The 56,099-nt window shown below is 48.3% G+C and overlaps 2 protein-coding genes across 9 annotated transcripts; one reads left to right on the top strand and one right to left on the bottom strand.

Annotated features, from left to right (window-relative positions):
- Positions 1-866: 866 nt before the first annotated feature.
- EARS2 (glutamyl-tRNA synthetase 2, mitochondrial) lies at positions 867-18,057 on the bottom strand. 2 transcript variants are annotated; one of them, XR_012122257.1, is made up of 10 exons: positions 17,870-18,057; positions 15,329-15,484; positions 11,239-11,428; positions 8,578-9,050; positions 7,323-7,431; positions 4,855-5,008; positions 4,624-4,754; positions 2,946-3,081; positions 2,225-2,484; positions 867-1,457 (listed from the first exon to the last, which is right to left on the bottom strand). XR_012122257.1 is itself a non-coding variant. In XM_017653214.3 (9 exons), exons 1-9 carry the CDS (start codon positions 18,006-18,008, stop codon positions 2,401-2,403), a joined length of 1,572 nt encoding a protein of 523 aa, XP_017508703.2. In that variant the 5' UTR covers positions 18,009-18,057; the 3' UTR covers positions 867-2,400. The 2 variants fall into 2 exon arrangements, 1 of the variants encoding a protein (XP_017508703.2); XM_017653214.3 differs by having other exon boundaries at positions 867-2,484.
- A 181-nt stretch (positions 18,058-18,238) lies between these two features.
- UBFD1 (ubiquitin family domain containing 1) lies at positions 18,239-37,037 on the top strand. Of its 7 annotated transcripts, none has more exons than XM_036992348.2 (8): positions 18,241-18,435; positions 18,617-18,946; positions 19,850-20,058; positions 22,572-22,637; positions 22,799-22,904; positions 24,143-24,213; positions 26,708-26,790; positions 36,186-37,037. In XM_036992348.2, exons 1-7 carry the CDS (start codon positions 18,411-18,413, stop codon positions 26,786-26,788), a joined length of 888 nt encoding a protein of 295 aa, XP_036848243.2. In that variant the 5' UTR covers positions 18,241-18,410; the 3' UTR covers positions 26,789-26,790; positions 36,186-37,037. The 7 variants fall into 7 exon arrangements, 6 of the variants coding, with proteins under 6 accessions (XP_017508705.3, XP_036848243.2, XP_036848242.2 ...); XM_036992347.2 differs by lacking the exon at positions 36,186-37,037 and adding an exon at positions 29,245-29,628 and having other exon boundaries at positions 18,243-18,435; XR_012122260.1 differs by having other exon boundaries at positions 18,245-18,435; positions 24,143-24,193.
- Positions 37,038-56,099: the final 19,062 nt, after the last annotated feature.

The raw sequence follows: 56,099 nt of genomic DNA, 5'->3' as shown, positions 1-56,099 counted from the left end.
TCTCGATTGCTATAAGCCTGAGTTTAAATCCTCACTTTGTCTCAAACTATAATCTTAGAAGAGTTCAATGATTCTCCTGAGCCTCAGTTTCCCTCCTTATAACATAGAAATAATAATACTGCTTGCATGGGTTCATGAAGATTTGATGAGATGATGGGCTCAAATGTTTGCCAGCAGAGTCTGAAACCCAGCAGTGCATGAGGCTCCTATGAGTGCACAATGAATCACAAGTATTGTTCGGCATCCCCTTCTTGTGGTCAATACCTGTTGTTTCTGCCTTTACCCCTTCTTCTAGAAAAAGCTCTCTAGTTTTCCTTGTGAATAACTTTTCCTCCACTAGGTAGAGTCACTGAGGGACTACCTATTCCTGGCTAGGGAATGCAACATAACCTCAGCCCAAACGAACACTCTCAGAATGGAAATCTTTAGCTGCGTTCATCCAAAACCAAAGGGGAAAATGCACACAGGGAAACAAACAACACCAACAGGGAACAGTTGTTGGTCCCCACTGTAGAACGCAGACAAGACTGGCCATTAGCTCCTGTTGCCTCAATAACTGGAGATTCCCTGGTTCCTGTCTTTCCCGAAATCTGATTCTTTGAATATCCTATAGATTCTTTGACTCTCTCACAAACTTAAATTTCCATAAACTTAACTCTCCACAAACTTAAGAGTCTCCAGTAAACTTAAGTTAGGCAGAATTGGTTTCTATTGCTTGCAACCAAAGAACTTATACTGACCTATTTTTTCAAGCAAAGACTAGGACTCTTAAAGCATAACAAGTCTTTAATCCCTTCCCTACTCCTACGGACAAAGGAAGTGCATTAGCTATCCACCGATGGGTAACAAAATATAACCAAACCAAGTGGCTTTAAACAATAAACATTTATTATCTTATAACTTGTGTGTGTCTGAAATTTGGGAGCAACCTGGCTGAGTGGTTCTAGCTCAGGATCTCTCAGGAAGGCTGCAGTCATCTGAAGGCTTGGCTGGGGCTGGAAGATATGCTTCCAAGATAGCTCACTCATGCGGCTTTTGGCAGGAGGCCTCAGTTCCTTGTTACACAAACCTCTCAATAAGGTACAGATGTTGCCTTAAGTGCCTGCAAGATGTGGAACCTGGCCTCCCACAGAGTAACGGATCCAAGAGAACAAGATGGAAGCTAAGATGCCTCACCAGTCAGCCCTCTTCAATGTGAATACCAGGAGGCAGAGATGACAAAGGGACATCTAGAGGCTGGCTGCCACATAGGGGCAGCCTAGAAGCTCTGTCAGAGGTCTTTTTAGCCAACCACTATATTTTCACTTTAGCATTCCTATTCACCCCAAAAAGAACATCTCATTTCAGAAACCTGCAATAACTTACAAGTAATGCGTGGAAAGAAGAGGTAGACATGAAGAAAAAGCTGCAATAAAGGTAGGGTGAAGGTCTCCAATCCAAGAACCAGGTATGGAGAACTGGAAAAGAGGAACAGATGATCTTTAGGGAAGGGAAACACAGGCTTCACCAAGTCCAAAGATGAATAGTAGTATAATATATAAGTGTTCAACCTCACCAGATGCCTATGTCTTGCCCTTACAACCCCCAAAGAAAGCCTGATGTCTACTTCAGTCCTGCTTGAGTGAATTACCCTTTATTGCTCCAAATCCAAACTGGGCATGAGAACTGGGATCTGTGAGTCCAGGATTCTGCTGAGCTGTTAAAGGCAGACCTGTGTCCCCCTACCCACCAAATTCATATGTTAAGCCTAACTCCTTGTACTTCAGAATGTGACTGTATTTGGAGATAGGGCCTTTAAAGTAATTAAGTTAAAATGAGCCATTAGGGTGGGCCCTTCTCCAATCTGACTGATATCCTTACAAGAGGAGATTTGGACACGCAGAGAGATGCCAAGGGCACACACAGAGGAAAGGCCATGTGAGGACACAGTGGGAAGGCAGCCATCTGCAAGCCTAGGACAGAGGCCTTTGGGGAAACCTACCAACACTTTGATCTTGGACTTGCAGTCCAAAAAATGTGAGAAAATAATTTTCTGTTGTTTCAGCCACCTGTCTGTGGCATTTTGTTATAGCTTTCCAAGCATAATAAAACACAAGCCTTCTGGACTGTTCTGTAGGCCAGCTCCTAACCTCTGCTGTGCAATGTGGTATCAGAACCACACATGAGGGCTTCCTTTCCAGAGTCACAGAGGTGAGATAGGGTGGGGCTTCCATGGCTAACTCACAAGGATGGGCCTGCATGAAGCCATACATGCACTGGTGTACACCCATAGACTGTTTCCGCTCTTGGTTCCTTCTGCAAGCTTCGTGAGGGACTCAGGCCTCCTCCTCCTCCCCGATGAATGTAGTTTACATGTGAACAGGTTCCCAGGGCCACCTCCACTGTCCTGCACATCTTCCTCTAGCTGGAAAGCACCTTCTGTATTCGTTCCCGGACTTCCTTTGCTCCCAAGGACACCATCATCTCAGCCACGGGGGGTCCTTGCTGAAACCAGAAAGAGAAAACAGTGCCTTGTTGCCTCACACTGCCTAAGGAACTCTTGCCCAGCTTCAGTCTGCGTAAGTTATGTCTCACGCCAACCCCAACACTGCTACCTGCATCCCAAGGGGCAGAGTTTGCATTGTATTGTCTCTAATTTCTGCAGCTGAGGGTGGGTCCCAGGAATCTGTTTTTCCCTTATGTCTATTGCCCCAACTCAACCACCAGCTCTATAAAGGCAAGGAGTGTGCGTGTTCCATTCATACTGGATCCACTGTACCCAGCATGGGGCTGGCACATAGGAGGTACTCAATAAATATTATCTGTTGAATGACTGAATAAGGGAAGTTACCATGTTGCATTCATTTTTGTATTCCCAACACTGAGCTTAGTACCTCTGATGACTGTTAACTGGACAGACAAATGAGGGGCTCCAGGGAATAGTCCAGCCCATCTACCCGCCTCACCAGTTGTCCACTGAGAGCCACTCGGAGAAGTTTCATCACGCTACTGTGTTTGGTGTCTTCCAGACCTTCTGACAGCTTCTTCAGTTCTCTATTTAGCACGTCCTGAGTTAAGTTCGTACCAAATCCTTCTAGAAGCCTAGAAGAGGGCCAGTCTATAAGAGGCCTGCATGGGCCAATGGCAAATGGGTGGGAAGGAGAACTTCAGAAGATTATTGATTAGCTACAATATGAGTGGCACAACCAGAATTCAAGTGTGTTTGGGAGGAGGGGAGGAGAGGAGTATCTGTTACCCCATCCACATCCAAGCTGGGGAAGGAAAAACCACCAGGGGACCACATACACAGATAATCCAAGCAAGTGGGCATAATGTACGGAAAATAAGAGGTACCATATAGGAGGATTTACTAATTGGCTACTTCTGTGTCATGTAATCCACAGGCCTCAATTTTCTCACTTGTAAAGTGCACCTCACAGGGCTATGGTGGGGCTAAGTTAAAACTTGTAGAGCACAGGGTACACCACCTGAACAGATTGTAAGTATTCCAGAGTATTAGGTCTTATATTTCAGTAAAAAGTTAAATATTAGCTGATCTTTTTATTATAACCAAGAGCTCAGAGACATTGCAAGAGCATCTAAAAAGAAACTCAGGAATGGGTTAGACATTAGGATGGAAGAAGGAAGCTCTCTGGGAAATTATCTGAAACATAGCTTCAAAATTGGTGGGAGGGAGACTTTTGGGGAGATATGGTAAAGAACAGCAGAAGGAAAGAAATCAGGAGACCCAGCTCCAGTAAGGGTACTGCCACCAACTTGCTACAACCATTCTTTGCCCACAAACTGAAACATTTAATGAGATCCTCTCCCAAACGAGTGTCTGAGTTTCAGAGAAATTCCCAATTCCACAGTAGAGCTGGACTTGGAAAAACTTTGTCCCAGCCCTGACTCTAAGTAAGGGACGGGAGCTGAATCAGGTGGGTCTAGCCCACAGCCCCTTCCCAGTTCCCTCAGTTATTACTGGAGACTCTAAATGGAAAATGCTCAGAAGGGGCAGAAGCTGGAGGGCATCCCTGGTGCAGATGACATGCAGGCCAACTTGATGCTTCTTGCCCATGCTAGGGTCTAGATATCCCCACTCCCCAGGTGAGCTCAGTGTGGAGTGCCACTGGCTCAGGGAATTGGGTTACTAAGTAATTGAAGAGGCAGTCTTTCAGTGCAGATTTCCTTACTAACTCTAGTATTTGAGCAACTGAGTTTCAGCTTGAAGACAAAAGTAACTTCCTTACTGAGTCATTAACTGGGCCACGTGATTACTGTTATCTATGAAATTAAGGGGACAAAATATTGAAAATATAAAACATGATGTGGGAAAAAAGTAGACACTCTCCTCAGTGTCATTGTGGGGAAGCTCACAAGTAGCTGGTAGTGGAACTGGGTGCGTACCTGGCAGCACCGGGATGGAATGCAGGTGGGCTCAACCCCAGAGCTAGACACTGCCTCTGGACTCCTCTGGATAAGCCCTGCTACCAGTGACAGCAGGTGAGTGATCCCCTCACCAGGAGCCTGTCATGGCCCTGGGGCTGCGCTGCGGGCCCCACAGACGAGCCCTGGAGTAACGGAGCCCTGGGAGGGACAGGGAAGAAGGGTGCAGAGCCCTGAGTTCGGCCTGCAGGAACTCACCCCAGCACACGCCTGGCAATCACGTCCACCTTCTCCGAGATGGCACCCAGCTGTGCTCGGCCCACAACAGGGCGAGTCCATAGATAGGAGTGTGCTGGGGAGACCAAATCTTGCAGGCGGCAAAAGTGACCCTGAGGAAAGAGGCAGTTACTGACTGCACTGGGGACACCAGAAACGGAGGGCCAGGGGCACAACCCACTCCCTCAGTCTCCAAGCTCCCCAGCCCCATACCTGTCTCAGCAGGACAATCCTCTCCAGGTAGGCAGGGTCCAGAACAGCCCTGTCTTGCAGCTGGCTCCCATACGCCTCCTCCACCAGGGCCTGCAGCTTCCCCACCAGCTGGAGTCTCTGGGTCTCACTGCTCACCAGCCGACACAGGTGCAGCCTGTAAGAGAAGCCAAGGGACCCTCCTGGTGCTGGCATCTACAAGCCAACCCAAACCCTCCATCCCTAAGGGACAAATTGTATGGGCTGTCCCTCCCGCAGCCTAGAGGTGGGCTAATGAAGGAAGGGGAGCTGGCCAAGGTCTGAAACAGCCTGAGCACCCCAAACAGCCCAGACACATGGTCTTTTCAGTGTCTTTAAAATAGGAGGTAACATTTTAAAAGAGGAAGAAATCACATAAACATAGAGATTTTTGGTTTCTCTTGGGAAATCAGAAGACCTGGCTGCAAAGGGCCCTTATTCCTCATGCTTCAGCTGGCTGGGTGCCTACATGAGACCAACAGAGCTCCAGTTTGCCAGTCCCTCGGCTCCCTGGCATTTCTCACCTAGCCTGCTCTGCCTCTGTGCTACCTGGCTGGCCTCTACATCCCCCTGTATTTACAAAGCAGAAGCTGGAGTGTCTGCCTCCTTACACAGCTTGAAGCAAGGGGCTCTGGTAAAAAGGGACAGAGTTTAAGAATATGGATTTCTAGGTTTCAGAACCAAGGGACAGTCCAGAGGGCAGTTTCTTGAATTCAGGGCTTACAGTTAAAAAGTTCAGGTTGTCTTGTCAGTTCAAATCTTCTCCTTTCTAAAATTATTCTGTTTGTTCCCTCCTTTGGAAGCAGCAAAGCCTCTAAGAGTCCAACCCTCCAACCAGGCCTTGTCAGTCCTCAGCCTCTAGGCTGTCCTTAACCTGTCCCTGGCTGGATTAGAGGGACCCAAGAGAGCAAGTGGTGCAGGACCTCCCTCACAGGGCATTTGTGCAGATTAAATGAGGGACTATCTATAAAACACTGAGCACAAGGCCTGCATTACTGCCACATCCGGGAGCTGGAGACAGGCAGGGAGTCTGAACAGAAGCTCGGGCACGTCAGAGGGTGGAAGGATGAGGCCCTCTGGGAAGCTAAGTAGAACACACACTGGCCAAAAACGTAATGTGTCTTTTTTTTAGGAATTAAGAAAAACCACATGAAATAGGTACAGAAATGATCATTATTTCTAGGCCCTCCTTAGGTACACAAGACAGTAGAAAGAAAGAAGTCAGAAGAGCCTGGTGGCCATGCTTGAGACCATCTGTGTGAGGTCCAGGGCTTGAGGCATGGTAAGTGCTAGATAAATGCCAATCACTGTCACACATCCACCCCATCACTAATACTGCCATGACTACTACTGTTACCATCTTTACTGCTGTCACTGAAATAATCATGGCAGTGGCTTAATGACAGAAGAATCTAAAGATCACAGCTTTGGCTGCACTACACTTGCGGGCATTAGCCCCTATGCTGGATCGCCTCCCTGACTCACATTAAGTAAAAAACTCACCTCCATCTTTCCCTGGCTACCCGTCATACTTCGGGGAGGCCTGGAATGGGTTACCAAGTATATCCTCTGTCCTGACCCCTCTTCCTTGAGAGACTGCCTTCTCTATAAGAAAGGTAGTGTAAAAGTTGCTTTCACTTTTGAATGCCCCTTTCAAGAGATGCCCACTGTTTACTGTGTGAGCTTGGGCTAGTTATTTAACTTCTCTACGTCTTGGTTTCCTCATATGCAAGATAGAGCAGAATCATACAACTTACTTCATAGGTCTGATGGGAAAAGTAAATGAAGTAACATCCTTAAAACACCTGCAGTCAATGGAAATTCTCTGGGTTCGTGCAAGTAAAGTGCTGAGAAGAGCCTGTCTCCAAACCAGTGCTCAAGGGAAGGCTTCGAGCCCCTTGCCCACTAAGCACAAATCCATCTGCTGGCTTTACCACTAACACCCTTAGATTGCAACACATCAACAGTGATCTGAACAGTAATTGCGTTCTGGGGTTTCAGAGTGAAGAACTACTTGAGACTTGACACATCTGCCCTGAGACAGTGCTCCTTCACTGTGCTGGCTGTGGAGGGGAGGGTAGGATTCCAAAATGAAGATGCTCATCTCCAGGTGTGGTTGTCAACAGAATCCATCAAAGGGGTGGGCAGGCACAATGGCGATGATAAAAACAATTCCTACCTCTACCGGATACTTTCTATGTGCCAGGGATGTGCACAACACTTTGATGCAACATTTAATTTAATTCAACTCTTAAAACAACTGCACAAGGTGGGGACTATTATTAACTCCATTTTAGAGAAGGGGAGACACAGGGTCAATGAGGTTAGGTGACCTACATGTGGTCACATTAGACACCTGAGCCCATAGTCAAAATCTGGTCTGTGTGACTCCAGAGCTCACTACACCATCTGGCATGGGGACCCACCAGGACTCCTCCAGGTTCCCCACTCACCTGTTGAATTCTGGGAGCTTGTCCAGGTCCAGCAGGGCTGAGTGGCAGGTGACGCGGGTGAGGTCAAACTGTGTTATCAGCTCTGGCAAGGTCCTGCCTATCTGGTTCTCTGTAATAGAGGCATGCCCAGCCACTTAGCAAGCTTCCTCCCTCCATTTTCAATCACATGGGAGGCTGAGGGAGCATGCTCGGAACTCCCCATTCCAGTTTGACCAAAGGGATTCAACTTCTAGCTGTTTTATATATCAAGGGCCTGAATGAGCTTTCACTTGCAGAAAGGGTCCTGTCACCAAGGAAAAAAGATGTTTGAAATCAATCAGGCTAAACCAATCCCCACTGCCCTCAAAGACATGAGCTGCAACAATAACATTCTCATAGCCTGGCTGTACTCCAGAGATTCTGAACCTGTTGTTTTTTGGATGGGGTCTGAGCATCAGTATATTTCACAAACGTCCTGGGTGTTTCCAAAGTGCAGCCAGAGTTGAGAACCCGTGTGCTGGGAATCACTTCTCACGAGCAGCAGCTCCAGCCCACAGTTAGTAAGCACCGTGGTCAGGCAGAGCCCTAATATGAGCATCTGCCACGTCCCCTTCTAAGTTACTCAACCTCGCTGGGCCTCTTAATCTTCTTACGAACAGTGGGGATAATAAATACTTCTCAAGGATCTTTTAAGGATTGAATAAGAGCAAAAAACAGTAAGCAAACTATTACTGCTACATTTTCGAAAATCCCCTCCACCAACAGGTCTTCCTACTTGGTGCTTCTTTAAATCTTGGGCTATAAGTCTTGGGCCAAGGATAGGGGCAAAGCTTGGAATAAACTAGGGTCACAGTAATCTATTCAATATTGTTAGAGTATCTACTTGCAGTTGTGGTGATAATATTACTGTAATCATCACAGGACCTGTAATTTTGTGGTTATTGTGTAACAGATACTGTACTGGGTGCCTCCTGCTCATGAACTCAGTGAATCCTAACTTAACCCTATAAGGGAGACACTTAGCCCCATTCTACAGATGAGGCAACTGAGGCTCAGAGACCATAAGCTTCTTGAGTACACCTATCTTGTTCACTATTGTAGTCCCAGCACTTAACACAGTGTCTGGCTCAATAACCATTTGGAGTAAGACAATGAACTGTTGCAAGATCATGCAGCCGGCCGGTGGCATAGCTGGGACCAAAGACTAGGTGGGCCTGAACCAAAGTCCCAGCTCCTCACACCTATAGTCCCACTGACCTGTCAGATGGGCGGGTACCTGCAAATCCTGAGCCACTGTTGGTGATAATGTCAAGCAAGGCATCCGGCAGGAAGCCAGCAGCCACAAAATGCTCCAGGAAAATGTCCCCTTGCCTCTTGGAGAGCTTGCTGCCATCCCTGTTGAGCAGCAGGGGGAGGTGGGCAAAGCAAGGAGGCTGCCAGCCCAGGGCCTGATAGAGGAGCAGGTGCTTGGAGGTGGAGACCAGCCACTCTGAGCCCCGTAGCACGTGGCTGATACCCATGTGGTGGTCGTCCACCACGCAAGCCAGGTGGTACGTGGGGAAGCCATCGCTCTTCAAGATGACCGGGTCCCCCTCCACACTGGCCACTTCATGCCGATTCCAGCCATACACCAGGTCCTGGAAGGCTGGCGCCTCCTCCTTCAGGCGGAAGCGGATGGCGGGCTTGGGGCCTGTGGCCAGCTTCTGGGCCACCTGTCCCTGGCTCAGGTTCCGGCATCGGTTGTCGTACCTGTTGGGAAGCAAAGCAGTATAGCAGCCAAGTGTACTGGTGACAGGCATGAGGCCTGTCTGTCTCTGACAGGTGGATGACCTTGGGAAGTCATTTACCTCTCCAAGCTCTTCCTTCAGTCCTGAATGGGGATGAGGAGGAGGTTGGTGAAACCAAGTGTGGCAGATGTAAGTGTGTCTCCCTTCTTCCTTGCTAACGAGAAAATGACGAAATGTCTAGTCCCAGGGGCTGAATCATGACTGGTGTGGCTAATCATGCAACCCCATTCCTCTGTGCCAGTGACCGGTCTGGGTAGGAACATTCTACTCATTCTAAAGAAAAGTATGTGTGGGGGTCGGGAAGGGCTAAGGTTCTGGGAAAGATTTCCTCTTCAAGCAAGAACAAGAGAGCCACAAGAGGAAAATGCCTCTTTTTATTCCCCAGCTGCCCCTATCTGTGCTGTTCAGATGTTGTCCTCTGAGGACACAATGCTTGGAGCTGCCTCATCCTCTTATAACTGATGGGGTGGCAGGTGGTAAGGAGGCAGCGAGAAGCCAAAACAGAACCTTGATGTCTTGAAGCTATGGGTTTTATCCTGGGGTCCCCCACCACCAGACTTCTGCAGAGTAAGACAACTGTGTGGTTTGTGTTCTGGTTACACAAAGTGTGGTTAGATCTCCAGCATCAGCCTCACCTGGGAGCTTGTGGGAAATTCAGCACAGCAGGCCCCACCCCAGACCCACTGAATCAGAATCTGCATGTTAACTAGATCCCCAGGTGGTTCATTAAAATATGAGAAGCTCTGGTTTGTCCCTTTTAAACAGAGTAGTCTTTTACTTGCTGACAGAAGCATCTTGACAGCCAAATGTAAAGCCTGTAAGCACAGTCTTTGCCATGGAGCTAAGTGTTCACTCAGTAAATGGCTGCATGGATTCCAGGGTAATTGACGGTGATTACTTTTCAGAAGAAAAGTAACTGGCTGTCAATGGACAAACAGAATGTTTATAATAAAAAAGCAGTGCTGCAGGGAATGTCATGACCTTGTCCAAACATCCAAACCCTTGTCCAAATAGTTCACATAAGCTGGAACTCCAATGCTATATGCTGAAGCCCCGTAAAGGGCCACTGGGCAGTATCTATCAAAGTTACAAAGGGACTGGCAATTCCACATCTAGGAATGGCTCCAACACACACTGCACATGCACAAAATGATGGTGGTCAATGTTACTTGTCACAGCTCTATTTTATAACAAAATACAAGAAATGACATAGCAGTCCATTAGTAAGAAGCTGATTAAGTGACTGATAGCATATCCATAGGATGGAATACCATGCAAGCATAAAGAAAAATTAAGGACCAATAAGACTGATCCTCAGTAAGTGGATGGGGAGTTGCACATACTGTGCATGAACATTTGAATGGGGGAGAAGAGAAAGAATATGCATTTATCAGTGTAGGTATTGAATGTCTGTGGAAGAGTCATAAGAAAATTCTAACACCAGCAGTTTCTGGGAAACTGAGTAGCCAGAGTCAGGGTTGGGAGAGATCTTTTCATATATGACTTTCTGGATATGAAAAAATTTTACTTACTCAAAATAAATAATTGAAATTACTTTATATGTTACTGCCTGAGACCCAATGTGACACCAGTTCTAACAAGGCCCCAGTGATCCTCACTTCCTAGTGTTTCTGCCCTAATGTCTTCCCCTCCCCTGGTGTGGACTGGACTTGGTGATTTCCTTCTGATCAACAGAGTATGACAAAAGTCAGGAGAACATGACAAAAGCACTTAGCCCAAGCCAGAAGCCTCGATTAGGTTACCAAAAGACTTTAGCTTCCATCTTGCCTGCTCTCTTTGGCTCTCTCCTGGCTCACTCTGAGGGAAGCCAGCTGCCATGCTGTGAGCCACCCTATGGAGAGGCCCACATGGCAAGGGCCCGACATCTCCAGGCAACAGCCAGCGTGGCCTGAGTTCTCATGAGAGAAACAGAAGCACGTCTTCCGTGAGTCCAGCCTTGAGGTAACTGCCAACCTGGTCAAGACCTCAGCTGCAGCTCTGAAAGAAACCCTGAGGCCAAGGGACCCACATAAGCTGTGCCCAGACTCCTAACCCACAGAAGTCATCAGAAAATAAAAACTTGGGGGTAATTCATTAGGCAGCAATAGTCAATGAACACACCCAACTTTGGGACAGCCTGGAGCCCCTACCGGGGTGTCTGATGGTTCCTCAGGGCCTCCTTCTTCAGGAGCTCGAGCCGCTGGGGTGAGCAGAAACAGGGGTAAGCAGTGCCTGTCTTCAGCAGAGCTTCTGTGGCCTGGGCATACAGCTCGAGTCGCTGAGACTGCCGGTAAGGCCCGGCAGGACCTCCCCGGCAAGGGCTCTCATCAGGGGGGATGCCTGGAAGCCAGAGGGGAGACTTGTCACCCAACGATGGTGACTAAGACACCCTGCCATGGTTTCATATACTTTACAAGTACAATAAAGCTTTTAATCCTCACAACCATCCACGAGGTCTCTACAATTAAAATTTCCCTTTTGCTGATGCAAAGCTAAACTTCAGAGAGGTCAAGTGCTCAAGGTCACATGACCTGGTGGATAAGGAATCAAGTGGAGGAGTATTGGGTCCACATCCATGCTCTCAAGTGCACATCCTCTCCCTCCATCCTTTCCCTGGGGAGAGAGAAACAGCCCAGGCCTGAAACAACTGACTCAGGAGAAAGCAGCATGGTTCGGGGCATAGTGCATCAGGCCCTGGCTGGACTTCTGCCTCTGCCCAGCCAGCTGTGACAAGAGATCCTGAAGATGTGCATGTGCTGAAGTGCCAAGCACTGGCCAGGCTGCATTATGATTTGTGATCTACATTAGGCCTGAGAACCACCCTTCCAGGTAGATGCCATTCTGATCCCCATTAAATAAGGTCACTTAGGCACAGAAGGCTTTGTTACACCATTTGGCCAAGGATAAGGGGTACAACTAGATTCAAACCCAGGCTCACTGCTTCCAGAGTCTATGCTCTTAACCACTCATTGTACTGACACAATGTTCCTTAGTTCCTTCTCTGAAAAGTGGAGTTGGAGTTAACAGTCTGCCGTGCAAAGTGATGGTGAGAGCTAGATGCTTCCATGCTTACAAAGCGCTTAGTTCAAGGACTCACATACAGAACCATTGCACTACATGCTGTTAGATGAAATGTGATCTGTGAAAAGCCAAAGCCCCAAATCAGGGTCAATGTCCTTAGGTCACAAACCACAACTATAAACACTTCTAGTAGAGGCACAGGGGACATGGAAGAGCTGGGTGATAGCATTTCTACTTTCAACAACTTTAAATGAATTAGGAAGATAAGGACAGGGTTGATCCTGCATATTGGATGTTAACACAAACGTTGGAGGCAGAAGGGCCTGGGCTCAAACATGCTGGCAAGCTCAGAGGCCTTGGGCAAGTCACCTTTCATAGCCCATTTCCTCATCTGTAAAAAGATACAAATAGTAAACCTCCTGAGGGTGGTCAGAGTGAGCTCGAGTGAGATGAAATAGGTGAGGTGCTCAGCACATTGCCTGGCATGTGCTAAGCACTGAGTGAGTTTGGGCTGTATTACTAGTATTATTTAGCTCCCTCTACCACTGGGCCTCTGTTTCTTCATTCGTTAGAACAGTGGGTTGAGTTAGGTATATTTGGGGGCCCCTTTCTAATCTATCTAACCTTAATGTGTTCAGCATTTGGTATGTTCCAGGTTTTAAGGGTGATTCCATTATGGGAACTGAATACATATGTTCACATAAAACTGGTAAGGAAGTTTGTAGCAGTTTTATTCATAATAACCAAAAGTGGAAATAATCTAAATGCCCATTCCACTGATGAATAGATAAACAAAATGTGGTATTTCCATACAATGAGTATTATTAGGTCATAAAAGGGAGTGAAGTACAGATGACCTTTGAACCACACAGGAATTAGGGGCACCAATTCCCTGCACAGGCAAAAATCTGAGTGTAACTTATAACTCCCACAAAATTTAACTACTAATAGCCTACTGTTGGCTGGAAGCCTTACTGATAAATTGCCCATTAATACATATTTTTTATGTTATGTGTATTATATGCTGTATCCTTAAAATAAAGTAAGCTAGGGAGAAGAAAATGTTTTTTCAGACTGTCTCAAATCTCCAATTCTGGTTCTGCTGGCTTCTCCTTCTCCCTACTACTAACTACTGCTATATATATGTTTCCTAGACCAATCAAAGGGGACAGCATGCGTGACCTTTAACTCTATTGGCGACAGGGCGGAAATCATGCAGTGTGCACGAGCACGGAACTACTTATAAGGTCTGGGAGGGGGGATTCTCCTACTCGGCAGAGTGGATGCGTGTGATGTGCCATTACCGGATGTGAGCGCCATCTTAGAAGGGCTGGGGTCCGACCTCGGCCGCGGCTTGGACCCCTACACTCCAAAAATTTTTCAATATATTTATTGAAAAAATCTGTATAGTAGCCCCACACAGTTCAAACCCATGACAAGTTCAAGGCTCCACTGTACTGACACATGCTACAATACAGGTGAACCTTATGGTAAGTAAAGGCTAGTCATAAAAGGTCACAGGTTGCATGATTCCACTTATATGAAATGTCCAGAACAGGCAAACCAGAGACATAAAGCAGATTAGTGATTGCCAGCAGCTGGTGGGACAGGGGAACGGAGAGTGACTGCTAATGGGTGCAGGGTTTCATTTCGGCATGATGCAAATGTTCTGGAATTAGACAGTGGTAAGGTTGCACAACACTGTGAATGTATCAAAAACCAGTGAAATGCACATTTTGAAATGGTGAATTTCATACCTTGTGTTTATGTATCAGTTAAAAAAAAGAAAGTGACTCTGGAAGCAAGAAGCTCCAGAAGTGCGGCCTGGATTGCCCTCTACCTTACCAAAATCCTGGAAGGGGTGCTCCACTGAGGGAAGCAGGCCTCACTCACACCATCATGCTACACAGGGGGCTCCATGAGGGCAGGACTTGCCCGTCATCCTACTCTTCATGCCTTGTACAGTGCACACAGGCACTCCATGAAATCGAAGTTCTCATCTTGGCTGTGTGGCACTACCAGATTTGGCTCCTACCAACTTCTCTGCCCTCACAGCTCTTGTCACTCTGCTTTGCTCACTGGGCATGGACCACACTGGCCTCCCAGCTGCTCTCCTAATACACTCAGCACTTTCCTTTTGCAAGGCCTCTGCATAGGCTATTCCCTCTGCTTTGAACATCTTTGCCTAGGTAACACGGAGCTGGGCTCTCACTTTGTCCAAGTCTCTGCCCTAATGTTACATTCCCAGAGGCCACCCTATCTAAAAGGCACCCCTCCCCACTGGTTCCCTAACCTGTTACCTTTTCTCCATAGCACTTATCAATACTTCATATCATAGTAAGAATGCATTAACGTTTATCTGTCTTCCCCTACTTAACCAAGTATAAGGTTTTTGTTCAAAGCTGAAGAGTATGTGAATCACAGTAAGTCATCTTGGCAAATGAATTCCTTTATTCAACTAATCTCAACAGAGTCTGATATTTTATTTATAATAGAGGATAGAAATGAAATTTCTGCCCTTTAGGAACCAAGTATAGTTAATAATTGACCTGAAATTGGTATACATATCTCAAAACAATCTTGGTGCTATTTTTCCTTGGGGACCTTAACGAGTCATACCTGTCCCCACAGGTAGGCAACTTTGACCCAGGGAACACAAACATACTCCTCCTTGTCCTCTCTGAGCTTAGTGTCCTCAGAATTAAGCTTCCTAGAAGATCAAATTCAGAGGCTGCACACATTTTGTTTGGCTTATACAGTGTTGTTAAAAAAAATAAAAATCTGAGCTCAGGTTTAACAATGGGAAGTATTCATTAAGGAAAAAACAAAACAAAACCTTAGATTTCTGGCTCCTCTTGGAAATCAGAAGACTTGACAAACTGAACCAGCACTCCCACTTGGGAACAAGGGGCTGGAGCTTTCTCCTACTCACCAGAGGCCTAGGCTCTCCAGTGTCATCTTGTGCTTTGCCTGTGTTTCCCGCCTGCTCTGAGATTCTGAGATAAGAACACAAAACTCAGAACAGCCTTGGTGCTTTCTTTCAGGAAGATTTTAGGTGGTATCTGCCGCCCCAGGAACCACAAATGTATACATCTCTCCAGGAACTCCCATTCTCCATCTCAGGTGCCATGAGAAAACCTAGAGGCTCCTTTCTCCACTCCCCCTTCCCCCTTAGGGAAAGGGGGAGAACCTACAGGGCGCTTTCCCTGCCAGCCTCACCTGCCCACTCCAGCATGTCCTCAATGTTCTCTGCTGCTCCAGGCACAAGGCGGGTCTGATCCGTGTCCTCCAGTCTCAGAATGAAGCTCCCTTGGTGCTTCTTGGCAAAGATGTAGTTGTACAAAGCAGTGCGGAGGCCACCCAAGTGCAGGAAGCCTGGTGGGAAGAGAGAACAGCTCAGACAAGACAGAGAAGATAAGCTGATGGCCCTCAGCTGAGAGGCAAACAAGCTCTGCTTGTAACAAGAGTGTCCCAAGAATATCACAGCCCAAGAAACAGCTACCCCATCCCATCTCTCCAGCGAGCACGCAGACTCCCAGAGAAAAGGACTGGGACAGCTGAATCATTTAGCCCCTCATGCTGGAAGTAGAAGACCACCCATGTTTTGGAGCATGTCATTTTGTAAATCAGCTCCAACTCTTCCCCACTGTTCTCTTTGAGGTTTGTCTCAAGGTCAGGTTGCACCCAAATGAGAAGCACAGGATCATTCACTTAACTCATATCACAATTTAATTTATGCAAATTCAATGATGTGCTTTGGCAAAACAAAACTAATTACAAATTTAACATACTGTAAATTACATTTTGCATACACCTTCCTATGCACCATCATAACCATCCACATTATACCTTTTGATTCTACTTTCCATTTCCACCTTAAATTCTAGCTTTAAACACTTAACCAAAAGTAATATTCGATTCTGTTGTTTTTCTTTATCTGCACTTCAACTCCTAATATTTACTTTTTCATCATTCCTGATGGAAAGCAAAATTAAGTTTTCCCAGGGCTGTCATTCCCTCTTCTCTAACCTTTTTTGGTCCAGCCCACTGCCCTGTCTCCACAGAGGTCGTCTGCATCTCCAGGCAGAGGAGGCCACGCAGGCTATGAGAGGCTCTTCTGGGGTCAGGCAGGCTCCTATTCGACACTGATTATGTGTATGACCTTCAGCTAGTTATTGCACAGTGAACACAAAACCAAACGAAAAAACAACAGCAAAAAATAGAAGACAGGGGTCCAGTAATTGAAAGCAAGACCTCTTGAATCACATAAACTTGGATTCAAATTCTGCATTCACCATTCACTAGTTGCTAACCCTTGGGCACTCTAAACCTTGTTACAGGATTACTGTGAGGCTTACATACTAACCAAAGTACCCCCTTCAATGTTAGCTTTTGTAACGATCTATATTGCTTGATGATTCTTTTATCTGCCTGTAGCCCGTAAGCCTTTCCCATAAGGGCTGTTCCCACATATCAGCAAGGAAACTAGTAGTATAATCACCGTAATAGAGACCACTGTTTAATTGCTCTCTATAACCTTGTTAAGTGTCTCAGGTGCATGAACTCAAACCTGTAAGGCAGGTACTACTACCAGCCTTTTTGACAGATGGGAAAACTCTCAGAGGGGTTAAGTCCAAGTCACACAGCCAGGGAGTGGCAAAGACTGAAATTTGGACCCAGACAATCCCAGGCCGTGGCACTCAACTTCTACATGAGTGCTTCTCAAAGTGAGGTGCAGAACGGTGCTGGTCTGCAAATTGCTATCAGTTCACAACCAAGTACAGAGATTGAGAGTAAATGTCTAGACGTTTAGAGCAATTTGACAAGGCTCGTATTTTGCATGCTTTTAAGATTTTAATTTTTCTAGTAATTTATTTACACTGGTTTTATGAAAAGTATTGACCATAATCAACTGGAAATTAAAAACCAATCCTTTCACCATGGATGGTTTAAGTACACTCTACACTATACTGCCTGTCAAGAAAGCTCCTGTCACTCTGTGCAGCTAGGATCTTGCCACAAAGGCATCCTTAAGTAGAACCTGGTGTTAAGAATGGGAGTCATGCTGCGTTTGGAGAGAGCAGAAGGCATCTGAGTGAGAAAAAAATTTGTTAGGGTGGGGAGGCCCTATTTAATAGGATCTTCACTACGGTATATAATGAGAACCTGCCTCATTCTCTGGCTTGATAAGCTCCACCACCAGTAACCACAGGACCTTGGTACCTCTGGTACAAAGTATTTTCTCTACCCAAAACGTTACTCCTATAGGCTTCACACAGCTAGGTCCTTCCTTGTCTGTTGGTTCTCAGCTCGGAGGCCACATCCTTAACAAGGCCTTCTTGAGCCTCCTACCTAACACAAATCCCCTATTGCTTCATTTCCCGCATGGTACATGCGACTGTCTAAAATCAGTTATTTTGATAAGTGTTTCTCCGTGGTCACTACCATGCAGGCTTCTTGTGGGCAAGAACCCTACTTCTGTATGACCACTGTATCCCAGCGCCTAGAACAGTACCTGGCACACAGTTTGTACTTAATACACGTTTATTGATTACACGAAAAAAGAGACAGATGGTACAATAAACACCAAGAAATTCCTGGCAATGAGAATAATTTCCGCTCAAGAACCTTATTCCGCCTCTCTAAAACAGGGTCACGCTGCCCGACCAGTCTGCTCCACCGGAAGGACTTCGGGAACGTTCGCTAGGCGGGCACGAGACGGTGGGCCTGGGTCTGCAGTGTCACGTCCGCCAAGGTTACCTGTGGGGCTGGGGGCGAACCGCACTCGCACAGCAGCCCCAGTATCAGTGACTAGGCTGGCCTCATGCCGTCCCACCGTGAGGCCCAAGGCCGCCAGGGGCCCTCGAGACTGCAGGAACCTCCTCAGAAGCATCGCCATGTGGGAGTGGAACCGCACACGTGAGCTTCCCTGGCATCACTTCCTGGGACTCCTTCTAGCCAATCCGCTTCCGCCACAGTTGGTGGAGCCCCGCCCCTTAAAGGCGCAGGCCTCCTAGCCTGCAAGCCCACGCCCCCCTGCACGGGTTGCGGCCCCACTCAACCTCTAGGGGGCAGAGCCCATCGAGCGGGCGATTTTCCGTACCCGCCCCCCTCGGCTCGCGAAAGCTAAAGCGTGGCAGGGGCCGGGCCGGGGAAGCGGAGGAGGCGGGTCTCCATAGAAACCTCCACCTGTTTCCGGCCAGGCTGTGCAAGATTAGGGGCTGCTGCGGGGGCCAATCTCAGCCAGCTACCCTTTTCCCGGCGGCCTCTGCGGGAGCGGTGGGTGTTGTACACAATCATCATGGCGGCGGCCGGAGCCCCGGATGGTGAGTGTGGCTGGGGAGGCGGGCACCCGGGTTGGCCCAGTTGCCGCGGGTGCTGCGCGGGTATGCGGTTTGGTTTGGTGGGGGAGTAGCCTGGCTTGGTAGCGGTGGTCTAGCGACTCTCAGACAGAGTTCGAACCCAGGCCCAGCCCGCGGCGAGCGCCCACCCCTAACCCCCTTGCAGGCATGGAGGAACCTGGAATGGACACGGAGGCCGAGACGGTGGCGACCGAGGCGCCCGCGCGGCCCCTCAACTGCGTGGAGGCTGAAGCGGCGGCGGGGGCGGCGGTCGAGGACTCTTGTGCCGCGCGAGGCAGCCTGCAGCCGGCCCCTGGCCAGCCCCCTGGGGACCCCGCGGCCCAGGCCTCGGTCAGCAACGGCGAGGATGCGGGTGGTGGCGCGGGCAGGGAGCTGGTGGACCTCAAGATCATCTGGAACAAGACTAAGCACGATGTGAAGTTCCCCTTGGACAGCACAGGCTCCGAACTAAAACAGAAGATTCACTCGATTACAGGTAATCGCCGTGGCGCTAATAGCAACAGCCAGCCTTCCCTTCCTAATGCTTGCACTGTTAGATAGTGCGCTGGCCACCTTCCTTGCACAGCCCCCACATTGCTCACAACAGCCTCTCTACAGTGTGTGCTGGTATGCCCATTATTCGGACTGGGAAAATGAGACCCAAGATCGTAGAGCTAGTAAGTGACTGAGCTGGGATTCAGGTCCAAGTCTTTTAGGCCCAAGCTTCTAAGTAAGTGCTGCCTGAACATCTGTAATAAAAACCACCTGAAGCACTTACTGAAATTACAGCTTGTATGCACTTTCCCCTGGAGATTTTGATTGAGTGGGTCTGGAATGTGGCCAAGAATTTATTTTTAGCAGATATTTTAGGTAGTTCTCATAAGGGAAGTTTGGGAAACACTGCTGTTGACTATCATGCTGGCACTTTACAGATCTCATATTACTTAATTTTATCTCATTTACAGTGCTTTGCCAACTGAAATGATTTCTTTTTTAAACTTCCTTCATGGAGCCTTTAAACTCCGTAACAACAGGAACTTTGTTCTTACTAGTTTTTGTGTCCCTGAGGCCTGCGGACTGTCACTTAATATTGGAGTGATTGGAAGGTTGAGGAATGACTTGGAATGAGTGATGGCTAATGTATATTGTACAGTTACTGAAAATCAGGCACTGGGCTTAATGCTCTATGTTTGCCCTCTCTCTTAATTCTTAAAACAGGTCCATACAGAAGGAAGTACTGAATTGCAATTATTAAATTCTGGCAACAGGCTCAGAGAAGTTGTGAATTCCCTGAGCACCCAAAGGTGGTGGAGCAGTATTCACTTCTGGGTCTGTTACTTAAGGGCTCTGGTTCAAGAATGTTTTTTGATCCTTTAACTGTCTGCTACCTTTTCCCAAGGTCTCCCTCCTGCCATGCAGAAAGTCATGTATAAGGGACTCGTCCCTGAGGATAAGACACTGAGAGAAATAAAAGTGACCAGTGGAGCGAAGATCATGGTGGTTGGCTCCACGATAAATGATGTTTTAGCAGTAAATACGCCCAAAGATGCTGCGCAACAGGATGCAAAGGCCGAAGAGAACAAGAAGGAGCCTCTCTGCAGGCAGAAAGTGAGTCTGTCATGTGACTGCGAGTCCTGGGATGTTTGAAGCTTTGTCCTCTGGAGCCTTGGCTCGTTATATTCGCCCTAGAATAAGCTCCTTTTTGGACAGGGCCCATGATGGAAATTTATGGCAGCAGTTGGGTGCGGCTGGCTGTTGAGTGGAGGTGACAACTACCTGAGATTTGCAACTTTGTCTCATCTGGCGGGTCAGTGTGTCTCAAGTCTACTTACTTTAGGATAAGGCCTTTGTAAAGACAGGCTTTAGACCAGGTATTGAAAGGAATCAGATGTGGGTTTTCCCTAATTTAGTGCCGGAGAAAAATGCTACCACTAGAATTGCTCCCACTCCACATGCCCACCCATTTTGTACAAGTGCTTACGTTTGTTTTTGGTTTGTGCTGTCCCCCAAGTCAACAAACCCAGTTCTGGAGAGGCATGGAAATCAGTAGCTTTTAGAGGTTCCCCTCTATAACGGACCATTTCAGAAAGCCAAATGAGGCTGACTAAGGAAGGTTACTACACTTGTCCTCCTGATCCATGAAATGGGGGCCTGATTTTTCACATTCTCTGTTGCTCATTTTGGATGAAAGAGATCCAGCCTGGTGCTCCTTATAGCCATTAAAATTCTTTCTGTAAGTAGGAAAAGTGAGAGCATCTCAAGTGGTTGGAAGAACCATCTCTTGGACTCTTACCACCCAGTGAACCCCGGTCCTTGTTATGTGGCCTCTTGGCTGCTCTTAGGAGTGTCCCAGGAAAATAGGTCTTCTCAGCTTAACCAGTATCTGCAGTAGAAAAGACCAGCTTGAACCAGCATCGCTTTTAGTGACCATAGGCACTGAGGCATATGGCCAACAGTGTGAGAAAGACAAAATTTTGTGTTACAGGTCCATAATGTGTGCCTCCAAAACCCAGAGTCTGAAAAACCAAAACTTTTTAGAAACTTGGCAGTACCACTTGGCCAGAATTAGTGTGAATATTCATGCTGTGCTGTAGAAGCGTTAATGTGTTTGGTGACAAGGTGCTGCCCCAGATCCCATGGAGGATATTATGTAATGTATTTTAGAACTATAAAGTCCCTAAAATTTGTGGACTTTATAAAGGGTTTCAAGTAAGGTTAACATCTAAAAGGTGTTTATTTGGACACTTTCACCCCCAGATATCTTGTTACCAAATGAGTTAATTTCCATTTTTCTGTCTTACTCTGCCACGTATCTGAAATCATCAAATATGAGCATGTCAGACGTGAATGAGCCTTCCCACTGGTCACACCCTGGAGCATAACATGCCTTTTAAATATAGGTCTTGAGTTACTAATGGTAGCTTAAGAGGCTTAAAAGTATACTCCACAATGCAGGGAAATTTTTTCAAAAAGGTGTTTGAGAGGTATGAGTCAAATTAAGGTAGTCTGTGCTGCTGTGTTTCATTGATGCCAGTTACAAGGCGTAACATGGCCTAATGAGAGGGACTGATTCTCCTGGCTTTTTATTAGGAATCTGAGGCTGACATACAGGGGGACCCTTTGCTAGCAGCCTGGTAGTATTGGGAAACCAGAGGTTTTCTGCCATATCAGTGAGGGTTTGAGCTGGCTCATGGCTTCAATTTGATGCTGGTGCTTAATTTCGATGAATGTTTTATCCTCATTCACTACCCCTAGTTCTACTTTACTAAACAGTGACTGTATCTATAAAGCCACAGTGGAGAGGAAACAAGACTTGGGCATGTGGGTCAGTCAAGAGCTGTTGTAGAGGGCCATGAGCCTAGTGAGAACCTGTAATGAGCTGCCTCAAACTCCTGGAGAGGCAGTGGGGTTAGAGACTTCTTAATGTCAGGCTGTGGAGTAACCAGCCTTTCTCTTTAGAAATGTGGCTCTTCAAGCCTTCTCTTTAGCAGGGGTTGAGGGTGGGGCAGTGGGGAGACTCCTGCAATAGGTCAAGTCTTCACTTTTTGAAGAAATGCTCCCTTCTAGGCAGTTAGGATGATTACCAGCATTCTAATGGGTTTCCTTGGAAGTTAAAATTGACAGAAATGGCTGTCATTTTTGTATGTGCCAAGGAAACAACACTCTTTGTGGTTTTCTGTTTAGCTTAATGTTCATTCCTTTCAGTGGTGATTTTGTGTGGTGGGTGGGGGGAATACAGTGTATTTGAATCAGTAATCTGGAAATCGTGGTTACTCTAGAACTTTGATGTCTAATGTCTAATATGTCAGCAACATAAAACTGATTAAAGCTCAATAAAGTTAAGAATTCGATTCCTCAGTTAAACTAGCCACATTTCCAAGTGCTTAATAGCCCCAGGCGGCTCATGGCTACTGTTTTGGACAGATACAGAACAGTTCTATCCTTGCAGACATTTCTGCTGAGCACAATGCTCTATAGTATTAAGGACCTGTAATGTGTAGAAATTGAAAGCTTCTGAGCCAAAACATCAAGGCCACCTTCCTCTTTCTTAGAAAGGTAGTAACATAACTAGAATGCAGTCAACTGTTTCATATAATTATCTCTTCTGACTTACGTTATAGCAACACAGAAAAGTGTTGGATAAAGGGAAACCCGAAGACGTGATGCCATCTGTTAAGGGTGCCCAGGTAAGCCAGCTCGTTGGTGAGCATTCTGAGGGTGAACCAGGCCCACCTTCTGACTCGTTGGGGTGCCTGTGGCCATATCCTCACATCCCGTCAGTTGTCCTTTTTCTGTGTGTTTCTGATCCCTCCCTCTCTTACTATGCTCTTCACTCTTGTGCCTCCAGGAGCGCCTGCCAGCGGTACCCTTATCCGGCATGTACAATAAGTCGGGAGGAAAAGTGAGACTCACCTTTAAGCTAGAGCAAGACCAGCTGTGGATCGGCACTAAAGGTATGTCACTGCTTTTAGCCTCTTCCTGCTCCCTGCCTCAGGCGCTCAGCAGCACTTGGGCTTGGGTGCCATGCTGCTCCTCATTCTCAAATCTCTCTCTTCACTGTGCTTTGCATGCTCCTGCCTTTTTTACACTCACCTTCTGTTTGGGCTCTGTTCCCTCTTTAATTTCAGTCTGATGTCAGGACCACTTCACAAAGTGGTCTTTGGTTGCATGTAAAACCTGACGTCCCAGCTGTGTGACCTGAGGGCCAGGTCTGGTCCTCAGACAAGGATTTTATGGTTTTACACACAATCCATAAAAATCAGGAGATTTCACTTGGTATGGTGTTTTTTTTTTTTGGCTTCTCTTGAAAAAAAATAAAAAGATGTGTGCCTTCTGGACCTGCATTTTTCACATGGTAGTGACCAATAGGGGTAGTTTCGGATGGGCTGTGCTGCAGTCGTCAGTGTCCCATTTGTTTTCCATGTAGCCAGCTTTGTTCTTCTGTCACCTGCCTGGCTCCGGTAGGTCAGGATTTGCCCCTCACTAGGTGCAGTTTTCCTTGTACTAGGAGCCTGCCCTGTTGTGTGCTGTGGGTCAGGCTCTTTCTTGGCTGGGAAGTGTCTGCCTTTCTTCCCTCTTCTTCCCCCCAGTGGTTCAGTCTTGTCAGTCACCCTCCAGAATTATGTGTTTCTTTCTCTGCCACTGCTGTGCCAGTTAAGATTGCTAGCATCTTTAGACTTGGTGTGTTAAAGCAAGCTAACCTGTTCCACTGCCCCATCTGTGTTTACCTCCATCCCACCTGTCTTCCACACTGTTTTTTCCCTACTGTTTCCTGTGCTCAAAAATATTCAGCTCTTTAAGGCCAAGTTCAAATGCCTAAATATAGTGACCAGTGTTCCCAACAGTGGGGCCCCAGTTTAAAGTTTTGATCCAGCTCCTTACCCTGCTATATCCTACATATATCCCCTGTTATACCCTACGTAAATCAGCTGTTTCACTCTCTGAACCTCCCACCATGCTTTGCACAGCTCCCTGTCTTTGCTTATGCTGTACCCTTACCTGGAATGCTTTCTCCCCATTCCTTGTTATTAATATTTAATTTCCAAGGTCCTACTTAAATGTCGTCTCCATTGAAGCCTTCCCTGATACCTCCCGACCTTCCAGATGAATTGCTGTTGCTTCTGTTCCTAGAGCACTCCATTTATATCCCCAGAGCACTCATTACTCTCTGACTTGTCTGTCCCCCTGTTAGATTCCTGGAGGGAACCGAACATGCCTAATTCACCTGTTTCTGGCCAGCACTGTAGGTATTCAGTGTTCGAGGTAAATGCTAAAGAAAAGTATAGGGGGTTCCATCTCTGAGGTTAATTGGTTTCAGGGACAGGCCATTTAGTATAACTCTGCTTAAAATGGGACCAAAATTTTGTGGAAAATAATCGGGGCAGGGTGATGGGGAGGGCGATTTTTATCATTCAGAATGCAAAAATAAGTTTTTATTTGTCATCCTCTCCTGGTTCTTAAAATGGACAAAGACTGAAATACCAAAAATGCTTGAGTTTTCTAACAATTTTTTGATAACTTGCTAGATTCTTCATTCCATATCTGATTCTAACTGCATGTTCAAAGCAAGTTATACAAAATAAATTAAGTGCTTCCCCAGTTTTTCAAGGGGCCTTTGAACTCTTTAGTAGGTCAGAGCCTGTCACATCATCGTCAGTTTTCTTTACTTTTGAGCCACCCTGCCTCTGTCAGGTCCTCACTTAACTAAGGTCTTTGCAGGAGATTCTGCTTAGCCCTCCACTATTGCATTACCTTTGCTGAAATCCTGCCTGGTCCTAGACTTTTACTTTCACTTCTGGGCAGCCTAGTTGAAGGCAGTTGCTGAAGCTGATGCAGAAAGTCACGGGTGGTGGGAGGATGGGTGCAGGCAGTGAGTCTGGAGTAAGTCTGTAACTTAAGTGCTCGATGGAGCCTCGTGACTATTTTTGTGATATGAAGTTGTGTGGAAGTATGTTATAACTGCAGGGACCAGTGAGGACTTCTGTGCCTGGGTTGGGGCTTATAGGAACAGCAGCTCTCCTGCTGTGGCATGAAGGAGATCTCTAGAAGAATCTTGATGAATTTGGTCATCCAGAGCTATTGAAAGCATACTTACTCACCAGTTCGATGGAAGGGCATGGCCATGAACCACTCGTGTGTGTCTTCAAGGGTTTGCCAGGACTGAGTTTTCATTCCTACCCAGGCCATTGTGTGATGGACCTTAGTGAGGCCCAATGGCCCTGTCCCCTGAGTGTCATCTGCACTGTCCAGGGAGGACGGCTGCTCTGGGAGTTGGCTTCCTCTCAGGTGGCACGATGCTGTTGTGGAATGGCCCATCCCTGTGGCTAGTTGACCTTTCTCAGCAGGGTGCTTTACTGAGGGATGCTCAGAGCTGCTGTTTGCAGCTTAAACACTTTCTCTGCAGCTTGTGTAGGTGGCAGCACTGACAGCCTCAGGCCCCACAGAGCTAGAAGAACAAGCTCCAAGCAGGAAACGGGAGCGGGTCTGGCTGCCAGGAGGAACATGGCCTTGCTTGGTTGGGGGAATCCAGTCTGATGCATCTGACTACTGTCACTCAGGAATGTGAGCTCAGCATTTTTAAATCTTCTGAGTTTGCAGGAGAAGCCAGAAATCCATTTTTGTGTGAAATCTCTGGATATCTCATGATGGCTGGTATTTTAAAAAGTTCTTTAGAATCTTTAAGCAGTTCCGCACTGCTCAGCAGGTTCTGCCTGTGGGTCACTATTGTAGAGCCAAGGAAAGTCAAAACCTGAATGAATATCTTCAGGTCCACTTTCTCCACCCCCACGTATCAGAGACCAAGGCCCACTAATGGAAATAAAAGTTACAGCTAGATTAGTTCCCAGATCTCTTAAATTCCTGGTCTGTGTTGTGAATTTACTTATTTTCAGATTCTACTTTTTCCATATTTTTCTTTCTGCAAAGACTATAAATGGTTTTCTTTTTTTCCAACTTGGTTTAACTGCTTGCTAACTTCGCCCCATCCCCGAGGGATCTGTCACTTCTGGGTGGTGGTTTCTTGCTGCACAGGCGCCCCACACCTCTCCTGCCATCCCGTGTCCTGCTGTACTTGTCATCTCACTCCAGGCATCCCTTGCTGCTTCCTTTTTCTTACCTGCCATCCTTAAAGTTGCTGCAAAATGTCTTCTGACCCCATGTGTTAAGTGGTAACTTGCATGTTAATGCTGAGAGGTTATTAACGTTTTAAGAGAGCTGCTTCAAGCATGTGTATATGGAGAGGTGGGGCCCAGGGGAGGGAATGGGGGTGGTAGGGCAAGTGAGCAGGATCAGGGGATAGAAACTGATCTGAAACCCCCAGGCATCCCCTGTTTCCGTGCAAGCCACAGGGGCACGCTGTTGCCTCTGTTCTCAGTCCTCTTGACATTCCCATCCCATTGGCCAATGCTGGGCTTGGGCAATAAGGGTGCTTTGAAGTTTCTTGAGGATTTGTTAATTGTCAGACCTTTAGAAGTTTCTTGAGGATTTATTAATTGTCAGACCAGGAAAGATAAAACATCTTCTCTCAGATACCTTTACCATTGCCAAGTCCTGTTCCCCACTCAGTCCTAATAAGTTGCCAACACCTAAGTTTGGCTCTGGGTACATTGATCAGGAGAGCCTGTCCATTGTCCCTAGCCGGCATGGGTGACTTGAGATTATAGTAGATCCCAAAGCCACCAGCCCTGACAAGGGACCGCTGAGTCACAAGTAGAGCAGGAGGGCCTTTGAATAATCACTGTCATCCCTCTCAATTTAGAGCGGACTGAGAAATTGCCCATGGGCTCCATTAAAAATGTGGTCAGTGAACCTATTGAAGGACACGAAGACTACCACATGATGGTGAGTACCCTGGTGCGGTTCGGCCCCTAGCTGCTCCTGCTCCTGCTCCTGCTCCTGCTCACCTGGCCGAGAGCTGAGCTTTTTTGACTGAAGAGAAAACTGTTCAGAAGATGCACGGTTTTAAGATCCTCACATTTTTATCTGTTTAGAACTTAATCTCTGACCTAAATCCTAGTTCTTTTTGCAGCCTCCCTCCCCAGCAGTTTAAAGGGATGTTTTGTATCTTTGCCTCCCTCTTATTTGTAATATTTTTGTTTTTAGACCAGGAAAATAAACACAAAGAGGAGGAAGAATGGTTTGTAGGTTTTCATTTTAACTTTTGCATATAAAACAAAATCTCCCACTACCCTTGGCGTTTGCAAGAACACCAGCTAGTCCCCTCTGTCATGGTGTTGCTCCTACTAGGCTGCAGCCATCAAATGGCCAAGGACACCATGGGGAGGGTGGACATCCTGTGTTGAGGTCTACTCTGCAGAGAGCAGGCTGTACTTTGCCGAGACAGGATGTTTGGAGGCTCTCCCCAGGTCTGTGCAGAACAAAGCCAAGAATCAGTAATGAGATTAATTGAGCAGCATAGGCAAACCCCTTCTGTTTTCCCAGCACTGTTGGGAGGGGCCACTTCAGGAATGAAGTTTGGCTGCCTGAACTGTGAAGGTGCTGTGACAGGGTCTTGACTTGAGCAGTCAGGGTGGAGTGGGCTGCCTGCCATTCTCCATTCCAGGAGGCAGCATTTTCAGCAGCCAGCTAACAGTGATGCAGCTGTGTCAGCCCTGTCTCAGGGAGAAGGAACAGCAAGTGTTAAAAAGTCCAGGGCAGAAGGAGATGTTAGAAGATCCCGAGAGAAATGAGGATCTGGCAGTATAACAGTTCTCTCTGGGCAGGTGGCAGATCCCCTGGCTGTAGGAGAAGTCAGTTGTGTCCCCTCTCCCCCCCTGTCCGTGCGTCTCTGCTCTGAGGTGCTGATGCAAGGCCTTGATTGGGATTGCCATCCCTGGGGTTCAGAGCTCCTAGGATGCCCCGTGGCAGTGACAGTGTCGTCACTGGGGCTTCCCGTTGGGCCCTCTGGCAGCCCGTACAGCTTTGGCTGTCTGTAGTCTCTCAAGATTGCTGGTGGATTTGTTTCACCAATTATTTTATTTTCTGTTTTAAAAGTTGGTTTAAATATTTCCAGCTGGACCTCTTTGCTCCCTTTTGAAATATTATCTTAGCAGTGTGGCCCTGTAGGGTTTTTGACCCTAGCTTTCAAGCAGCCTGGTGAGAGAGATTTCAGATGAGTGGCCCGTTTTGGACATCATTTAAGGAACAGGTTTGGATCTAGTCTAAATGCTCATTTCTCTCTGGATGCATTTCTGATGGAGGGCAGTTCTAATAGCCCCTCTCTTATCCGGACACCTAGCACCTTTACCTTTGTCTTACTGGAAGTATTTATGTCCCTCTTTGCAGGTGCCATCTCACTGGTTATATTACCGTATTTCCGTTCACATTAGAAGAGGGTGGCTGTGCTTTTTCACTGGTAGATTAATGTTAAGCAGTACAGAACAGAATACAATAACAAGCCCATCTATCTATCCATCACCAAGAAATGACTATTGTAAATATCCTGTAACTTGCTTTAAGTCTTTTTTTTTTTAAATAAAAGAAAACTTACCAACAGTGAATATGTCCCCATTGTCTTCCCCTGCCTCATTACCAATGTAATGATTTACCATGTGGATCCTTCCTGTCCACCTGTGCTTTTATTTTCATATATATCCATGAACACGATACACTATTGTTTGTGTTTTTTCCATTTCCATAAATGGTATCATGGTATGTATTATTCTGCAGCTTGCTTTTTTTGGTTTGCCATTATAATCCATCTGTATTAACTATAGATCCAGTTCATACCTCTGAAAAGTAATCCATTGTTCATCAGAGTAAGCCATGTCACTTTTAATTTTGTGTTCCCTTACTGATGGATGTATAGGTTTGCAAGATTTTATCATTTCTGACAGAGCTGCTTTGAGCATTCATACCTGTTTTCTGGTACATGTGTGATGGTTTTTCTAGGGCAATGGTTCTCAAACTGGTCTCTGGGTCAGCAGCATTACCATACCTGGGAACTTGTCAGACAGGAAGGCTGTCAGTCCCTCTCCCTCCAAGCCTCCCAATCAGAAACTCTAAGGGGTGGGCCCACCTATCTGTTCTAACAAGCCCTCCAGATGGTTCTGATGCACCCTCGGGTTTGGGAACCACTGCCTTGGGGTTGACTGTGCATAACTCTCCCCTTCTTCCTTCTCCTCTTCCCCCCCCTTTTTTTTTTTTTTGACAGAATGTACCCCATGTACACAGTTTCCTTCACCCTTCCCTTCTGATTAATTGACTTCACTTCTCAGCCCTCCTTGGGTGTGTTTTGCTGCCTGCTCAGTCTCCCGACCTCTGAAGTACCACTTGGTTTTCCTTTTTCCCTTCCAGGCATTTCAGTTGGGCCCCACAGAAGCCTCTTACTACTGGGTGTATTGGGTTCCAACTCAATATGTGGATGCAATCAAAGACACTGTGCTGGGGAAATGGCAGTATTTTTGAAAGCACTTTCACCTCTGGCCCAGGAAACTGACCCAAAGTGAAGGACATTTGCTGGGAGAGGCCTGCAGCAGCCCTGGATTTCAGAGTTCTGGAACTTTGTTGAAAAAAAAAATCTATATCCAATCTAAGGCGATGTGGTGACTGAAGCCAGAGGTGATGTACTTTCACCATTAGCTTAATTTTAACTTAAAATCACTAGTTCCCTTTCTTGCAGTCAGCTTCATACCATTTTTGAAATCCATACGGTGGAAATCAATAAATCTGAATTCCGAACATGTTGTGTGGAATACTCTTAAGTGTGTTTGAGAGTAGCTCTGCCAATTTTGTTTAGAAAGGAATGATCAAAAGCTTTCTGGTTTCTTCGTTTTTCCTTTTTAAGTGATTTCAACAAATATTTTCATAAATTTTTGGTTGCGAACATTTGGACTGCGTTGTGATGGATTGGGGTAAATTTTTTTTTTCATATAAAATTGTATGCAAAATGGGGGGTTAGTAAGCCATATTTTTCTGTCCATTGGTTTAGATTTAATTCTTTCCCTGTTTTATTTTCTCACTTCCTAGATTGGAGTTTTTGTTTTAAAAACCCAAAGACGTCAGTTCCGCTTTTTGTACCTCATCAATGCGTCCATTCCTGGCCTCCCTCCCACGGTGCTGCTGCTCATGAACGCGCAGTGGGAGAGGGAGAGCTGGTGGCCTAGGGCAGGGAGTTCTCAGACTTGCTGTGGTGTTTGCTAGGCAGCAGAGTATTTCACAGTGGCTCCTGTCTAAACGTCTTGCCCTTTGGCTCCAGATTTCTGCGGCATTCCACTGCCAGGGGGCTTGTGGCCTGCAGTTGTCACTGATCTGGCTTTGAGGCCCAGCCTGGCATGGGTGTGCCTGAGCTGAGCTGCTGAAAAGCCACAGCTCCCAGGCAGACAAAGGCCTCTTGGAGGAAGAGCCAGGAGAAGACGGTTTGTACAGCCATTTAGCCACAGACCCAAGTCCTTCTTTCTTTAGAAGTTTCAAGAAATTCTTAAGAAGTCTAATGATTATTTCAGTTACGCTTCTCCATTTGGTCCTTCTGCTCATGTATTATGTTCAAGTGTCCTTCATCCCAAGTTTAGAGATGCTGCCTTTCTTTAGAAGACATTTGACCTAATGGGTTGGCTGATGTAGTTAAACATCAAAAATGGGTGTTGTGATTAGCTCACCCTCTTCTGGTTTTCACCCTCCTGCTCATTGTACCCATGAACTTCTTTTGTCCCTTATGGCTTTGATTGACTCTGAACTGAGGAACCATCTCTTGGTGAATGGTCCTCTCATGCTGTTTGCTGTTTCTCTGCTGCTGTGTGTGCAATCCTGCTTTCACTGGCTGCAGGCTCTCAAAGTAAGGTTTGGCGAGAGATTTTTCCAAACTTCACATTTTGGATTCTAGGCTGTTACCCCTCATCCTGTGAATTGTATTAGCATGTGTTCGCCTAAGGTGACTATTCTTTGTGAGCCAGTTAATGATGATATTCTATGCCCTTCCCTTCTAAGCTATAGTTCAGGAATCCAGCCCATATAGCCAGACTCATGCTTTTCATGGTGTAGTCAATGCCAAGTTAAGCATCTAGGCAGGAAAATCTACTCTTGCTTGCTTTGGGGGCATATGTGAAGTGAAGCACCCAAGAAACTGTGTGTATTCATCATCCCTTGACGAAGGAGCAGTAGCCACAGCTTTTCTGTCCTTGTTGGCCTGCGGTTCCCGGAGAGACCACCTCTGTGTTCCTTGCTGCCCCCCTCTGCAGCTGGCAGGTCTCCAGGGGAAACGATCAGGTAGGAAGCAGAGCGCAATCTCAATTTGAACACTGCCCTTTGTGTTGGCCAATGTCCCTGTCCTGGAGACTTGTCCTGACTGTGGCACACCCACTTTTGTTCTTGAAGTAGGTGTCTCTGTCCCCGGACTGGCCTCGCAGTGCTGCACAGGGAGGCCCTTCCCACCAGGTCTCCTTGTCTGCCCTGTTTGCGTGGCTGTCTGCTCCACCTGAACCCCTTTCCTCCCAGTGAGAGCGTGTGCTCCATTGTCTCCCTGCTCCCCAAGGGCCACACTGCTTCTTTCTCAGGCTGGTGTCATTTCAAGACAGGACCAAAGCCTGTGTGAGCCTTTTTATTTTAAGTAAAATGGTGCTTTTTTCCTTACTTCAAGATACTATATATTAATAATATAAATGACATCTTTTCGTACAAGCTGTTTAAGTATTGCTTTACAGAGCTCGCTAAATCTGCTAGCACAATCGAGAGCTCTGGCTCCTGGCCCTGTCTGCATGGAGACCTTGCTGGGAGCCTTCGGGAGAACAAAGGTGGACAGCGCCAGAAGCCACTGGCAGAAGTGTTTGCTTACATCCTTGTCTGGGTCATGGCAGTATTCACTATTTTGTTGAGCAGTCTTTTCCTAATTCTCTTACGGTCTAGAATGTACTGATGATATCTGTGTTGTTAGCAAACTGAAACACTCTTCCCCTTTAGGAAAGCATTTAGTGTTAATTTTTTCCTCAGAATAATTTCTGTACAGGTCCTTCCCTGTTGGAGGAGCCTGGTTCTTTCCCTGGGGTCATGACCTTCCCTCACTGTGGCAAGGAAGAGCGGGTTCCCAGAGGGGCTCCAGCTTGCAGGGGATAGGCAGGGGGCTCGCCTTCTTCTGTACCAGAAGCCTGTCTGAACCTCCTGCTGGGCTGCTTTCTCTTCTAGAACTTGCACTGGTGGGCTGCCTGCCTGTCTTTGCTTGCAGACAGCATGCCTTTCTTTCCCTCCCTGAGGCGACTTGGCAGATTGATGACCAGGTCATCCCTGCTGAGCCCCGGTCCCTCTCAGCCCTGTTTCAGTCAGTCTGGTCAAAGAACTTGACTCACAAGTTGCTCAAACTCTTCGGTATTAAGTTAATTGAAGATGGACCTTCTGCAAGTAGTGTTAGCTCTTTTTAAATGCAGTTGAACTGAGCTAAGGATGCACTTTCCTATGATCCTGTGGACACAGGAGGGGCCGGAGAGGCCTGAGTAGGCTCCTCAGTTGCTGCTTTACCTTACCAGGGCCAAAGAGACTGACTCTGCCACATTGCCACATCTCTGAAAAGTTGCCATATTTCAGCCAGAATGGACTTGCTTTCCCCTTGTACTTGAACCACGTGCCTGGAGGAGCTGTCCTGGGCTCTTGCACTTGGCCCACCTGTCTTCACCAGGGGCAGATGAGGGGACCGGGTAGACCGGGCATGCCGAAGGCCATGCAAGGCAGGCTTGCTTTCCACCCCATCTTCTGAGGGAGAGCGCTTTCTCTCCTTGCCTCTGTTCATGCCTGTTGTCTTGGAAAAGGATGGTCCCTTTGTCTTAAGGCTTGTCATAAAGTCATCTCCAGTTAAGATTGGGCATGCTGGCCTTTCTGAAGCTGCAGGTAGTCAGGAGCCCTCCAATGTACAGAATATCTGGTACATACACCTGCCAGACTGGGTGGTTCTACTGCTTTCTAAATGTCTAAGAACCTCTTTCTTTGCTCTCTTAGAGAGTTCCGCAGAATTATTTGACAATATACGTAAGTACCATGTTTCCTTGTGGTGTACACTCTGTTCTGCGTTTTGTTTTTCAGTCAAATGCCTGTTTGGGAGGAGATGAACGTATTTAGTCTATTAGATTTGCGCTGCTGGATTTTTTTTTTTTAAGTGTAATCTTGACTAGCTGTCTTATTGTTTATCCTGTAAGATTAGTCTATCAATTAAAGTTTGATAATTAATTGTGTCTCTCTTTCATTCCAATTTTTATGCGCCTGACCCATACTGGGTATTAACCATATTTGGAACTAGGCCCAGAGCTGGTCTTTTTGCCAGCTGTGGTCTGACATTTTTGTCTTTTAAGTATACCCAGCTTTGTGCCTTCTGCAAACAGCTGGTGAAGCAGTCGCACCGTATTCACTCCATATTAGTCAAAGCAGCCAACTTGGCTGTCAGCATGCTTCCGTTAGGGCAGCCTCCTTGCCTGCTCTGGCCCTGGTGTTGGAGGGGAAGCTCCCTCATTCTTACGCCTCCTGACTAGTGCCTTGGGGACTTCACCCAGCCATTTAGCCTTTGAAAACAAGTTTAGTAAAACACTGAGACAAAGTTAACAGCTCTCACCACAAGTTGCAAAAACCCAGTATGGAGGAAGAAGATCCTTTATCACAAATGGGAAAAAAAAACCCAGAATCCTTGGTGTGAAGAGTGATTATAGTTAGAAAACTGGTTTTGACCCAGCACACCCATTGAGCCCTCTCTCCTCTTCCCTCGACTTTGTAAATGTTCCTGAAGGTTCTGGTCTCCCTGCCCCCTCCTAGCTCTTCTTTCTGTTTTCTCTATGTCTCATAATCCTGAACCACGATGTTAGATTCTTAAGGCTCTGGCTGTTAACATGGAAGTGCGAGGTGGGGTGGGGCTAAGCCTTATGCTGTACATTGGCTGTTGCCCACCTAGAGAATCTTCTGTCTGCACAGGGAGGACTTAGGGATTTTTATTCCAGTTCTGAATAGTTGTGTCAGTCACCTTAAAACTAATAGGATTGCCTCTCCTCAGGTGAAGAATGAGTAACTCTAGGCTGAGTATCTCACTATACCTTCTGGGGAGATGTCTGGCATTTTCTCAACTCACAGTAACTCACCAGGTGTCCCACAAACCACACAGATGTTAGGGCAAGAAGCAATGAGTTCTTCCTGCTTTTGCCCAGGAGGTGGTCTGCATAGCCCATCTGTATGTAGGAAGTTCAGGTGCTTCCTACCTGGGAGCCCTCAGCCTACACCTCATGGGTGCACCCAGCCAGATTAACCCCCTCTGTCTTCTAGTTTATCAAGTCTGTTTCATTCTGAAGCCTTGTTAGCCAGTCTTACTCTCCTGGTAACTTTCCTACTGTTCACCCATTTTATAACTCCTGATTTTCAAGCTTCTTGCTTCTGTTTTAACCTCTCCCCCTAATTTTAATCCCTTGCTGTTACTTCCTTTTTTGTTTTGGAAATTTTCAAGCCTATAGGAGGTTGAAATATAATCTAGTGACCACTAAAACTTGATCCAGGTTCACCAGCTGTTAAAATATTAAGCACATTTGCTTTCTCTGCTCTAGACACACATGCACTTTATTTTGCTGAAACATTTGACGCGCAGACATCATGACATATCATCTGTGGATAACTGAGCACCCGTCTCTTAATGATGATGTACCTTGGCACAATGCCGTTGTCCCACCTAAGAAAATTAATACCCAGTAATGTCTAATACAGATCAAAATATCTTCTGGAGCGATTTCTTTCCAATCCATAATCTAGGAAATCCTATTCCAAGTCTTTAAAAAATATGTTTCTTAAATAGCCTTTTAACTTTTCTGTTATTACATTGGCTTTTCTCTCTCACCTTAAAAAAGAAGTAATTTTCCCCCAGGTGTTTTTTTTATCTTAACTTTGACTCCTGATCTCTTCCCTTCTCATGATGAGTCTTGTCCTCTATGTTGTGGGTTCACCTCTGTCTGCCGATCATTCTGGCCCTCACGTGCAAGTCTAAGACTGACAGACACCAGGGTTTTGTGATTCAGGACTCTGGGTGCTTGGTGACAAACCCAGGTCACATGACTTACGCAAAGGGATTTGGCTTGTGTAACTGGGAAACCTGGAGTCTCAGACCTAGGCCAGTGCAGGTGCTCGAGTTGGGTCTTCAGGTGTCCGCCCCCCTCTCCCCCAACTCTGCTTTGCTAGATCAGGCTTTTATTGGCCTTACCTCTGCCCTCCACAAACAAACATACCTTAACATTTAAGACATGTGCTAGTTTACTTGCACTCATTGTGAGGTGGGGGCTTTCACCCAAATAGTCCAAACTATGGAAAACGGAGCAGCTTTGGCAGGCCACCTAGCAGGGTTTCAGTCTTTTGCTCTGTGCCAGGTAAATGCTACTTGGAAAAGACCTAGTGTAGGGTTTCAGCGGTGGGGGAAGAACAGGTACTCTCTCGGTGCTCAATCCATGAGGGACTCGCTCCAAACACCACCATCAAGTCCTGTGACATCAGTTCCCTCAGAGTCTAACCATGCATCAGGCAGTGGGGCAGATTGTGTTGTCAACACTACCACGTTCCTCATGACCTCTGCTTTACCCACTAGAGGAACCTTAGGCTCAGAGAAGCTGTGACTTTGCCAAGGTCATATGCCTGTCAACAACTGAGGCTATGATTCGGAACCCAGATTGGCCTGATGCTGAGGTCTGTTTTCTTAGAAAACTTACTGTTGCGAACTTAGGAAAGGAAAGAACTCGGCTTTCTTTTTTTTTTTTTTTTGCTTTTGTATTTTTCTTTTCTTTCCCTGATTTAGCTATATTTCTTAAGGGCAACTTGTGTTTGTGAGTTGCTTTTTTAGATTTTGAGCCTTGACATTTGTCAGTTAACTGGCTACCATTTAAAACATTAAAGTAGTAACACATACTTGATTTTTAAAAATGTCAAATGACAGGTCAGTCTCTCAGTTGTCCTAGTTTCGTAAGTCTGATTCATCCCTGAAGGAAGTAGAATTAGAAGTAGAACTTAAAGTTAGGTTTAGACTTATAAGGGTCCATCCCTGAAGCAGACCAGTCATTCCCACGTAACTCCCTTATGGGATGGGGCATAGGATTCCTCAATGGGAACTTAGCAGGAAGGAACTAACACAGGGAAGCACCTTCCAGACACGCAGACTCCAGCCCCAGGGCTCCAATCCAGCTTTTTTCTTGAGGTCTTGCTCACTATCTGTCACCTTCATGGGTATCCCATAAACAAATCCAGCATGTCCCAAACTGAAATGCTATCCCCCTTCGATCTGACCCTCTGTTTTCCTGTTGCAGGCAGCACCAGTAACCTAAGCCATCAACAGTGACTCCCTTCTTCATCTGACCAAGTGCTGCCATTTTTTTTTCCCAGAATGTCTTTCCAATCCATCTCTTTTTGTCCTAACTACCAGATCTGCATTTTTCTCATGGGCTCTTCCAGTAATCACCATGCTCATCTCCTTTGGTTCACCCTTTGCATAGCCACCCCTGACTGAGCTTAAGAATGCCTCTCCCCAACAGAAAGTCCTGTCAGTACCCACTGCAGGTTCCTTAACCAGACTATGAAGGGCCCTCCTTTGTGACCTGATCCCAGCCACATCATTAACCACGGGCAGCCCCGCCTAGGAACTCAGGCTCTAGCAACATCTCAGACTGAATGATGTCCCATCTCCTGCTCTGTACACGAGGTGCTTCCTGCCTGGAATCCAGATCTCCTGCCTTTTCTGCCTGGCTAACCCCGGCAGGGCCTGAGAAACCGCTCCAGCATCGCTGCCCTTGAACACCTTTGCCAGGCATCAGCTCTGCAGCTTCTGAACGGCTCCATTTCCACATGCTGCTGAAGACTTGTTTTTCATTTATTATGCAATACATGGTCTTTGTAATTTAGAATACACTTGATTAGCAAAAGACAATGTATTCCTGCCATATCAAAGTAATCATTAACATCGTGGCATGTGTTTTATAGAAATGGAATCTGCTGTTTATAATGTATTTTTTTTAATGTTATTTGATTTTTACCACAACTGAAATTTTTAAAAAATGTATTAATTTACCCACTGCCAAGTGCAAATCTAGTGCAGTTGCTGAAATGGTTCTTGGTATTTTTTTCCTCCTTTTTTTTTTTTTTCTATTAAACGGTTGATTGCACCAGTTGATTTTTTTCCCTGAAATAAACTGAACAAATAAAAATAGCTGATGATCACACATCATTACTTAATGAAGATGCCTAATACAGTTTAATGTTAATATTAACAGCTCATACTCCTCCCATGTGGAAATGTAATTATAATGAAAAATTTTTTTGGAAAAATGAGGTAAAAATTACATAACATGAAATTATTTCAAAGAGGCATTCAGAGGCATACATTACCCAGTTCCAAGAGATTTCCATCACTCTAAAATATCTAGTTCCAAGAGATTTCCATCACTCTAAAATAAACCTCATATCTATTAAGCCATTGCTCCTCATTCCCTCTCCCCCTTAAACTTAGACCTTCCTCCAACAACCAGCAGGCTGTTTTCTGTCTCTGTGTATTTATCTATTCTTGGCATTTCATATGAATGGAATCATACAACATATGACCATTTGTTTCTGGCTTCTTTCACTTAGTGTAACATTTTGGAGGTTTATCCACACTGTAGCATGTATCAGTACATCATTCCTTTTGATGGCCAAATAATATTCCATTGTATGGATCTCTGCATTTTGTTTATCCATTCATCAAATGATGGACATTCATGTTGTTTCCACTGTTTAGTTATTATGAATAATGCCACTAGGAACATTTGTGTACAAGTTCTTGTGTGTACATATTTAAACTTACCTTGGGTATATACCTAGGAGTAAAATTGCTGGGCCATATGGTAACTCTATGTTTCACATTTTGAGGAACTGCCAAACCATTTTCCAAAGTGGCTGGACCATTTTACATTCGAGAGTTCCAACTTCTTCACATCCTTGTCAACACTTACTAGTGTCTGCGTTTTATTTTAGCCCTTCTGGTAGGTGTGAAGTGGTATCTCACTGAGGCTTTGATGTGCATTTCCCTAATGACTAGTGATGCTGAGCATTTTTTCACGTGCTTATCGGACATTTATGGATGGATGTTCTCTGGAAAATGTCTATTCAGATCCTTTGCCTATTTTTTCACTGGGTTGTCTTTTTATTGTTGAGTTGTAAGAGTTCCTTATATATTTTGGGTACTAGATCTTTATCAGATACATGATTTGCAAACATCTTCCCACATTTGATGGGTATCCTCTGATACAAAAAATTTTAAATTTTGATGTTCAGTTAATCTATTTTTCCCCTTTTGGTTGCTTGTGCTTTAAGTTCATATATTAGTGGCTGATTCCAGAGCTGCAGCAGGGAAAATACAAGATGAGCTTGGAGCATGTTGTAGGAATACAGAAGTGCTTAAAATACAGAAGGGTAGAGGCATGTGAGGGCGAAAGGGGAGCCAACTGAAAGTGCTTGCAGTGATCAGGGTAGAAGAACTTGAAGAACAAAGTAAAGAGAGATAGTACTGTATAACAACACGAAGTGTAAAATAAATACCTGTGAGTCCATATTGATATAAAGAAATAACTGGGAAATAAGTTAATGAGGGAGAAGAGACTACTCTTCCTTACAGAAGAATTTCAGTGAATAAAGGGAGAGAGTGAAGGAATTAGAAAATCCCTATTCAAATTTCACAGTAATAATTGCCACAGGCAAGATCCAAGGATGGATGCAAAGATCAGTGGGGAAAGTCTAACGAAAAACTGGGTATTTGCACAATACCAGGGTATCTCCTCCAAAATAGCTGTGAATTACAAAGGGAAAAGGAGTAACTCCCTGTGGAGAACCCTGGTGTACATCAAATCACCCTAATCAAGCAATCAGTGTGACCATCACCCGTAAAAGGACATAACAAGATCAGGTGCCTCCTGATATTGGTGCAGAAGGGACAGCACCTCTGTGCTCAATCTAATCACGAGGAAACACCAGACCAACCCAAACTAAGAGGCATTGGACAAAATAACTCTTCAGTGCTCTTCGAATGTGTCAGGGTTATGAAAGATCAGGGAAGCCTGAGAAACTGGCAGATCAGAGATTAAGGAGACATGACATGCCTGATAAATGCACATGGTATCGTTGACAGGATCCTGGAACAGAAAGAGGGCATTAGAGGAAAACTGGTGAAACCCGAATAAAGTCTTTCCTTGCAGTCAATAGTCTGTCAATGTCAATGTTCTAGTTTGCAGCATCGTCCTGCAGGTGGGCAAGACGGGTATGAGAGGGGAAGCTGGGGAAGGGCATATTGGGAATCCTACTATTCTTGCAGTTCTTCTCTAAGTCTGAAATTATCTCAAAACTTACAGGTTCGAAAAGAAAAGTCAGCACAGGCCTGGTCTAGAGCTCCCAGCCCCCTGCTCCATACCCCTGACAAGGCCAGGCCCAGGGGCTGCTGCTCTTGCAGCTTCAACACAGGATGCCTGTGGCTGTGCTGAGTTTGAGTTTTGGGGCTCCTTTGCCCTGTGTGAGCAATCTGCTAGCCCCTAAACTGGATGGCCAAGGGGCCAACCAACTAGGGGTGGGGATAGGGCCCTGAGGGACCTGCAGATAGAGAAGGAGCAACTACCCCCTAGGCTGGGCCAGTGAAACAACCGAGTGGAGCCTTTAACCGATGTCTCCTTCGGGGTCTCATTGAGACCCGCCATGGCATGAGATTGGTTTTATTTTCTCCACTTCACAGATGAGGAAACTGAGGCTCAGTAAGAAGAGTAATGGGGCAGCCCACATACCTGGAGGGCGGTGGGCTGGGCTGCACCCCAGGAACACTCTTTCTGGGTGGTCCCTCCAGCACAGCCCATTGGTGGGGAGACTGGGCTAAGCTAGTGCCTGAGGTGATGTGGAAAGAAAGCAGAAATCATCATGGTGTTCACTAAGTCTTGAGAGGAAAGAATCTTATCTGCAGTAGCTCTGTGAATTTCAATATGCTGGGCTGGTAAGTTCTAGAAGGACAAAAGACATTTATATGAGGCAGCAGATGCCCAGAGAATAGGTGCTGTTTGCGCCTATCTCAGATCTGTCTTGTGACGGACACTGTGTTGATTGCTCTCCATCTCTCCCCACCCCTCACACCCACTCTGCACACCCCTGCACCCCGGCTGTGCCCCAAGGGCTGGTCTGTATGCCCCCTGGTCCTCTGGCAGGCTCCTTGGCCTTGGCTTCGGGTTGGGTTCAGCCAATGGGGGGCCGCAGGAGCGAGGTGGGGCTGTTTACTCCAGTTCCTTCTCTGCTGGACCACTCCACCTGCTGGGGCCCTCTCACCACTGTTGCTTCTGCCTGGTTTGATCATTTTGCCCCTTTGGGGCAGCAGTGGCTTCCCAGAGTCCCCTGTGCATTCCCTTAACCCTGTCCACACCGGTGCACACAGCCCTTTCCTAAACTCTTGCTCGCCCCTGGGTGGCCCCACTGCTTCCTCCAGGCCTCTGCTGATACCTGAGAAAGGGTACGAAGCTCCCAGACACATTCAGCTGTTAACCTCCATTACCTTGTTCAGTCTCCCAGGGAGGCAACCGTCAACTGCAAAGCCTATAAAATGACCACAAAGCTTGCAGAACGTTGACTGTTCATTTGATCTACAGAAAGCTTGCTGCAGGTGAGAGCTTCAGCTCCCCGAAGTGCTAAGTGTTCTCACCGGACTCATCAAACTTGTGTGAGCTGGTCTGTCACTACTTTCTGCATTGGGGAGATCTATTTTCTCCTGTGGGCCCACTCACACCTCTGAACAGATCCAGACACAAATGCCTCTCCCAGCCCACCCCACCGCTCCCCCATCTCTGATTTTCTACCTGTTCCCGCTGAATGCCCTCTGCGTGGGCAATGCAGCTCAGCTCTGGACTTTGATGAGTAGGAATTAGCTGACACCCACGTGAAACAGGATTGAGACCAACTCCTGGCACCAAGATGCCTGCAATCCGGGAGCCCAGGATGCCCACAGAAAAAAGCAGAGAACTGCAGGAATCCTGGACCTCAGGCACAAGCTTTACTGTCTCGAGCACAGACTCGCCACACTTCAACAATTCCACTTTGGGGAGAGGAAGGGCCCAGGACTTGGGGAGGGGATGTGGCTGAGCCCACATGGGGCAGGCGGACCTGCTCACAAGGATAGAGCTTCCCTGCCACGGCCCCCTGCAAGCCCACCCTGGGGCTCAATCACCCCTGATGTGGGCCTTTGGCTATTAGTAGATGAATCAGTGCCTCCTGTGGGTGGGCAAGATGCCTGATTTTGCCTGAAAGAGTAGTATTTGACTCTGCTTTAGGGCTCTAAAGTATCACTTCTAGACTGCTGTTAATAAAACCACCTGTGAGAGCTACCAAAAGCCACTGGGGAGAGGGGAGGGGGCCGGTGAGGCTAACTGGCTGCCCCCAGAGCACAGACTGCATGCTGGTCCTGGTGTATGTCAGAGCACTACAATGGGGCATCAGGCTGCCCCCTTCATCCCTGGCAGGGGAGGCTCCAAGTGGAGACCATCCTTCTGCGGGGGTGCTGAGCACAGGTCAGTAACCTTCCAGCCCTCCAGCTCTAGAGGTGGGGGCTGCTGGGCCAGTGCTGGCTTTCCTGCCACACACAGGCCTGGAGTAACTCAGGAGCACTTGAGAGGAAGGGGGAGAGGCAGTTTGATTTTTCTTGCTGCCAACAACCCTTGGGAGCTTTTCCTGGCTACAGGAGATGGGGCTTAAAAAGCTCTGGGCAGATACCTGATGAGACCAAAAGGGGCCTGTTGGCATATGTGCGTTCTGACGGGTGTGCATAGCACACACATTCCTCAACACTCACCCACGTGTACCTGGGTATGTGCACAGCTAGGCTGCCCCACGTGTACCTGGTGGGTCTGAGGCTCAGTCCTAGGACCCAAGTGTGAGCTTTGGTGTGGCCTGAGTGTGGCTGGCTGCAAATGCATTCCCCATGTGGCCATGTGTGCACACATGACCCCTGAGTGTGCATGTGCCAAGTGTCTGCGGATGCCTATGTCAGAGCTTCACAGGCACATCTGCAGGTGGGAGGCCCAGTCTGGAACACCCAGTCAGCCCAGGGGTCACCATATTACTGACCAGCCAAGACATGCCTAAAGCCCTGGCTCTGGGCTTCCCCAGGGCCACCCGACCCCAGCTCCAAGCCAGGTCAGTAGTGGCGGTAAGGAGAGGGGCTTCCAAACTTTCCCAGTACTGCGGCTTCTGGCCTTGGTGACCACTCTGTGGCCAGCAGCTTGGAGCTGTGTGTGTGTGTTGGTGTTGGGGGAAGGGGGAAGAAGGACCTCGCTTCCTCACTTCCCAACACCCTGAACTTGGGGCCCCACTGGCAGACAGGCTGAGGGGAACCTGTACCACTGCTTGGAGGAGGCTCAGTATATGGGGACAAGAAGCCCTGGGGACAGCCTTGGCCTGGAAGTGGCTGCAGAGAAGGGAGTCCCCACTTGGCTCCTGAGGGCTGGGCTTCCCTCCTCAGTACCTGCATGAAGCCGAGCCTCCTGTGACCCTTTCCCAGAACAGTGACTCTCTAGGGTCTGAGGGGGACCGGGGAGGAGGAGGGGAAGAAAGGGCGGGCAGGGACATGTCCAGGTACCAAGATGGTCCTCAGACAGCCCTAGGGCCTGGCCATATCATCTCACCTCCCAGAACAAACTCCAGAAACTGCCAGGGCGTCCAGGGTGTCCCAGCTGAAGGCCCAGGGCCAGGCTAGGGCTATACCACTCTCTGTGGAGGGTCGTGCTTGAGGAAGCCTCCTGGTCTGGCAGGGGGTCTAGGGCAGGGGATTGTCTGCGGCAGTGGGTGCATCATTGTTAGGAACACTGTGGTCTCCAAAGTGACAGTCCTGGCCCCTGCCTGGAGGGGGCGCTGCTGGGGCAAGCCGGAGGGGCACTGGTGTGGACTGGTCACTCCACGGCATCCCTCGGGGTCAGGGCTTTACCTGGAGAGAGCAAGGGACTGATCAGCAGAGCTTCTAAGTTGCAGAGAGGGGTCGGGCAGGAAGTGGGGTGGGACACCTGGGGGTGGAAAGCGCACCTGCCCCAGGGAGAAGGACCAGTGTGTGCCAAGGCCCTGGGGCAGGAAAGGTCTGCCATGTGTCTGGGCCATGGTGAGACCAGAGGAAAGGAGCACTCTAGGGGAAGTTGAGGGAAAGAGGCAAGAGTTGGTGAGTTTTACAAAGGCACTGAGTGCTTGTGTGGGGGACTGGGTAGGAGGAAATGTGAGCCAGAGCTGAGGCTCCCAGCCTGAGTTTTCAAGTCTGTAAACTGGGATGACCCCATATACCTCACAGGGTTGCTAGGAGGACAAAGCCACAAAAGGTATGGACAGCAGGTCCTGGGGGTTACCTCACCTCACGTACGGCAGCTGCTTGGCACACACAACCTTGCCACCTCCCCTGCTGCCCTGCATGCAGGTCCAGCACAGGGTCCTGCCCTCACCCATGGGCCTGGCCCTTGGCTGATTGTGTGGCCAAGCCTCTCCTGTCTCTAGGTGAGCACCGTGGCCAGGAGCCCCACAGTCCAAGTTGGAAGGATGAGGGCTTCCTCCCCTGTTCCTGCCTCCCTTGCCCAGGGTCACTCAGAGAGTGCTGTGGCCAGGGATAGAGAGGGACAGAGCTGGTATAGGGCTCCTCCCACCTGATCGGACTGGCATGTGGGACCCAAGCGGGTGCCTATAACCCCGAGTGAATGCCAGGGGTAAACTTTGGGGTGGAGGCCACCAAGCACTGCCTTAAATCATAACAGCCAAGCAAAGATACAACCATCACAGGCGTCCCGGGCACCCTTCAGGCCCATGAAATCTAGAAAACCAATGTTATACCCACAATTTTATAAAATATAGGATTTACAGAGATTGCTTGAGGAGAGAAAATGCTTATGTTTAAAATATTCAGTGAAAAAAAAAAAAGGAAGGGAAATTGAATATACTGTATGATACCTACTCTATTTAAATGATGTAAGTGCCACTTTGCAACCATCACAGTAAAGACTGGCTCAGGTAAGAGTCACCAACAGATGATCAGTCCAGGGGGCAGCTTTGGGGAGGAGCAGAGGGTTCACATGGTTGTAGGGTTTCTCCATAGACTGCTTGTTAAGAAAAAACTAGTAACTTATACACAGTGGAGAAATCAGACTCCTTGACCAGGTGACCAAATTCACAACAGGAACGAAGGGCAGATGGACATTATGTTCCCCGGCTGTGGTGTCGGGAGAAGGGCACAACACAGACAAGGTGCTCCTGCCTCGAAGGTATAACCTGGCTCTAATCAAGAGGAACCATCAGACAAACCCAAAAATAAGGAATCTTCTATTAAAAAAAGGAGGGGGGACTTATTTAAAAAATGCCATGTCATAAAAATGGAAGAGAAATAGAGGAAATGTCCCAGATTAAAAGAGACTAAAGACTTACAACCACTGACTGCAATAAATAACAACTAAATGCAATAACTCTCAGGCTGGATCCTGAACTGGGGGGAAAGAGCTATGGAAGGAGCCCCCAAGTAAACTTAAGAAAGCAAGCATGGTGAGTGATTAGATAAAATCCTCACACGGACGTTACATTGGCTGCATTGATGACTGCACTGTGGTTATGTAAAACCACATCCTTTTTCTCAGGCAATATGGACTCAAGTATTTAGGGCCATCTAATTATACTCAAAACGGTTCTGAAAACAACTTACATGTATTATTACACACACATCCACACACAGTGCAAAAAAACTAGAGGAAATGGGGCAAAATGTTAATGGAAGTGATGGGGGCAAAGGGCATATGATGTTCTAGGTACTATTTTATTCTTGCAACTTTTGTGTAAGTTAGAAATTATTTCCAAGTAAAAAGTAATGTATATACACATACACCTACATAAACATACAAATCTAACGATCCCCATTATTTGCAGCAGGCATGCACTACCCAGTCATGCGAATGCTGAATTAGCGAATATTGAGTCACTGCTTCCAGTGGAAATTCAGGGCCGGGTTCCTGTGAACCTCTGGTCATGGCATTTCCATAAAGCGATGGATATGGAACCATGCTTTATGTGTGCTTCTGTTTCCTGCGACCATATTTAATACAGATTGTTGACTCATTGACCATGAACTCAAGGCCAACAGCACTGTAACTCCTGCCTCAGTGGAGCTTTTCTAAAGCACTTTCTCCACCAGGCACACCGTGAGTGACCTTCTCACCTTTAGGAACAGTAGATGGTACTTCAGCACTGGGCTCGGGGGTCATTTTAAACAGGGAAACCACCACGCAAAGCATGGAAATGCAAAAAAAATGCAGCACTATGTGGACTGTGAAAAGGATGCTTGTTTACAATATGAAAGCTGAACAAGAAGGCAGAACATCACTTTGGCCAGCCTCATCTGGGAACACGCATGTTGATGCAAATTTTTCTCTTTTCCGCTCATGTCCATGAATGGCCATGAGAGTGCCATGAGGATTGATTTTGGGGTTATAAATACATTTGACCAAGTAGATTAAATTTGCAAATATAGAATCTGTGAATAATGAGGGTTGACCATATGTGAACACACACACACACACACACACACACACACACACACACACACACACACATATGCATAGGAAGCTTCAGGAACAGCACCTAAAAATGCTAACCGTGGTCAACTCTGGCTGGGAGGACTACTTGTATTTCCTTCTTTATGAAATTTGTAGGTTTCTTTTTTCCAAGTTTCCTGATAGGCATGTATTATTTTATAATAAAAGTTTCTGTTTTTTTTTTAAGAGAAGCAAAGTTAAAAATAAAAGAGCAGGATGATAACTGAATCAGGCTTGACTGCCCTGTTCCCACTTCTGGAGGGACTCTATTGTAAAGCCTCTTGCATAAGGAATCCTTGTATTTTCAGTGACTTTTCAGGGTTTTTTCCTACAAAGGAATCGGCCTGTGCTGGAGGAATGTGGGTGGCGCAGGGCGCCTCCCTGGGGCCAGGCAGCCCTTACCTCTTGATATGGGCTTTGTCTTGCTGGTGGATGCCCTTTGCAGATCTGAATTGCTGACGGCCTATAAGAGCCACGGGCAGATGCTGAGCCAGGCCTGCCAGGCAGCAGCAGTTCCGAGTTTGTCCACTAGATGGCAAGGTCTTCCTGACGGAACCAGCTGAGGCTCCAAACTGACCAGAGCTCCTCAGAATGGGGATCCCAGGACCCCCGGGGACCACGGAGAACAAGGTTCTCAGAGCAAGGCTGCATCTCCCCCTTTAGTCTGAGCTCCGCGGGATGAAGCCATGTTGCCCCCGGGCAGAGTTCAGACCAGACTTCCCTGGCCACGCTCCTCGCCTCGGGGCTCCCCACCTGGGCAGCCCAGCCCTGCCCCCGCTCACCTGGGCCTTGTCGGGGCAGCTCCTCATGGCCTCCATGAGCTTCTCCACCTGCTGAGCCTGGTCCAGGGCGTCCCGCAGCGCGTCCTCCGTGCTCATCAGCTGGTGCTGCAGCGCAGGAGCTCGGGCGCCCATGCGTCAATGAGGGAGTAGCGCCTCTGATCCGACAGGGACTTCTCCTTGTCCTGGGAGCAGCAGGAGAGAGGAAGATGTGAGAGTGAGCCTGGGGCAGGGAGGCCTCTGCTCCAGGCGGCAAACTCCCCTGGCCCGCCTCACCTCTGGGCCAGGCCTGAGCACCTCCAGGACGTCACTTCAGGCTTCCTCCCGACCCGAGGTCCCCACTGAGGCATCTCCTTTGTCCCCTGCCTGCCTTCCCAGCCTGTCAGATGCTCGACATTCTCCCAGTCCTGAAATCCACGCCCCCCTTCCCTTCCCACGACCCCCAACCCCCCTCCCTCTACTTTATGCGGGTCCCTCCTCCTCAGTCCCACACCCCCAGCCTCACCACCTCTTACCCTCAAGCCCAAATGAACCCTCCCTCCCCATGCCCAACAGCGCACTCAGTACCAGGGGCTCAAGCCCCTCCACAGAGGCCCCTTGGCCAGGGGCTTCTAGGTCCTTCTGCTCTGCTCTGCCCCTCCATCCGAAGCTTCCTCTCCACCCAACCTTCTTCACTTCTGGAAGTTTCTAACCACAAAGCCCTTCCCTGGATCTCCCACAGCACTGGGGACAGTGCAGGAAGACAAGGGAGTGGCTGCCCTCGGGTGGTTTTGACCAGCTTGTGCCCCCAGAGGTGAGTCAGTGCCACATTGCCACCCCCCCAACCCCCAGGGCACTGGAAAAGTCTCAGGGAATCCACGCTCCCAAGTCCCCTGGGCCTGTCTTCTCCCACAGTGTGCCCAGACAGGCCACAGAGGACCTGAACCGGCCTTGTTGGCCAGACCCGCCTGGACTGGGAAGGCCACAGGGTGGCTGGACCCAGTAGCCTGCACACCCACGATCTGGGTGTGTAGCCAGAGTGACGCCCCTTATCCCTTAACCCTGCAGGCCCAGGGCCTGCTTCCATGGCTGCGGCGGATCTTGTCCCTGCCTCCCACCCAAGACCTCTTCCATCACCTCCAGTACAGCTAAGCCCATATGGCTGGGCTGGAGGGCAGTGAGGGGCTTTGGAACAGCCTCCCAGGTCGGTCCTCCCGGATCTTATGATCCCATCCACACCCCAGAGTTGACCAGGCCCAGCAAGTGGCCATGGGGCTGTCCTCAGGGCCGACTGCAGGGGACAGGGTGCGGAAGGGTTTGTCCTGCTACCGGTGTCCCCACCTACCCCAGCCCCACCTCTGGGGACTCAGCTCCCCAAGGTTCCTGTTCCTGATGGCAAAAGAGTTTCACTCCCAGAACCTCAGGGCCAGGGGAGGCTCTCAAGGCGCCTTCCTGAGACCCATGTGTGAATCCCCATTGCAGGATCCCAAATGAGGAGCTGCTTTCTGGCTGATTATGTCCCTGGAGGGGGAGCTCACACACCACCTCAGGACAGGCTGGATTTCTAGGAAGTCTTCCTTAGAATGGCATCACCAAGCCAGCCACAATACCTGCAAAGGGCTGCATGTGGCCCCCACCAGATACATTGCTGGCCCTGCTTGTGGTTCTAGGGGGTTTTGAACCCTCACTATGATGTGGCTGTCCCTGGGGGTGGCTCCAGGAGGTCACCAGTCCCCATGGCCTGACAGCAGATAACCCAGCCCACCCTGGCATTCTCCATCCCCAGCCACCCCTTCCCCACGTACCAGCCTGGTCAGCTTTTCACACAGGCCCGGATGTCATCCTTGAGTTTTTGCTCCTTGATCCGCCACTCAGCCTTGTGAACCTCGCAGCTCAGGTCCCTCCTGGGCCCTGGGGAGTGGCGACTGGCCTCCAGCAGCAACACTTGAAGTTCATTCAGGCTCCTGGCGGGGGCACAGAGCATTACTGTCAGCCCTGGCCTCTCCGCCCCGACTCTCCAGCGATTTTCCAGGAGCCTGGGGACTGCCACCCTGAAGGGGACACTGGCTGTTAGGATGACATCTAGGTGCCAGCAGGGGCCAGAGTGGAAATATGAGGCATGGAACAACTTGACTACAGCCCCAGAGGGGCCAGGGTTTGGGGATAGGATGGTCAAGAGGACTTGGCCTTTCCGGGAATGTCTTAAAGGCTTTAAAAAAGAATATACAGTATTTGTTTAACTAAAAATTAAACAAAACAAAACATTCATTCAAGAGAGCCTGTGCAGCAAAACATTTTAAAGGCCTCATGTCAAATGGATTTAATTTCCCATGTCAGCTCTTCACCAACTGGCAGTAGCCTGCCTGGGATACCGTGATGAGAATGATTCTGAGGCCATGTTTGGGCTCTGCAGAAAAGAGGGCAGTGATCAGTTAGCACTGTCTTCCATGGGCACAGGATGGAAGAAGACACACCCCTTCTAAGCCTTTTTCTTGCCTGCATCTACTATAGAAGAAAGGAGAACTCCTTGACTAGGAGGCCATGGGTAACTGAGAACCAAGTGGGCATCTGCTGACACTGCCCCTTCTCTTTTCTCCTTCTCCCTGCTATATATATGATGATGGCTGGAGCTTCAGCAGCCACCTTACAACCATGAGGAAGAGTCTAAGGGAAACACAAATGTGTTGGTACTGGTATCTTGAGCCATAGCTAATTGCCAGTCACGCTACTTCCAGATTTCTTGTTACATGAGGAAAATAAATCCCTACAAGTTTAATCTGCCAACAAATTCCTAGCTGATCTCCCACCAACATCCTGAGTGCCATGGGAACATGGAGGGACTCGGGCTGGCCTATACCAACAAAGGAAGGCTGTAAGGAAAAGCTGAGCTGTGAGGAAAACCTTAAATAGTGTACTGGATTTGGTAAAGTGACCAAAAAGAAGGTATTCCGGGAAGTGGGAATTGCAGAGTGATAAGAGACATAGGCAGGAATGAGCTTGTTGGTAGCAGAAAGACTCCTCAGAGGAGTTGAGACTGGGTTGAACACAGAGGATAAACTATCCAACTTGGATGGGGGAGGGGATAAGGAGCAAGACAGTGGTGGAGCCCTGGCGGCGGCAGCTGCTGGCTCACCAATGCTAGGGAGGGAATATTCCCAGTAGCCTGTTGCATCTGTTTTAACTCCCTCCTAGGCTGGGCCGTGTTCTCCAGAGAGTGTCCTAGTAACCCCAAAGTGTGTATCACACTTACAGAGGGGAGGAGACAGCATTTCCTTTATAAAAAGACACTCCTACTCTAATGAGATTCTTTTAACTCAGGTTGAACCTCAAGTGCTTACAGGGGCTGGGGAATCATGTCCACAAAGTAGGTGTGAGAGAAATAATGAAGGCAAGTAGGGGACAGCGCCCATCGAAAGGGGGCAAGTGTTCCCCAGCGATGGCTGATTGTTGCCCGGCTGGAAGTCAGCCTACTGTTGTCAGACCTTCCAATTTTTTAAGGGAATCTGGAGAAACCTGGATTTTATAGGAAATCTACCAATTTTTAAATTCTAGCCTGTTTTTTTCAAAGCCTCATATAGGTCACACAAATCATGTCATTGACTGTAACCGAGAGGTTTTCAAAATATGGTCTGGGGACCCCTCAGAGGTCTCTAAAACCCTTCCAGGGGGTCCACAGGTCACAACTATTTTCATAATAATCATGGAACTTTCCACAGTCATTTCTCATGAGTGTACAATGAATTTTTCCTGTGACTGCAGAGCATATTAATAATTATCTGAAAAGGATATTAAAACATTCCTCTCTTTCCCAACTACATATTTCTGTAAGGCCACGTTCTCATAATATCCTTCAACCAAAATAACAAGTTACAACGATTAAATGCAGAGGAAGAGAAGAGACTCCCGCTGTCTGCTACTCAGCCCAATGCTCAAGAAATCTGCAAAAATGTGAAGCAATGCCATTATTCTGACTAAACCATGTTTTAGAAAGCACTTTTTCCCCAAAGTGTATTGTTTATGTTACATGCAATTATTAGTGTCATTATTTTTAAATGGCTTAATAGCTATTTAAAGGATCCTCAGTTTTAATTTACAATCTAAGTATAGAATAAATAACCAAAAGCTCTTTGCAAATACCCAATAACTTTTAAGAGTTTTTAAAAAAACTCTTATAATCTTTTTAAAGGGCTCCCTGAGACCAAGAAGTTTGGGAACCACTAATCTTTCCTATAATCTCTCCTGGGGGTTTCCTATAAACTCTCTTGTGTTAAGAAGGATTCTGAGGCTTCATTGGTGCTTAGGCGATCATTGGTCATGCCAGCCACCTGTACAATGTGGCCCTTCCCCCTTGCTCTGGGAAAGACTGGCTAATGTCAGGTGGAGTGAGGGGCACGGCCAGCAAGCGTGACCACCAAGCCCACGGCTGACTCACCACCCCTTCCTGAGCAGCTCCTGGCTGATGAGGACCAGCTGGCCCGAGGCATCGTGGGTCTTCCGGGACACGGCCTCTAGCTCTGCCTCCAAGTGCCACTTCTTCTGCAGGGTGTCCACCTTCTTCTCTCCTGACTTACACTTGCTCACCAGTGCTGAGGGTCAGCCAGCAGGGAAAGCAGAGAGAGGGCAGGATGGCCATGGGAGTCTGTCCCACCAGAGAGCCAAACCTGGGCAGGGAGCCTGTTTTCCCAGGGGTCACAGTGACACACTCCACAGAGTGCATCTCTCTCGTCCTGCAGAACCAGGCAGCCAGGGGCTGAGGGAAGAGCTACAAAAGCAGACCTGAGCCCCCCAGCACAGCAGCCCAGGCCCTCGGGGGCAGGGGAAGCAGTCCGCCCTCCCCGAGACGGGACTGGCACCTACACTGCTCCTGGACAAGGAAAAGCTAAATCTTCACCTTCGCCTCCGAGGAGTTTGAGGCCAACTACCTTTGTCAGGACCAATTATGCCACGTGAATGTGATGGGAACGGGAGAGGAGTGGGGGTGGGAACTGGTTCCCAGGATGGGGGTCGTCTCATGGACACCACCACTGGCATTCTGGCGGACAAGAAGCAGGGCCAGTTTGTCCCAAGTTCCAGACCCCCACCTCTCCCCAGGCTCCCCCTCTGTCCTCATCTTCCCTGTGTCTTGCTCTCTGCTGCTGCGAGCATCCGTCCCTCCAGTTCTGAAATCCTGGTATTTCTTCTAGGGGCTGGGGGCTGATACCCTATCAAGGTGACCTAGAGAACCCAAAAAGTCTTCAAGACCAAACAGAAATGGTGACAGAATTTCAGAGCAGAGGGAACACAGAGCTGGCTCTGGGGAAAGAAGCCGGTTCAAGGCCCTGATTATATGATGGATGTGTATGGGTTCCTGCTCCCTGCTTACTGCAGCCCAGGTGAAGTCCAGGGTAGCTGGACTGGCCCAGGTCACCTTCTCCTCAAGGCAGTGTGGAGAGGGTGCCCTTACCCAGGTGTCAGCGCACCCCACACCTGACTGCCACATGGCCCCAGTGAAAGCCCTCCATCTGTCCTGTGCAAGAGAGACTTACCACTTACTTGGGCCTGAACATCTAGGTCTGGGACATCAAGGCTGTCACCTCTTTGTCCCTCTTGTTTAGCTTGTCCTGAAGGCCTGGAGAAGGGAGAGACAAAGGGCCATCAGCGTTCTAGGTCAGTGGGTGAGGGGATGATCTGCAGGAACCCTAAAACGCAGCTACACGTGGGCTCATTGGTCCAAACTGGTCCAAATTCATTCTCACACCAGCCCTCTCTGGGTAACACACTCTGAACAAAAGGCCGCAATACTGTGTAGTCTTGGGCAACTTATCTCAAAGTGTCAGCTTCCTTGAGTGGGAAGTTAGGATAATAAAAATGGTGCTCATGTCACAAGTCTTGTGTATTCAGTACTGACGGCCTCCAAACAGTCATAAAAAAGATAATGCATGGTCAGTGCTGGAAACATACTAACTTTCCACAAGTTAACCTACCAATATAACATAATGCCAACAAGATTTTAATTTTTGTGGAACTAGATAAGCTGATTCTAAAATCATGTGGAAAAATAAGCAAGAAGAAACAAGAGAGCTGGGCAAAAACTATAAAAAGTTAAACATAGAATTGCCACGTGACCTAGCAATTTCACTCCTGGGTATACACCCCAAAGGACACTAAAGAGGCACTTGACAAGTACCTGTACATGCACACTAAAAACATGCATGTTTTCAGCAGCCGAAGATGTGGAAACAGCTCAGATGTCATCCACAGGTGGATGGATAAACAAACTGTGGCATGTGCATGTGATGGACTATTACTCAGCCCTAAACAGGAATGATGCACTGACATTGCGACACCATGGAAGAACCTTCACTATAATAGGCTAAGTAAAAGAAGCCACACAGAAAAAGCCACCTATTATATGATGCTCTTTATATGAAAATGTGTAGAATCAGCAAATCCATAGAAACAGAAAGCAGCGAAGACTTCCTGGCCCTGCTGGAGTGGACATAGCCCACGCATCCAGGGCTTCAGCCTTCTGGATTTGGGGCAAAACTGGTACTAGTGGGAGAAGCCTCTCTGGCCACCCACCTCCAGCCTTCCAGAGCCCACTCTGGGGATGTCCACACTCTGAGGAAGTGGCTGCTGGACTGTTGCTCAGTCTCATTAGGACTGCCAGAAAGGGCGCCACCTCCAAGCACTTGTGCTGTAGACAGGCCCCCTGGGAATGCACAGGGCTTGCCCTCCACAGGAAGTCATCTGGGTGAATCAGGGACTCGAGGAGTGGGAGAAACCCATTCTCAGTGCCAAGGTGTTCTTCTCTGCAGCCTGGCCTGTGAGGTCCCAGCCTGGTCTGATCAGACCACCTTGGGACCCCAGTCACCAGGCCCAGCTGCCCTTCTGACTGACGGAGGGATGAGGGGCTCTCCTCTGAGCCGGATGCCATCTGATCTCCCACAGGTGTGCACCTGGGGACAAGGAGAATGCCTCCCCAGTCTGGGACAAAGTGGCCAGTAGACACCCAGGCCCTCCGCAGCTGGACCCTCACACGCAGCCCATGGGCCCCCCTACCCCATCCCAGCAGCATGGGTGGCTTATGTTGGTGTTCTGGGACAAGCACAGGGACTCGAGAGCCTGGAGTCTGTTTTCGGCGACCAGAAGCTTCTCCCACAGCCTCTCGGCTTCCTCCTTGCACTGGGCTTCCAACAGCTGCAGTACCTCGTAACCCAGCATCTTCCTGTCAGCCAGGGAGATCTGCTCCTTGAGGAACTCGATGGCCTGTGCCCACCCCCCGTACTCCACATCCAGCTTCTCCAGCTCATGCACCCGCAGCTTGGCATCACTGCACTGCTCCTGGGCCTCTGGCAGCTCTATCTGGTGCTAGCCGGCCTGCACCTCCAGCTGGGCCTGCCAGTGCTGCTGCAGCCTGGCCAGCTCATTCTGGGTCTCCTGCAGCTTCTGCCACAGGCCCTCCTTCACCTTCACATGCATGGCTGTCTCGATGTTGTGCTTGGCCTGCAGGTTGCCCAGCTCCAGCTGGTCCTCCATCTTGATGCCCTCCATCACAGCCTTCAGCTCTCTGATCTCCTTCTGCTGGGCATCCGGGCCTGAGTTCAGGGTGGCCTTGAGGTCCTCTGGGAACTTCTGGTGGTCCAAGGCCAGTGAGTCCAGCTTGGACATCCAGTTGCCCATGAGCCCCACGTTCTCGCTGGTGGCCTGCTGGACCTTGGCCTTGAGGTTCTCCACCTCCTGCGTGTACTTCCCGTTGGCCACCCGGAGCTTTTCCACCTCTGCCTGGTAGGCCCTCAGGGCCTTCTGGTACTTGTCCCGCAGCACCCCTCTCTGCTTTCCCTCTGGTGCTCCTTGCTGGCCGACAGCAGCCACTCCCGCAGCCGCAGCGTCTCAGCGGCCTCGGGGTGGTTGGCGGGTGGCAGGCCCGAGTGCAGCAAGCACTGCTGTAGCTCCTCAATCTCGCTGCATCGCAGGGTCAGCTCCTCCTCCAGAAGCAGCACCCGTGACTTCTCGGCCACTGTGGTCAGCCACCAGGGAGAGAGGGAGGCTGGGGTCAGTGGGCTGTCTGGGGACTCAACAGGTGCAAGACGGGGCCTCCCCATTCAAGGGCCCCAGCCCCAGTGAGGGAGGGCCACAGGAAGGGAAGGGCGCCCACCTCCACCTGAGTGCCAGCTCTCTGTGGCCCTGCCAGCTACAGCCTCCAGGAAGACTTCCCTGGCTTGTACCCCAGTGATTCAAGGAGTCAGCTTTCCCTGCTGCCCGAGGTGGCTTGGACAAACCAGGAGTTATGGCTTTCTCTAGGTTCATATTATTTTTAAAGAGCAGAGATGATGGAATTTTGCATTGTCCTGCTCTTGGAAGGTCCCCAGACAGTCGGGGTTGAATCAGAGGAGCTGATTCACGTCTGGAGGACGTGGCCAAGGAAGGGTTTAATGCCTAAAGCAGAACAAAATTTGTGCTCCCAGACCCACCTTCTGATGGAAAACCCTGAGATTAGAAGCTTCATCCTCTAAAACCAAATCCTGACCATGTCAATGGCCATAGATTTGGAAGCAACATATTTAAAAGTTTTAAATCTTTTACAAGCTTAAAAAATTTTGTTTCTGAAAGTGACCCTTAGAGTTCAGTAAACCTGTTTTTGTTTTTCTAATCGGGTTGAACCCTAGCCCAAGATGCCCCGTGAGGAGGGCTAACGCATGTGCACCGCCACTCAGTCAGTTTCTGCAAGCAGCCTTCATGCATACGCATGTCCACTGCATGACACACCCCGTTACCTAGCAATGGCCATTGCGTGCAAAGGGACCCGGATGCCAGCGCATGCACCATTCGTGGGCTAAGGCCGACCTACAGAAACTGACTGCTGCCCGCCTCCCAAGCACATGCTGTTTGTGGTGGTTTTTACCAATCACTGCTTGCTGGCTGTTTAGCTGCTTTGCCAAGACAACTAGAGCTGGGCTATGTGCTGGGCGCGGCTGGCCAGCTGTTTGGATGTATGTGCCTGCACAGGGGGCCAGCCCTGGCACATGAAGGGGTCAGCTGGGCCCAGAGCCTGGACTCAGAACCAGGCCCTGGCTTTGCAGGACCTCACCCCCAAGCAGAACTTCCCTGGCCTATGACCCATGCCCTAACCCACTGTATTTTAATAGCCTGACCGTAGGGCTGACACAGAGCCCCATGTCCTTCAGGCTGGCCCCTCCTACCACCATATTTAAGACCCCCTGGGCTAGAGAGACCTGGGTCTGCGGTCTCTCTGCAGAGACCTGACTTCCCAGCCTGGGGAGAAGGCAGGTGTGGACAGGCTGTCCCTGTGCCTGCCCACATTTGGGGCAGAATGTGCCCAAGGCAATCGATTTCTGGCTATACACAAAGCCCATCGAGGCAATGGATGGGGAGGGAGGAAGGGGAGGGTCTCACAGGACAGTCCCAGCCAGTGGGACCATGAGCTGGCCAGTGAAGACCCCTCCCCCCAACAAGTACCATGTGGCAGTGAAGCCTGAGCACATCCCTAACCCTCTACCTCCCTCCTGGAAGGGGCGCAAAAGGAGAAAACAATGAGGGGAGCAGCCAAAGACAGAAAATAATAAAACACAGAGGCCCAAGGGGAGTGAAGGGGTCAAGGTGGTGGCGGGTGGCAGCAGCGTGTTACCCTGTTGTTGCTAATTCTCGGAGTAGCCTCGTGGCCTGCGCCTTCTCCAGTAGCAGGCTCTGCTCCAGCTCGCCAGTGCGCGCGAGCCCCAGCTGCGACTGGGTCTGGTGCGCCCAGGGCGATGGGAGGTGGGGGTGGGGGAGAGGGGCACACACAGGGTGCGGAAGCCGGAGAGAGAGAGACGAAGTCATTTTCCGTGAACTTGACCGGAGAGCAGGTCCAGGAGAGGAGGTGGCT

Source organism: Manis javanica, chromosome 10 (genome assembly GCF_040802235.1).
Source record: "Manis javanica isolate MJ-LG chromosome 10, MJ_LKY, whole genome shotgun sequence".
Taxonomy (NCBI): domain Eukaryota; kingdom Metazoa; phylum Chordata; class Mammalia; order Pholidota; family Manidae; genus Manis; species Manis javanica.
This window is presented reverse-complemented; position numbering and strand designations above follow the sequence as displayed.

Coding starts and splice junctions, on each gene's coding strand:
- EARS2 (XM_017653214.3), bottom strand. CDS start 18,008: ATGGCGATGCTTCTGAGGAGGTTCCTGCAGTCTCGAGGGCCCCTGGCG. Junction 9,051..11,238: donor AGGAACCATCAGACACCCCG/GTAGGGGCTCCA, acceptor GCTTCCCAACAG/GTACGACAACCGATGCCGGA. Junction 3,082..4,623: donor ATTGCCAGGCGTGTGCTGGG/GTGAGTTCCTGC, acceptor GCCCTCTTCTAG/GCTTCTAGAAGGATTTGGTA.
- UBFD1 (XM_017653218.3), top strand. CDS start 18,411: ATGGCGGCGGCCGGAGCCCCGGATG. Junction 18,436..18,616: donor GGCGGCCGGAGCCCCGGATG/GTGAGTGTGGCT, acceptor ACCCCCTTGCAG/GCATGGAGGAACCTGGAATG. Junction 18,947..19,849: donor GAAGATTCACTCGATTACAG/GTAATCGCCGTG, acceptor CCTTTTCCCAAG/GTCTCCCTCCTGCCATGCAG.